The sequence below is a fragment of the Schistocerca americana genome, chromosome 9 (assembly GCF_021461395.2).
Source record: "Schistocerca americana isolate TAMUIC-IGC-003095 chromosome 9, iqSchAmer2.1, whole genome shotgun sequence".
Lineage (NCBI taxonomy): Eukaryota > Metazoa > Arthropoda > Insecta > Orthoptera > Acrididae > Schistocerca > Schistocerca americana.
The window spans coordinates 172,692,564-172,753,511 of NC_060127.1; the positions used below are offsets into that span (position 1 = coordinate 172,692,564).

Here is a 60,948-nt window from a genome sequence, read left to right on the forward strand (position 1 = left end):
TATTTAGTTCATCTGTGAGCTCCTTGAGTTTTCCGGTCTGAAGTAGTGAGTTTATGTTGTGTGTTGCTATATAATTTATTTGCTCATGTTTAATCTTCTTTTTGTGTTTTAGTGTGCATTTTGATGGTTGCAAATGCTCCGATTCGTTGTTGTCTTCTAGTTGACTACCCAACGAATCCGATGTAGCCTTTTCCTGCCTTTTTGAGCAGGACGGTGGAATTTTTTTCCTAAAAGACCTTTCCATTTTTGACTTTCGAAGGTTGTCAACCTTAGTTGGAGCAAGCTCCGATTTACAACTACGGTTGTTAACGGCAGAGGGTGTGTTTGGTCCGCGAGAGCTATTTTATTCCACTCAAGTCCGCCGGTAAATTGGTGAGGACTTCCCTATCTGCTACCTGGGATGCGCCATGTAGGAGTATCACCTCTCCTCCTATTATGACAGCATAGTAGGTTCGTGGGGACCACCTTGTATAATACAATGTGGCACTTTTGTTCTCATTTTGAGTTTTTACTATTTAAAAAATGCATCTTCATAGTAAGTATTTTGATTTTGCCATATATTGTATTTTTCTTTGCATAGAATAGTTTCAAGTGATATATGGTATAATTTTATCAAACTGCGGAAAAGAAGTAAAATGTTATTACTATCATCAATAGCTTCCTGTTCTGGCTCCTGATCAAACCTGAAGATACATCTAAAGTTGAAGCATCCTACACCTCCCCTGGAACAGTGCGAGTCAGGAGCTCATCAAGATCGGAATCAGCGAATGACTCTCATGCTGAAATTTGAGAAGTTGTTATTGCACATTATCATCATGAAGGTTTGCTTCCACTTCAGATAAATCTCCCAGTCCAAGAAATCAAAGTGAATCCCAGTCTTTTTCCTACCTACCATTGCCATTTAGTTCCCAATCAGATCCCAATTTAGTTTCTTTTTCTATACCCTCGCTCCCAACACATTTTCGTTTGTGACACATAAGAAAACCTGTCAATGCTATAAAGCTGATCAAATTAAATAAAATTGTTAATTTCTTGTACTATGGGCAAACAGCCTATATAAAACTCTTCAAATGACATCATATTCACTTTTAGCTGTTACTGGTTTTATTTTACTGTTGCAGTTTCTGCATTTGTGCCATTTTCAAGCATCTGAAAACCATAATACAATGTAATGAGAAAAAATTATATGAGACCAGTAAGTAGCTCTAATTTTTATAGTTTTTTTAATATTCAAATCCTTTCAAGATTTGATGTTATGTCATAAAAATAGCTTAAAAATAATGTTAAAATAGTTCTGCACTACTTTTGATATAGTCATTGGCTGTTACTAATGACATTAGTAGTATAGTGGATGGGTGCCAGGAGGTGCCGTATTAAAAATTCCGCCAAGCTTTTCAAATTATTTATTCATTCCCACTACAGTGCTTCGTTGACCTCGGTCTGCGTCACAGGCCCCACAATGCTGAGGCCACTGCCCCAGCAACCTGTGCAACGCAACGCTGTGTTGTGCCGGTCCTGTTCGCCAGCTGTAGAGTTCCGATTACGTAGGGATGGCTGCGACAGCAGCCAACTCAGCGGCCACCAACCCTGTTGACTCTGCGCTACTCCTCCAGGAGCCGTAGATGCTGCTTCTTCCTCGGCTGGCGTAGCTGGCAACACGGCAGCAATGACCGCCCGTGATCCAGCGTTGGAATCTGCGGCCCCTCGCCACGAAAGTCTCCGGCATGTGTTGGGAGCCAAGACGAATGTCCGCAGTAGCAAGCCGATGAGTGGCCCGCCCTGGCTGGCTGCAGACATCGACCTCAGAGGATCGAACCAACGACCCGCTGACGCCCCATCGGTTGCTGCGTGTAGCCCGGCGAAGTGACGCGCCCCGCCATCCAGGAGAGCTGCCACACTTAAATGAATCTCAGTATAAAACAACACCTATTTATACTCGGCTGCTCGCCTCTGTTACGCTAACGCATCGCTCAAAGTCACGTACGCCCCACACCCTGGTTGCGCCAGTGGGTCCCTTCTGCCTGTAGCTTGTGACATGTTAACTGCTGCGTTTAATCTTTTTAGTGGTTCGATGGCCCCTGTGGTCTCCATTCCACTTCGCAACTGCTGGTCAGCGTGCACCAAATCTAATTTCCCTACCTGAAAATGTGGTGCCGCTACATTATTCCCCTCTTCGGAAGATCTGGTCCCTGGATCGTCCTTTAACTAACTCTTAAATTTGTTTGGATTGGCACTTATGACATACTTACTTACTATTAGAAACGTTAAATATGGTCTACTGCCGTCTTAAAACCATGATATGAAACAAAAAGTAAAAGTTCCTTGCTGGACGACTATTGCTTAATCAACCCCTTACCTACTCATCTCACGCCCTCAGTATCCAATCCACTGGGACTTGGACTACCCTTAGTTCCCTTTTGGAATTAGCTCTCCACCTGATCAGAAGGAAAATAACACATAACAAAGGCTGCGATGACACTTGGCACAGAGGTGCTCAAAATGATCGTTATTTGCCGTTGCCTTTCCCTTTACTGCGCGACATGTTGAACAAGCTGTTTGGCTGATATGCGCCCCTCTTTGTCTGAAATGAACTGGTTTACAGATCTCAACAGACGTGCCTCCAGAGTTTGATTTAAAAAGGTCAGATTCTGCCTTGGCAAAAACTCTAAAGTGGCTTCTGGCCAGTACAGCTGTGGCTGTGTAACATTCAATTGTGTGACTTCTGAAATTGACTTTGGCAGATGGAAGATTGGTCCTATTATGTTACACTTAGTTCCATTGATTAAAATTCCACTTCCTTCGAGCTCTACACGTTTGGCTTCCGTAAACACTCCTTGCTCTAAACATCTTGCTACCACTATCAAATTCTCATAGGTGGAGAAGATCCAATGCATCCCGACTCGTTGCAAGTTCAGTTTTGGTTCCACGATGTCCTTTGGACAGTCTATTCCTTTCCCCCTGTCTAAAAATAACTGCACTGTACATGTGTCCCATATTTGTAGCGTCACGGATTTTCCTCCAACATTCATTATTTTTGATTCAAACTCAACACCGATTGTGTGACTACTTTCATCCTTAAATTTACATTATATGAACTGGTGCAATAAACACGACTTTCCTGACCCAGCACTGTTGATAACTAAAATTTTAAACAAGAAATCGTACGACTCTGACATCATTCAACACATATTTATTACGACTTTGCCGCAAAATTTACTCTGACGTATTTATCTTCAACAACACTCCACATATGTCATACGCTACACTTCCCTTTTAAGTACCCTAAGGACAGGGATCACCATCACTCTTCCTCCCTCTTCAAAAGGACTGCTGCCCCTAACAGGCTTACAATACTCGAAAACACATATAAAATACAATGTCTAATTAATCTATGCAAACCCAATGATACATGACACGAAAAGAAAAAAAACTACAAATACTCTACTACTTTCTAGAATGTAAAGCTTATGGTACTTCATACGGTACTCTATCTTCCTTGTTTTCTCTGCGCATAGCACCTCTCTTCACTCTCTCTTCTCCCTTTTTCCTTTCTGTGACACGCCTGGAATCACATCCTGGCAACCCTGAAATGGCCGCAATCGCCCAACGTGTACTATCGTCGTTCTAGTCGGCAGCTGAAGCTTAACATTAACAGGAGATGTGGTTTCAACAACTTGGTATGGCCCTTGAAACCTCGTGAGGAACTTCTTCGTTTTCCCTTTTTGCATATAGGGGCTGGACAGCATTACCCATTGCCCCACCCTATACTGCGGTAAACTTCCTTTCCGCTTTACCGCGTCTTCCTGCCTTTCCAAAGCCTTTGTATTCACCTTTTGTACTCCTTTCCAAACATCCCGAATTGTCCTTGCGAATTGACGTACAGATTCACCAGTCCTTCTTTTCTGCAGCTTCACTAAATCAAACGGTGACGGCATTTTTCGCCCATACACTACCTCATATGGAGACAAACCGGTATTTGTATGGACTTTTGCATTGTATGCGCATGCAATATGCTTCAAATACTCGTCTCACTGATGGTGATGAGAATCCACATAAAAACTCAGCATCTTCCCGATTGTTCTATGTACCCGATCTGTCCTTCCGTTGGCCTGTGGATGCAACGCTCTCGTCCTCAACTTCCTTACGTTCAACAATTTACATAATTCCTTCAGTAAATCCGACATGAAGTTGGTGCCTTGGTCAGTAATTATTGTCTCTGGTACACCAAACTCCAAAATCCAGTTATTTACTAACGCTTGCATGACCATTGCTGCCTGTTGATTTGGCATAGCCACCATCTCCACATACCTTGAAAAATGGTCTATTATTGTCAGAACGAATATGTTCCCAGATGGTGTTCGCCTAAAACGTCCTAAGACATCAGTCCCCAGGAAAGAGAATGGACATGTTGCTTCCGGTAATCCTTGTAGCTGTATCTATTTCCGACTCAAATCGGCTCTCTGCGCACATGGTATGCAATTCTTGACATACTGATCCACATCTCCTTTCCTACCTCCCCACCAATACCTCTCCGCCACTCTATTGTTCGTCGCTCTACACCCTCCATGACCAGATAACCCCAGATCATGTGCTTCCTTTAAAACCTCGTCCCTCAGTTTCGCTGGCACTGCTGCCCTTGGGCCTAACTTCGTTTCCCTGCACAGATGACCGTCGTACAAAAACTGTGGCTGTGTCCGATATAATCTGCAATCGTTGTCCGCGTCCTGTAATTTTTGCCGTACTGCTAGGTCATCACCTATGACTTCTACTTTTGCCACCTTCCTACTTAGTGCATCCGCATTACCGTGCTTCTTCCCAGGCTTGTGCACCACCTCGTAGTCGAATTCACTAAACCTCACAGCCCATCGAGCGACTCTTGTAGACGGATCCTTCAACCCCAACAACCACTTCAACGCAGCATGATCTGTCAGTTCCCGAAATCTTCTCCCATATAAATAACATTTAAAATATGTGAGTCCATAGATTACGCTAAGCTTCTCCCTCTCTGTTGTTGAGCAATTCTTCTCTGCTGCATTCAACTGCCTAGACGCATAGGCTACAGGATGTTCTTTCTCATCAATTTCCTGACTAAGAACACACCCCAATACTTGATTCGATGCATCGCATGCTAGTATAAACTCCTTTTCAAAATCTGGAAACACAAGAACCGGACTTGATGTTAACACTTCTTTCAGTTTGTCAAACGCTTTCTGACACTCTTCCGTCCACTCAAATTTCACATCCTTCCGTAAAAATCGCGTCAATGGCCGTGCTAAATCTGCAAAACCCTTCACGAACTTTCGATAGAAATTGCAAATTCCGATGAATGACTGCACTTCCTTAACTGTTTTCTGTTCCCGAAAGTTCCTTACAGCCTGTACCAACCTTGGATCTGTTCGCACTCCGTCCTTACTGATAATATGACCCAAATATTTTACTTCTTCTAACGCGAAATGATACTTCTCCAGGGTCAACATCAAATGAGCTGTTCTTAACCTCATAAAGACTTCCCTTAACCGCTGTTGCTCCATACTACTTGAAAACACCATAATGTCATCCAAACAGACAAGACACTGCCGTGGCTTCAAACCCCTCAAGACACTGTCTAGCAACCTATGGAACGTTGCCGGAGCGTTTTTCAAACCGAATGGCATTCTAATGTACTGTTAATGGCCTCCAGGTGTAGAGAAATCAATTTTTGGACGATCCTCTGGAGCCACCTCTATCTGATGATAACCACTTGTCAAATCCGTCGTAGAAAAGTACTGGCACTGTCCTAAGTGGTCCAAAGTCTCTGATATGTCAGAATGGGGTATGCGTCCGTTACTGTTTTATTATTGAGGTGTCGGTAGTCATAACAGAACCTGTATTTCTTAGTTCCATCCACAGATGTTTTAGGCACAACGACAATGCCTGTTCCCCAGCAACTATTACTATGCTCTATAATACCGTCCGCAAGCTGCTGATCAATGAAATCCTCCACAATTGGCTGCAAATACCTCGGTATTCTCCAGAATGAGATTTTCACTCTGCAGCGGAGTGTGCGCTGATATGAAACTTCCTGGCAGATTAAAACTGTGTGCCCGACCGAGACTCGAACTCGGGACCTTTGCAAAGGGACCTAGGCAAAGGTCCCGAGTTCGAGTCTCAGTCGGGCACACAGTTTTAATCTGCCAGGAAGTTTCATATCAGCGCACACTCCGCTGCAGAGTGAAAATCTCATTCTGGAAACATCCCCCAGGCTGTGGCTAAGCCATGTCTCCGCAATATCCTTTCTTTCAGGAGTGCTAGTTCTGCAAGGTTCGCAGGAGAGCTTCTGTAAAGTTTGGAAGGTAGGAGACGAGGTACTGGCAGAAGTAAAGCTGTGAGTACCGGGCGTGAGTCGTGCTTCGGTAGCTCAGTTGGTAGAACACTTGCCCGCGGAAGGCAAAGGTCCCGAGTTCGAGTCTCGGTCGGGCACACAGTTTTAATCTGCCAGGAAGTTTCATATCAGCGCACACTCCGCTGCAGAGTGAAAATCTCATTCTGGAAACATCCCCCAGGCTGTGGCTAAGCCATGTCTCCGCAATATCCTTTCTTTCAGGAGTGCTAGTTCTGCAAGGTTCGCAGGAGAGCTTCTGTAAAGTTTGGAAGGTAGGAGACGAGGTACTGGCAGAAGTAAAGCTGTGAGTACCGGGCGTGAGTCGTGCTTCGGTAGCTCAGTTGGTAGAGCACTTGCCCGCGGAAGACAAAGGTCCCGAGTTCGAGTCTCGGTCGGGCACACAGTTTTAATCTGCCAGGAAGTTTCACCTCGGTATTCTGTATGGCTTACGGTAAACAAGTGCTTCATTCCCTGTTGGTATCCTGTGTTGGACTAATGGAGTTACTGGTAACGACCCTTGTGGAAAAAACAAATCCTTAAACTCCCAAAATAATTCTTCCATCTGCTCCCTTTCTTCTCCTTCCAAATGCTTAATTTTGTCACACAAAGCAGTTTTATCAGCAGTTAGTGGTTGATCGCTTCGCCTACCCCTCGAACACTAGTCTTCGTCATCTGGCACATCCAAATTTGCTACTAAAACTGCTTTCCTCAAATTCGCGTCTACAGCGTTAAAATTATCCACGTTCACGGGAACTGCTCGCCCGTCCTTCCCCTGATGTACCAGTACAGCACTACGTTTCACAAAACAACCCAGTGAACCCAAATCTTCATTATCCTCCAATGGTTCAAAACACATACTGTACCCACAGGTAGGTTCGACTCCACACTTACCCAAAACAACTTCCCAGTGCCACTAGACACACACTCATGCGAATTAAGCCTTAATGCTAATGTACGCGGCTCAATTGGTTTGTTTATTACGTTGAACGCCCCTCGCGACAGCTCTGCATTGACTACAGTTTCCCCTAGCGGAAATAACATTCCACCAAGTTCCACAGTTCGTTGTCCAAGGTAAATTTTGGTGTGATGCTGATGCAAGAAATCTACTCCTAGGATCATGTCGTAGCCCTCGCTCATCCATGGTACTACCTCCATGCATGCATTAAATCGGACTTCCTCTATGCGAAAGTCAACTATCACTGACCCCAAAGGCGTGACCTCCTTATCCCCCACTGCACGCAACCTATAACGTGGTGGGTCTAACTTCATTCGTCCCATTATATTCTTAGCAGCCACAGACACTTGCACCCCTGTGTCTAACAAAATCTTATACCTTTTAGTTCCTATGGACCCTACCACTGAACATTCCACCTCTGCATACGTATTCATAGCATTGAAATTAAACGGGACCTCCTTTATGTGGGTCTTGGGCCAAATCTGTCGTTTAACGATTGTCCACCTCTCCTATCTCCACTTTCCATCCTCCAGACTGCTGATTTCCACCCCTTCCTCTATTCCTTGGTGACTGGGTACATTGCCTCTGCATGTGTCCCGTACGACCACACTTATAACATTTTATACCCGCTGCAAATACTGTTTGCCTCTCGCGTACTCCTGTTGCCACGTCTATTTCCTCACACTGAATTGCCAGCTGAATGGCCGAATACAAATCTTTCGGAGTCTGTGGCGTTCGCTGTGTTAGTCAGTGGTTTGGTATTTAACTAATTTGTAAATGGAAATGATAATCTTATTTTATTACATTGAGTAATTACTAAATAATTTTTCTCCCTGCTAAAGATTTGATCAAGTTGCTAAAGAACTCCAAGTTAACGTCGTGTTAAAGTGTTGTCTGTAAGTTGTGTAAGTGTCACTAAATCACAGTTCATACAACAGGTTCCTTACAACTATTGATTAAGATGGAAGCAGTTATTTTCAGCAAAATGATCATTAAAACCACCGAATATCAGCCGCGCATAACACTGACATATGTTACCTGAAACAATATTCTTCGCAACTCGTGCGTAATTAATTTCGCCTCCATACGTCAGCTAGAAAAGTTTGCTATAACGATAGTGCTATGAGCACTGTTTTTAATGAACCAATCTGATTCGAATCATTTTCATTACAATGAGTTCGGAACCACCAGTGTACATTTATTTTTACACATTTGTATTACGTTCAGCATTTATGTCTGCAGAGTTGCGTAATTTGAATTTGCCGTTGTGATAATTGTTAAGATGGCGGCAAACAGTTGATAGAGACTTTCTATTGTTAGAGCAAATAAGCATTTTAAGTGCTTATTGAACTTTACAGAAACTCTACTTTCGTATTGTGCACTATTTAGACTTCATCAAGCAGACATTTGATTTGTTTCTAAGGAAAACACAGACAAAAACGCGATACAAATCGCTATCATCAATGGCTGCGCTCCTTGCAGCGGAAAGAAATAATTAACACAGATAATGCTTACTGAGAGAGGAATTAAAGTTACAAATAATTATTCAGTCATATTTATAATAATAATGAACCCTATTTTCAAGTAATAATTAACAAATAATTACAATTTCTTAACAGACCTCAGTTTGATAAGCGTCTTGTGTGCTGAACCTACAAAAGCCATCCAACCAAAGGTAACAACAAAGGAAGACAAAACGCAGATCATAAAAGGAATTTACAATTATCATTGTAAATCGATATGTCTAATTACATCATAGAATATTATATAAATAATTAATATTTATAAGTTTTCACTGGTTTTTCATATGTTGAATACATAATGTTTATAACTGTTAGAGGCATAATTTCCTCTCGTCGCACTGTAACCAAAAATTTATCACGTGGATGTTACAAGTCCCTTCACGCACTTTCCGTGACATATGCGCCAGTAACCCTCTCAAAAATACATCAAGTGCCCTTTGCTCGGCCTCCTGCAACAGAACGCTATTTGCTTCATCGCTCTGACCCAACTCGTAAGTGTACTCATTAACTTCCCTCATCCTGTCCGCAAATTTCTCCACCGTCTCCCCCTGTCGCTTTGTCATTGTACTTAACTCTCCCTAAAGTACCGAGCGCTATTCTGTTTCTTGTACTTTTGTAAAAGCCCTTCCTTTAACTGCTTAAACTGTCCTGCCTTCCTTAAGACCCCAGAACGCTTTACATATGTTTTCGCTTCACCCGTTAGTCTAATCTTGGCTACATGTAACAACTGCTCATCATACCAACCACTCATCGCAGCTGAAATTTCCAAGTCCTCCACAAACGAATGCACATCCTCAGATGCCTTGCCAGAAAACGGAATAATCAAACTAACAGCAGCTGGATCAATCTCCTGCTCCCTAGGCAACAACGACTGATCAGATGCGGTTTTCCACTCACTTCTAGATTTTAATTCATTTCTCAACTGTGTATTGTCCACTGTCAATTGCGCTATCTTTTCCATTAAAATCTGTACCACTTCTGGTTCTGACACACCTTGCGTCCTTGACTCAACCATTGTGTTGCTTTCGTTCTCAGTTAGTCGTTTTGTTTTGGGACTAAGTACAAGAATAATCTGACTTCCTACATCTCCGCATCATCATATTCAGTAACATCATAAACCAATACAAAGTAATCAAAACAACGTCTTACTGTCCCAAATACACTAACACTTATTCTGACAAAAGAAATAATATGCATACGCAAAACATCTACAATGTGGCTTCTGGTAAGCCATACACAAAACACCAACCAGAAAGAAAACGTCCAACACTCAAAAGAACAATTTTGACAGCACTCACCACATCTTGTGACTGTACTGTACGCGGTGGGCTTGAACGTCGTACTGGACAGACGACGTCCGCTATTCTGACACCAAATGTACTGGATGGGTGCCAGGAGATGCCGTATTAAAACTCGGCCGAGCTTTTCAAATGATTTATTCGTTTCCACTACAGTGCTTCGTTCACATCGGTCCACGTCAAAGGCCCCACAATGCTGAGGCCACTGCCCCAGCGACCTGTGCAACGCAACGCTGTGTCGTGTCGGCCTTGTTCGCCAGCTGTAGAGTTCCGATTACGTCATGATGGCTGTGCCAGCAGCCGACTCAGTGGCCACCGTCCCCGTTGACTCTGCGCTGCGCCGCCGGGAGCTGGAGGCCGGCCCCGCTGCTGCTTCTTCCTCGGCTGGCATAGCTGGCAACATGGCAGCAACGACCGTCCGCGATCTGGCAGCGGAATCTGCGGCACCTCGCCACGAAAGTCTCCGGCGTGTGTCGGGACCCGAGACGACTACCCGCGGTAACGAGCCGAAGAGTGGCCTGCCCTGGCTGGCTGCAGACCCTGGGTCGGCCTCAGAGGGTCGAACCAACGACCTGCTGATGCCCCATCTATTGCTGCGTGTAGCCCGGCGAAGTGACATGCCCCGCCATCCAGGAGAGCTGCCACACTTGAATGAATCTCGTTAGAAAACATCACCTATTTACACTCGGCTGCATGCCTCTGATTCGCTAACGTGTCACTCCGAATCACGTACGCCCCACACCCTGGTTGCGCCAGTGGACCCCTTCTGCCTATAGCTTGCGACATGCGAACCGCTGTGTTTACTCATTTCAGTGGTTCGACGGCCCCTGTGGCCTCCATTCCACTTTGCAACCGCTGGTCAGTATAACTTACTGCAATCCGGCCCGCACCTGGCTGTAACTTGTGCACTCCGAAATATCGCACCAAATCTAACTTCCCTATCTTAAACTGTGATGCTGCTATAGCAGACTTATAATTGGTGGCCATCCATAGATAATAATATTTTGTATGCACTCACAGAACATTCTGTAGATAATAAAATTCAATTAAAATTGTACTTTCTAGAGTATTTCCAGTCTGATGAAACACACTGCAGAAAATGTTTCAAACTGGGTAAAGGCTGTTGTTGTTGTTGTTGTTGTTGTTGTGGTCTTCAGTCCTGAGACTGGTTGGATGCAGCTCTCCATGCTACTCTATCCTGTGCGAGCTTCTTCATCTGCCAGTACCTACTGCAACCTACATCCTTTTGAATCTGCTTAGTGTGTTCATCTCTTGGTCTCCCTCTACGATTTTTACCCTCCACGCTGCCCTCCAGTACTAAATTGGTAATCCCTTGATGCCTCAGAACATGTGCTACCAACCGATCCCTTCTTCTAGTCAAATTGTGCCACAAACTTCTCTTCTCCCCAATCCTATTCAATACCTCCTCATTAGTTACGTGATCTACACACCTTATCTTCAGCATTCTTCTGTAGCACCACATTTCGAAAGCTTCTATTCTCTTCTTGTCCAAACTATTTATCGTCCATGTTCCACTTCCATACATGGCTACACTCCATACAAATACTTTCAGAAACGACTTCCTGACACAAATCTATACTCGATGTTAACAAATTTCTCTTCTTCAGAAACTCTTTCCTTTTCCATTGCCAGTCTACATTTTATATCCTCTCTACTTCGACCATCATCAGTTATTTTGCTCCCCAAATAGCAAACCTCCTTTACTACTTTAAGTCTCTCATTTCCTAATCTAATTCCCTCAGCATCACCTGACTTAATTGGACTACATTCCATTGTCCTCGTTTTGCTTTTGTTGATGTTCATCTTACATCATCCTTTCAAGACACTGTCCATTTCGTTCAACTGCTCTTTCAAGTCCTTTGCTGTCTCTGACAGAATTACAATGTCATCGGCGAACCTCAAAGTTTTTATTTCTTCTCCATGGATTTTAATACCTACTCCGAATTTTTCTTTTGTTTTCTTTACTGCTTGCTCAATACAAAGATTGAATAACATCGGGAGACGCTGCAACGCTGTTGCACTCCCTTCCCAACCACTGCTTCCCTTTCATGCCCCTCGACTCTTATAACTGCCATCTGGTTTCTGTACATATTGTAAATAGCCTTTCTCTCCCTGCATTTTACGCCTGCTACCTTTAGAATTTGAAAGAGAATGTTCCAGTCAAAAAGGCTGTTATCAGCAAAAAAACTCTAAAATCGCTGTTGTAATAATGGACAATAATTCAAATATGAAGGCAACTGCCACACTTTTTAACCTTCCATATGTACCATGTTTTGCACATTCTTTACATCGTATTGTGCAACAAACAATACAAAAGTCAACAGAGAAAACTGTTGATGAGATCATAAGAGCAGTTATGTTTTTCAGTATGAGTCCATTTACCTTAAGAAAGCTTGCTGAAATACAAGGCAGTTAAAAGGAAGACCAATCACCAACCAATTACTGCTGCTGAATGGCAGTAGCATGGTGGGCCAGGGTAGTGCTGTAAATGCTGGAATACTCGTTATTAATCGTGTTTTAATGTTCCTTTCAATACGTATTGATAAAACGAGCATCACATTAGACAAATTTAGGACTGCTCTGTCCAATATGCATGTCAAATTCCGTTTTCAACATCATCTTGTTTGTAATGGTGAACAAACACAAACTTTCCATCGACACTTGATGTTGCATTAAAAACGTGATGTATAGAATTTGTTTGGGTGACTCCAGCTACACATTGCAAAAACGAAATTGTGAATATCTGCAAAACACCAGAGAAAATGTGCCAGTTGAGACATAACGTGTCTGAGGTGTGTTATTTGAATAGTTGTCAATGATTTCATGCTACAGCAAACTGAAGTTGGTAACATTTATTTCAGTCAGTTTTTGTGTTAAGGCAGTGTCAGTCTTAGCACCTGTATTTTTTCAGATAGTGAATAATGAGCAGTGTCCATTGTGTAATGTATGTGATATATTTTTCTCAAACCTGAAAAGACAATGCAATGATGCTAAGTATCTAAAGAACGTGCTACATCCACAAAAGTCATGTATTTGATGATTTACTTGTTTAAAACTGATATGCAACACATAAGAAAGAGGAAGGTCCCAACTGGAAGCATATATTCCAGTTAATGGTAATCGCTAATCATACAATTATGGTGCTAGTCGTGGTTCAGATGAGGCAGACAATAGTGGTACTGTAAAATGATAATAGCTACATCCATCCACATGACTACTCTGCAGTTCACAATTAAGTGCTTGGCAGAGGTTCTGCAGAACATTTTTCAGGCTATTTCTTGCGTGTTCTACACTTGAATAAAGTGTGGCAAAAATGAACACCTAGATCTTTCTGTACGAGCTCTGAGTTTGGTGATGGTGATTTATCCATATGTAGGCGGAAGTTAACAAAATATTTTTATACTTACAGGTGATAGTTGAAACTAATGTGCACCAGTCAATATAAAAGTCAATAGAGAAAACTGTTGCTAGTCATAAGTTGATTTGCAATCATTTCTACCTGAATTTAATTCCATTTGTTTGATAAAATAGTTAAAGACTGCAATGAATAATTCCAATGGATACAAGAAGAAATTGTGTGCATGTATATTAATTCCTTCTTTTTCTGCAGGAGGCTCTGCATGTAATTTTCTTTTAAGCTTAGTTGAATCCATGATGGGGCAATCTGGATGGGCCAGAAGGATCACTCCCCCCCCCCCCCTCCCTCCCTGGGGGCAGCAGGCTGTTCCTTTTGAACAATAGCACAAGCTCCAGCGACCACTAGGAGCAGATCCTGGGTGCTGTCCCGGCTACTGTCGGGGTTGTTGAGCACCAGACGCCTTCCTGCCTGGGCTCGGGAGTAGACAACATTCTATTAGAACTATTGACAGCCTTGTGAGAGACACTCCTGACAAAACTCTACCATCTGGTGAGCAAGATGTATGAGACAGGTGAAATACCCTCAGACTTCAAGAAGAATATAATAATTCAAATCCCAAAGAAAGCAGGTGTTGACAGATGTGAAAATTACCAAACTGTCAGTTTAAGAAGCCACAGCTGCAAAATACTAATACAAATTCTTTACAGACAAATGGAAAAACTAGTAGAAGCTGACCTCGGGGAAGATCAGTTTGGATTCCGTAGAAATATCGGAACACGTGAGGCAATACTGACCCTACGACTTATCTTAGAAGCTAGATAAAGGAAAGGCAAACCTACGTTTCTAGCATTTGTAGACTTAGAGAAAGCTTTTGACAATGTTGACTGCAATACTCTCTTTCAAATTCTGAAGGTGACAGGGGTAAAATACAGGGAGCGAAAGGCTATTTACAATTTGTACAGAAACCAGATGGCTGTTAAAAGGGTCAAGGGACATAAAAGGGAAGCAGTGGTTGGGAAGGGAGTGAGACAGGGTTGTAGCCTCTCCCCGATGATATTCAATCTGTATATTGAGCAAGCAGTAAAGGAAACAAAAGAAAAATTCGGAGTAAGTATTAAAATCCATGGAGCAGAAATAAAAACTTTGAGGTTCGCCGATGACATTGTAATTCTGTCAGAGACAGCAAAGGACTTGGAAGAACAGTTGAACGGAATGGACAGTGTCTTGAAACAAGGATGTAAGATGAACATCAACAAAAGCAAAACGAGGATAATGGAATGTAGTCCAATTAAATTGGGTGGTGCTGAGGGAATTGGATTAGGAAATGAGACACTTAAAATAGTAAAAGAGTTTTGCAATTTGGGGAGAAAAATAACTGACGATGGTCGAAGTAGAGAGGTTATAAAATGTAGACTGGCAATGGCAAGGAAAGCGTTTCTGAAGAAGAGAAATTTGTTAACATCGAGTATAGATTTGTGTCAGGAAGTCGTTTCTGAAAGTATTTGTATGGAGTGTAGCCATGTATAGAAGTGAAACATGGACGATAAATAGTTTTAACAAGAAAAGAATAGAAGCTTTCGAAATGTGGTGCTACAGAAGAATGCTGAAGATTAGATGGGTAGATCACATAACTAATGTGGAGGTACTGAATAGGATTGGGGAGAAGAGAAGTTTGTGGCACAACTTGACTTGAAGAAGGGATCGGTTGGTTAGTACATGTTCTGAGGCATCAAGGAATCACCAATTTAGTATTGGAAGGCAGCGTGGAGGGTAAAAATCGTAGAGGGAGACCAAGAGATGAATACACTAAGCAGATTCACAAGGATGTAAGTTGCAGTAGGTACTGGGAGGTGAAGAAGCCTGCACCGGATAGAGTAGCATGGAGAGTTGCGTCAAACCAGTCTCAGGACTGAAGACCACAACAACAACAACTACTATGTAACGTGAGTCTAGGGCTACATTCACATAAATAGTTAATATGGTGCGACTGACGCCTGCACTCAGGAAATAGTCACAGTTTTTACAAATGGAGGCATCCAGGCAAAACAAACTTCAAAAGGACTTTGTTTTGCGCTGAGAACTTGCCCTCTTGGAATAATATGCAAGGGATAGTCAGTGACAGAAAAATATCTTGGTGTGCTGTGAGAAGTAGCTGGCCTTATTCCTAAATAGGAATTCTTTTCTATTTGTAGGCCACAGGGCCGACTCTCTGTTACTGCTTTATGTGAGGTGAAATGTATCTGAGGTAAAAAATTGTAAGAGGTCTTATCATCGTTCAACCTAAACAAATATGGAAGAAGAATAAGTCAAGTTAACATTTTTTGAGAAGTGCTTATGTGTAGGCAGTCACATTGGCTAGAATATCAGACTAGCTGAAGACTGCGAGAGGAACCAAAAATTGTTTAAGAGCTTCGAGCCCTGGTGTGTAACTACTGGTTAATGTTGCACAGAGGGGAGATTGCTGACTCACTAACAAATATATCACTGGCCAGCATTTTGCAGAAGCCGATTTTATTGATGCATGAAAACTTCGTGGATTTGCAGAGCAAAGAATGAACTCAGCTTTGATAGAGAGAACACTTCTTTTCAAGGCAGAGTAGAGGATACTTCTGGGTGAGATACAGAAGAGACTTGAATTCAGGAGACAGAAGAGAACACTTGACTTGAGATTTTGCCAGATGTGTTATATAGACTGTGCAGATCGTGGCACCCACTTTGTTTAACATTGGTCGCCACTATGAGAGAATTCATGTGTATTTATTGGTATACTCTTAGGAGTAGACACATTTTGCAATCCAATACCTAATTTTGTGATCATCTGCAGGTTCATTAAGAATCAACTGAAAATGTTAAATGCATGTATAATTTTTTATTCTTCTGGCAGACAAAGACAATCACAGTGAATTTACTTCTCCATAAACAGTGTGTAGATTAGTCTTGTCCCATCCACCTGAATTAGCCAATCTTTGCCAAAATATTCATGTTGTAGATTTGTATTTACCCATGTAAACAGCTGGTAGTTTTCTTATTCACTGCACTGTTTGTGATCGAAGTGCTCCTGTAATAATCTGCTATTCATGTATTTCAGCAGGGAACTTTGCAATTAATTGGGATCAATGGGGACCACTGTTTCATTTTATAGTTAGATGAACAGTATGTTTGTTACCTCTTTGAAGTGCATCACCCATGTCTCATCTTTGCTAGGGTTACTGTTGTGAGACATTTTTTTCGCTACATGCATGCGATCCCATGGGGAGTGGTGTGATTATTGGCTAGTTGAACTGATGCTGATCATTCTTGCGTCCACAGGGATATGTGAAAGACTCAGCTATTCCCTCACACTGATTGAAATTTCATGAAAAGATTTCGCCACAATGAAAAACGCCTTCGTTTTAATAATTTCATTACAACATGCGTATCGAATCTGTGATACTATGTCCCCTGTTTCACAATAATACAAAATGAGTTGCCCTCCTTTGAACTTCCTCCAGAAGAAGATGGACAAGTATAGGTTAGGCAGTGCCTTTAATAGATTTGTTACATCTTCTAAATGTTTGCCAATAAAACCGTCTTTGGTAATCTGCCCACACTACACTTTCAATATGACAGTTCCAACTTAAGTTTTTCATGACAGTAAGCCATTGGAATTTAGATGTGTTGAAAACAATAAGTTTGCGTGATTTATTGTGTAACCGGAATTTAATGGATACTTTTCAGTAATCAGGTAAAGCGCTCACACTTTTTATTGGTTAGGTTCAATTTTCATTTTTCTCACCATGCACGTGTCTCATCTACATACATCAGCAATTCATTTTTATCTTCTGATAACTTCAGTAGACAGCAGTCACTTCAGTTTCAATTGATGTCTCATAGTTAGTTTCTGTGACCTGTGACCTTTCTGACAAGAAATCATTAATCCAGTCATACACCGAGACAATATTCCATTTTCACGCAATTTGATAAGACTCCACTTGCAAAGAATGGTTTCGAAAGACTTATGAAAACCAATAAATATGGAATCAACGTCAGATTCCCTGGCGACAGCACTCATTACTTGTGTGAACAAAGAGCCAGAACCGTATTTTCTGAATCCTTGCTGGCTATGGGTCAATAAATCGTTTTCTTCTATGTATTTCATAATGTTCGGACACTGTTTATTATCCAGAATCCTGCAGCAGATTGATGTCAGTGATATGGGTCAATATGGCAGTGGATTACTTTTTTCCCTTCTCGTGTACTGGTGTCACCTGTGTAATTTTCCAGTCCTTAAGCTGGTTTCACACACAGAACTAATGGGGCACTACAGCTTGTTGCTTTCTGCAGTGTCCTGTGAGATACCTTTCACACAGGACGCCACAACTTCTACGCAGTGCACAGCTTTCAATATGGCATCAGCTGAAATCACATGGGCAGGTATCGATGCTACAGTATAGTTTGTGTATCAGAGTTGTGGCAAGAGTTAAACACAAGAAAGACGGAACCCAAATGTTGGATCAGAAAACAGATTTCACGTAGGGATAAATCAGGGCCCACAAACACATTTATAAAAGAAATAATACTGTGAGACCAAATGTTGTCTGCTGTGGCAAACCAGCCAACATCTGCACTTGAATATCATCTACAGACAAGTCACTCATTCAAGTTTTTAGAATCTTGTTGTTTTTTTTTTTTTAGTAGTACAATGAAAATGCTCTGACATAGAATGGAGTGCAGCAGCAATTACTCCACCATTGCTGCAACGTGTTTGTAAATACATCCACCAGGGGGCAGTGGTGGAAGGAAAGTGACGCAACAAAGTAAAACGAAACTTCCTGGCAGATTAAAACTGTGTGCTGGACCGAGACTCGAACTTGGGACCACAGTTTTAATTTGTCAGGAAGTTTCTCATCAGCGCACACTCTACTGCAGAGTGAAAATCTCATTCTGGAAAGTACAACGAAGATGAACTTTTTTGTGACATAACAAAAGTTGCAGCTATTCAGTTGCGCCACTAAAAAATAAAAGTTTACACACGAAACTAAACTGCAACTACAATATGCCACTATGTGTGGTGACACTTATGTTGCATGTTTGAAACGGGTTTTAAGTGAGGATTGTTCATCAAGTGAGTGGTTGTATATGAATGATAGAAAATGGAGCTATCTCATATGCATGCTCTGAAAGGAACCTAAATGGTGTATAGTCTGCACTAGAAGTATTGTCTTTATTAATGACATAAGTTCCTTCTCTACACAAGTGTGTCGACTTCCAAATTACTGATGCCACTGCCTATTCTTGATTCGAATTCTGGAATTTTTACTCCAACCTCTTTGATGAAGGAATTTCAGGAAATCGCTTTAGTTGCATCGGCACTCACAACACTAATATTGCTATTGAGCAGGAACAATACTGATTTATTTGACCAATCGTATATTTTAAATATGACCAGGATCTCTTTGATTTTTCTGCTAGATTTCGTGACAGAGTTTCTTTGTGGAAACTATTAAAGGCATCTCACGCTATAGTCTGTGTTAAGCTTTTAGCTTCCATGAAACACCGCCAAACTTGGAGACTTTGTGTTCTTTCGAAATTGGCATGCTTTCCTTGTAGCGTCTGCAACATGTCCTGACCTGTTTTGTGCACCATAAGGGATCTGCTCCATCTCTTATTACTTTACTCGGTATGAAACTCTCATTTGGCATCAATACTATTTCTTTGTATTTAAGTCACATCTGGTCTATGCCTGCATAGTTATTTGGGAAGGCATGAAGCTTAGGAGGGCAAGAAATTTTTAAACTGCATTTTGAAATAGAAATATTTTACTTTTGTTTTCGGTGGATATGGAAGTTACAGTATTCATTTTGCTATGACCTAGTGGTCACTAATCCGATTTCATCCTGATACTCCCTATTTGTTCAAATTATTTGTCACTAAGAAGTCTATTATACTACTGCAACCGTTTACACTTTGTGTGATCCCTTGAACTATACCAATTCATATAAAAGTCAACAAGTGATACACCAGTCATACATAGTAAGATCACATAGTAATGCTTAAAATTAAACCCATTTCACACGGTATTACACATTGTGAAAAAATTACTCTAAATAATGAGCTATCAAAATGTTAGTTGTTTTTGAATTTTCTCATAGCTCCAGTGACTAATTTGACATGGACTGAAAGATTGTTGCATATTTTTATGTTTGAATAATATACTATTTTCCGTATTATGCTGGGATTTTTTACTAATTTGTGAAGATCATGTTTACTTCTTGTTCTTAGATCATTTCATACACTGTTTACTGTACAATTCTTGTTTACAAAACACGATAATGAGGAAATGCATTGGCGTGACATGTTGAGGATCCCTAGCTGCTGAATAAATTTCTGCAAGAGTATCTAGTATGCACTTTATTCATAATTCTGATGACCTTCTTCTGTGTAATAAAGACTTTATAAGTGAATGAACATATCCGAGATAAGCAGCTTTGATTATCTCCAAGTTACGAACAGAATGACTGAATGGCAAATGCTGCCAAATTCAGTCTTTTCGTAGGTCATCTCTCAATAGTTCTTTGTCATCACATTTTGTTTCAACATTTTCCTGCTTTTGTTTTCTGCATGAAACTGAAAGAAATGAGTATTGTTCATATTGAGAAACAGACCATTTCAAGTGAACCAATCTAGAGCTTGTTTGATTATAGTGGTCACAGTGTTCTCTAGAATGCAGTCAGATTCTTTGTCAATCACAGTGAATATGTCATCTGCAAATATGGTGAAGCGTGCTTTTTTGGCTCATACGCCATGTCAGCCTGCTGATAAATTTAAGAAAAGTAAGGGACCAAACACAAAGCCCTGAAGCACTCTATATTTCATTGTGCCCCAGCCAGAGAAGACAGGTGCCATTTCAAAATTATTCAATACTACCTTCTGCTCTCTATCTGACTCGAGTCACATCCCCACTTTACTATTTAAGCCATAGTGTCAGCCTTCCTATGTAGAAGATTGTGAACTACACAGGTGAATGCTTTAGTCAGATCATAGAAAATTCAAACTGGTGACATTTTATTGTCTATGGATTTGGAAAGTTGCTTGAACAAGTGAGAAAATGACCTGTTGAGTTGAAATACTGTTTTGGAACTGGAAGTGATTTCTGTGAAGAAAGTTATGTTTATTAAGACGATCTATAACTCTGTTGAATATAATTTTCTCTAGAATTTTATAATGACTTGTTAGCAGTGAAACTGGCCAGTAGCTGGAAACATCAGCTTCATTACGTTTTTGGAACAGTGGTACAATAATTGCATATTTGAGTCTATTAGGGTGATTGCCTTGATTTAAAGAATCATAAAATACGTGACATAGAACTTTAAGAACAAACTGACAGTAGTGCTTCAGTACTTTGAAAGATGCACTGTCCACACCAGTAGAATTTTTGTATTTCATTTCGCTTGTTACCTTCTCAGCCTTATCTGCTGTGATGTAGGGTACATGTGACAGGCCAATTTTGTTGTGCACTGTTTTATGTAAAAGGTTCATGGCTTCAACCATAGACCCTTTATAACCAATTTTATCAACTACCATCAAAAAATTGTAGTTGGAGATAGTGGTAAATATTTCATCTTCTTCTACCATGCCTCCATAATGACACAGTCTGGTACACTCTGTATCCTCTGAAATTCTTCCATCCTCCCTTTTCATCAGCTTCCAAATTGTTTTTATTTTATTATTTGAACTGCATATAAAAATGCAGTAAATGAAGCAGGCAAAAAGGAATACAAATGTCTCAAAAATGAGATCGACAGGAAGTGCAAAATGGCTAAGCAGGGATGGCTAGAGGACAAATGTATGGACATAGAGGCTTATCTCACTAGGGGTAAGATAGATACTGCCTACAGGAAAATTAAAGAGACCTTTGGAGAAAAGAGAACCACTTACATGAATATCAAGAGCTCAGATGAGAACCCAGTTCTAAGCAAAGAAGGGAAAGCAGAAAGGTAGAAGGAGTATATAGAGGGTCTATGCAAGGGCGATGTTCTTGAGGACAATGGAAGAGGATGTAGATGAAGATGAAATGGGAGATATGATACTACGTGAAGAGTTTGACAGAGCACTGGAAGACTTGAGTCGAAGCAAGGCCCTGGGAGTAGACAACAATCCATTAGAACTACTGACAGCCAGTCCTGACAAAACTCTACCATCTGGTGAGCAAGATGTATGAGACAGACGAAATACCCTCAGATTCAAGAAGAGTATAATAATTCAAATCCCAAAGAAAGCAGGTGTAGACAGATGTGAAAATTACCGAACTATCAGTTTAATAAGTCACAGCTGCAAAATACTAACGTAATTCTTTACAGATGAATGGAAAAACTGGTAGAAGCCGACCTCGGGGAAGATCAATTTGGATTCCATAGAAATATCGGAACACGTGAGGCAATACTGACCCTATGACTTATCTTAGAGGAAAGATTAAGGAAAGGCAAACCTACGTTTCTAGCATTTGTAGACTTAGAGAAAGCTTTTCACGACATTGACTGGAATACTCTCTTTCAAATTCTGAAGGTGACAGGGGTAAAATACAGGGAGCGAAATGTTATTTACAATTTGTACAGAAACCAGATGGCAGTTATAAGAGTCGAGGGACATGAAAGGGGTAGCTGTGGTTGGGAAGGGAGTGAGACAGGGTTGTAGCCTCTCCCAGATGTTATTCAATCTGTGTATTGAGCAAGCAGTGAAGGAAACAAAAGAAAAAATCGGAGTAGGTATTAATATCCATGGAGAAAAAATAAAAACTTTGAGGTTCGCCGATGACATTGTAATTCTGTCAGAGACAGCAAAGGACTTGGAAGAGCAGTTGAACGGAATGAACAGTGTCTTGAAAGGAGGATATAAGATGAACGTCAACAAAAGCAAAACGAGAACAATGGAATGTAGTCGAATTAAGTCGGGTGATACTGAGGGAATTAGACTAGGAAATGAGGCAATTAAAATAGTAAAGGAGTTTTGCTATTTGGGGAGAAAAATAACTGATGATGGTCGAAGTAGAGAGGATATAAAATGTAGACTGGCAATGGCAAGGAAATGGTTTCTGAACAAGAGAAATTTATTAACATCAAGTACAGATTTAAGTGTCAGGAAGTCATTTCTGAAAGTATTTGTATATAAGCGAAACATGGACAGTAAATAGTTTGAACGAGAAGAGAATAGAAGCTTTCGAAATGTGGTGCTACAGAAGAATGCTGAAGATTAGATGAGTAGATCACATAACTAATGAGGAGGTATTGAATAGAGTTGGGGAGAAGAGGAGTTTGTGGCACAAGTTGACTGGAAGAAGGGAATGGTTGGTAGGACATGTTCTAAGGCATCAAGGGATAACCAATTTAGTATTGGAGGGCAGCGTGGAGGGTAAAAATCATAGAGGGAGACCTAGAGATGAATACACTAAGCAGATTAAGAAGGATGTAGGTTGCAGTAGGTACTGGGAGATGAAAAAGCTTGCACAGGATAGAGTAGCATAGAGAGCTGCATCAAACCAGTCTCAGGACTGAAGACCACAACAACATTTTGAACTACGAATGTGATATTTATTAAATATGCTCTTTGTTTTCTTAATGACATTCTTTGGGATACATCAGTATAATTTGTAGTGTCCCGAGGTTTATTAGAATTTCTGAGTGAAGCATAAAGCATTCTCTTTGTTTTATGGAATATTTTGATTCCCTTAGAGTACTATTGCTTCCTGAAGCCACTGAAGTCGGTACTTTTTGAAATTCCCTTCATAAATACAGCTTCAAAAAAGGGTAAAAAATTCGTAGCATAAAGCATTCTTTTTTTTATGGAAAGTTTTGATTCCCTTAGAGTACTATTGCTTCCTGAAGCCACTGAAGTCGGTACTTTTTGAAATTCCCTTCATAAATACAGCTTCAAAAAAGGGTAAAAAATTCGTTCAGGAATAAGTTACACTTACACATGACATTTCTAACCTGATGTACTATTTTCTATTCTCTTCAGGCAGTACTATGCAAACACTACAAAAAAATAATAATCAGTAATAAGAGAGGTAGCCCAAAAAACCATGAGAAAAAAGTAAATTCTTGGCTCCACACAATTCATCTTTATGAAAAAACCGTGAATAAAATCATTCACATAGCGAAAATCTTCACTATCCTTGGGAACTGACGGTATTCCAGACTGCATCATAAAGGGATTTATCATGAATGTTGTAATGCCAATTTAAGATACAATCAACTCATTCTTTCTCACAGGAATCTTTCATACCAGTCTTAAAATTGAGAAAATGATCCTTATTCATAAAAAGGTGACAAAAGAATTTATGAAACTATAGATCAGTCTCTCTTTATTATCAATTTTTGCAGGCCCACTGAAAGAATCATGTATAAGAGATTAACAAAATTTCCAGACAGTAACAAAATCCTCACTGAAGACCAGCATACTATACAGAAAAATAAGTATACAACCAACATCATCTCTAATCCTTTACAAAACGCTCTAGACGCAATGCTGGTATTTTATTAGATACAAGCAAAGCTTTTGACATCTTGTACCACAAAATCCTGTTGTAAACTTTCCAGGTATGGCATTAGAGGCTCAGTATTACAGTGTTTCACCTCATACATAAAAAATAGGAAACTGAAGTGGTAATAATATGAAATAAATGATAGCTCCAGAACTTATTTTTCAAATGTATAAAAAAGTTGAGTCTCTCAAGGACCCATTCTTTGGCTTGTTCTTTTCCTTCTTTACATGAACGACTTAGATCTAAGCATTGAATCACAAATAAATACCTTGTTTCTTCTTTAGAGAAAACCCCAAGAGAACAACAGGCAAACATAAATAAAGCTACAGACCAGCTAAATGACTGCTTTGATGGAAAAAGTTATTAAATACATCGAAAACAAAGTTTCAAAACTTCTGTCTGAAGAAAGAAGCCGCCATCACGTCTTTAACAATAAATTCCAGCAGAGTTACTCTCTTACTGGAAACAACATTTTTAGGTTTGGTATCAACAAGATTTAAATGGCTGACAACAAATAACAAAAGCAAATGTGGCATTGAAGAAAGTATCCTACAGCCTACTTTTACTTGCACATCGGGCCAGCTTCCATACTGTTCAAATTGCGTGCTTTGCCCAGTTCAACATCATTCTACAGTACAGGATTATGGACTTGGGTATTGCAACTGCTAGCTCAGTCACCGTCTTGACACAAAAAAGAGCTATAAGAACAATGCAGTGTGCACAACAAATAGCTTCCTGCAGGCCTCCGTTTCAAAAGTCTTTTATCCTCTCATTAATCTGGATTTTTGTTCTAGAAATTTGTTGATCTATGAGAAAGAATTTAAAACAGATAAATAGAAATTTTAATATACATGAACACTGATACCAGACAAAAACACAAAGTCAATGTCCAGTCAATAAGGACAAGTAGTTGGCATGGGATTTTCCCTGTAAGAAGAACGAAAGCATTTATATGTGATTCAATACTTGTATCTAGATCTTTCATGTAAAGAAGGAAAAGGATAAGCCAAAGAATGGTTTCTTGAGGGACCCGATTTTCTTATGCATTTGAAAAATACGTTCTGGTACTATAATTTAGTTCATATGTTATTACTGCGTACTGTTACCGATTTTTTGAGTATGAGGAGAAACACTGTAATGCTGTACCTCTAACGCCATACTTGGAGAGTTTCCAACAGGATTTTGTGGTACAAAATGTCAAAAGCTTTGCTTGTGTCTAATAAAATACCATCATTGCATATAGAGCGTTTTGTAAAAAATTATAAGTGACATTAATCGCAAAGTTATTTTTCTGAATACCAGTTGTGCACCAGTGAGGATTTTGTTCTTATCCAGGGATTTCATTAATGTGTTATACATGATTCTTGCAGTGATTTTGGCCTATAGGATTTCTATTACAAATAGTGGTATACGCTTGTAGAATCGTTTACTCCAAAAAATTAAAGTTATTTTCTATTACCACTGTTTTATAAATCCTTAAGCGTAGTCTTATTAGATAGCTGCTTCTACTGAGTCACAGAATTTTGAGACCTTGTGAAGTATAGAAATCTTGGTGTAAGAATGTGCAGTAACTGCTTCTACTCCTGAAGCAACATCTAATGAAATTAACCTAATGGAATTAATTTACTGCACTATTACAATATATTTTGATGTTATATTTCATATGTGTGTGTGAGTGTGGAAGTGCATACGCGCGCCAACCTGTGTAGGTACTTACGAGTAAATAACGTCCCACAATCTGTAGTGATTTCCTGTAGCTCTCTCTAATAGAATTTATCTAATCCTATATGGTGCAACTTCCTATCCGGGCTCTCAGATGTTTCTTTCCACTGGGAGCTGGAAAGTACCTGCAGTCCTATGAAAATTACTCCCTTTGAAAACAGCACAGCAGGCCCACATCGCAATCCATTTAGAAGGATTATAGGGAGGGACCAGCCATGTTCCATGAGTTGTACAATCCTCCATGGCAATCTACATGAAACCCGAAAACATCGATCTTGTGAAACTCAACATACGCTTTTCTCATGCGACATTTTGAAAGCATTGTTCAAGGCAGTCAGGCAGATATTGTATTTCTTGACTTCCGAAATGCATCTGACTCAGTACCTACACTGTATGACAGTAGGTGGCATGAAGCAAAATTCGTCACTGGATTGAGGATTTCTTGGCAGGGAGGATTCAGCATGTTATCTTGGATGCAGGACCATCGATAGATGTAGAAGTACCTTCAGGCGGGCTCCAGGCAAGCGTTTAGGGCGTCCTGCTGTGCAGGTTGAATTTTAGTGACCCTGCAGACAATATTAATAGTAAACAGACTTTTCGCAGATTACACGATTATCTGTAATTATGTACTCTCTGGGAAAACGCTGCTAAAGTATTCACTCAGCAACTTGCCTTAAATGGTCAGAAATGCAAAACTGTGCACTTTACAAAACAAAACAAAACAAACAAAATATGAAACCCTATGACTACAATATTGACAAGTCACAGCTGTAATAGGTCGCCTGCCACATTGAGATCGTTGTAACACTTTCTATGGCTATGCCATGGAACAATCACATAGGCTGACGATTTAAAAGAGGTGCAAAGAAAGGCAACGTGCTTTAAATGTTCAGAAATGTAAATTTTAATTCGAACTGCAGCAAATGCCTGTTGAAGGTTTCCAGATTCTCGCTTTTGATTAATCTGAAGATCCGTTGATAAAACTAATCTTTCTGGCAGTGATAACATCATGCATCTCCACCCACTGCCCATCATGGTCGGGAAAACCATTTAAGATTTGTGTTAACACATATATTATCAGTTCTGTAATTCTTATTTTCGACAGTGTCTGGAGAAACTGATATCGGTGACGATCTTTCATATGTAATAAATTTATGAAATTTATTCGCAACTGCTTAATCTTTCTGAAACAGGTCGCGTTAACTATGAACATATCACATATTAGTGACACATAAATCAGGACCCGGATTTCTCGTTTTGTCGCGAGTGTTGACCTTAACGACTTCGGCTATATGAGCACGTCTCTGTGTCGGTCGGCCCACACACCAGTGTCAGCGTCAACTCTTTCTTTCTGAGGAACCTTTTTCTTGGCGTCCCGTTCTGCTCCGTCCCGTTGACGGCCTGCATGAATGCTGCCATTTGAAATTCATTGTGCATTATTTTAACGTTTCCTGTACTGTAACACGACGTTAAAGCCCAGTCCACACGCAACGATCTGTCTGCACAGACATCGGCGCAGATGTCTGTACATGCAAAAGATCGCTGCAGATGTGGTGTGTTCACACGACACAAACCCCAATCTACTACTCGCCCGCCATCTGTCGGTGTAGAAAAGAAATTTCAGTGGCAAGCGACTACGATCCCCGTAAACGTCAAAAATTTAATTCAGTTATTTTGAAATACAGAAATGGAGGAAGTTCTGTTGTGGTCTGTGATCGCAACTTGTGTTGCAAAAAACATTCAGACCAACCGCAGGAAACAGAGAAAGCGGTCAAAATGTTGTAGACAGTGGCTGCTAAAGCGAAAGCAGTTTTCTCACGTAAATTTACTGCGAGAGTTGCAGGGCGAACCGGTTTTGTTTTACATTACCTCGTGTTCCATTTCCTCGCACATTGACACTCCAATTTCATCTTCAATTGTACTCCTGCTTGGTCTTGGCGTTTCTTGATCACTAAGTAAGCCAAGCAGATCAAAATACCATAACGTTGGCTGGTACACTTGATCTACTCCTACACCAGATCTTCTAGATTTCTGAACCTTGGATAACTCTTTTCAGTAAACAGTTCGCTGACAGACTTGATTTACTTGACTTGCTTTCATGAACTCATCCTTCAGGACAGCGTAAATAGCTTCACATGTGTTGGGTATTATTTCACTCAACGCTTGTTTCGATATTGCAGTTGAAAATTCCAAATCCTTGTAGCTCCTACCTGTTGCTAGGAATCTTAATTTTACCGCCAGCCGTTCATGAGGAGAAATGGCCCTTCTCATACAAGTATTTTTTTCTCATAATGTGAGGGGTTACAAGCTTTAAGACATAATTATAAGTTTCGACATCCATCCACAAATAATTTCGCCAGTTCGCAACGATTTTTTATATTTTTTATTACTGTTTCTCTGTTTGCAGATGCGTCAACTGCCCGCAATTTTTCAACTAGAGCATTGTATGCTTCTGTCTTTTTGTCTCGGTCACTATTATATTCTTTACTTTTAATCTTCCACAAACATATTTCAATGAATTCACTTACAAACTCTCGAGAACACTGACGAGTATCAGCCATTTTAATGCCCTGTGCGTACAAATACAAACACTAGACTGAGCAAACAGCTGTTTCGCGCCAGATTTGCGGCGATCTCCTGTCCACACGCTCCAACTTGCCTGCGCAGATGTGGTTTGAACCCACAGATTTGAAATATTTCAAAATTACCATCATTTATAAGTTATTGGTTGCACTCACTTTAATTACATAAAATTATAATTGTTCGTCAAATTTTGCCATTTTCTTAGCAGTCTGCGAAATGAAAATTCGAAGGCACGTTCTCTTTCCCAGTACTTTTTTATTCACTATGTTGGCAGCCTGCAACCCAAGCCGGCAGTTGTTTAAGATCCCTGATATTGGTAATGCAGCCCTTGGCATGCTGCTAGGTGCAGTATAATTAGATGCTGGTGTGTGTCGGAGTTCGGTGCTGTATCACTGTTAAATGGATTGATTGTACAATTACTGAATAGGTTCTTGGAAGCTTGTTTTCGAAAGTTGTAAGCATGACAACCCTGAGGCCCTTCACTTGTAATGACATGTTCAAATTCAATAATGTGTAAGTAAATATAAAATTTGCAGTAGTGCAGCAGTGAGGCTTAAGAAACTGCTTCACAGACGTTTATTCGTTGGCTAAGTAGAAGACGCACTATGTAGGCTTGTTTCGTAGGTATAAGCAAGTGTATTTTGCGTAATGACATTGCTCAGTTTTGATAATTTCGTCTCTGCCGTAACAGCCATGTGCTTATTTCCACCTAGTCACTGTGTGAAAAATCCAATGTATTTGCATAAATTATATAATAGCAACATTGTTATGGTGAGAATTATCAGCTAGCCCTCCTCATCAAAATCTTTGGCACCAAAGTGTGAAGATGTAGTAGGATGGTACGTCGTTCACGTATCGTATTTACATTAAGTATTTTAAGTATGAAGGAGTCTTTTTATTGAACATCGCAACACTAACACACCGTTTTTTTCTTGTTTGCAGGAATCTAGACCCACTGACTGAAACTGTATCCTTATATTAAACTTCTAGTTGTAACTATAGTGTACGAAAGTTACCAGAAAGTTCCTTAATATTTGTACAGTATGGATTGTCTTTCTACATGCAGTACCTCGCTCACTGGCCTGAATATTTTCAAGTGGCAGAATCACCAAATGGGGAAATCATGGGTTACAGTAAGTACGGCCTGTATACGGCGCTCAAGTTTCACGGTGTGCGGAACGTAGTGTATTACTTATAACTGTATTTACTTTTTATGATTTTTTGGAATAAAATAATTATCTTAAATCATTTTCGTAGACTTTTAAATAGTATGTTAATAGCAGATTTTTTTCAGTTAATCAGTGATACATTCATGTTGTTTACAAGGTTGTTTGTAAACATTAAAAGTAAATAGTCACTTTCTAACTTACAGGTATTTGGACTTGGAGCTGCAGTAGATGTGTAGTACGCTCCATTTCCAAAGCACACTAATTAATACTTCGTAATTGATGTACTAACAGTTGTTAAATTTTCTTGCCGATTTTAATTCCATCTAATTTCCTGCCCCAGCTTCCTTTTAGAAAATTTAATTTTATTTAAAGATTTCTGAAGTATTAAACAAAAATATTTTGCTCATGTTCTGGGTATTTCCTTTTTTATAATATTCAAATGAGTTCCGTGTTGTATACTTCTGATGATTAAATTACATAAATATTCACTAGAGTAGTTTTTTGGTGTTTTGTTTGCAACATTTGTTTTAGACAACAAAGCCCTCTAACTATAATCCAAAAAATAAAATGAGAATTTTCTATAACACAGACTTTCCTGCATTGTATTCATGGATGTGAAACGGAAAATTTTTCTTTATCAGTCTTTGTTTTGAAGCCATATATGTATGTGCAGCCTTGACATTCAAACCTGTGTTGTATTATCATTCCTTTGTTCAAAAGAAGAGGGACTTCCAAATAAAAGGAATACCACTACTTGTGTAATAGCATAGTACCCCCATGTGCCCCCTCCCCCCCTCCACTCCCGCACACCCAGTTCTCCTAATATCTTGATTGTGTTGACAGATAGATGTATAGTGTAGCCTGAGATCCATATTTGTGCCATGTTTAACACACGTTCCACTATAAAAACCAAAATTGCAAGAGGGGCCATTCCATGCAAAGTGGTCTAATATCGAGAAATGTTCCCACATGACGATCATGGATTTTGATAAAATTTTGTGTGAACATTCACACATGTTCTCAATGAACACTGGTAAAGCTTCAGTTTCAGAAATTCAATACTTGCAGAGATATAGTCACTTGTTTGAAACCATAGCACAGCTTCCAATAGTGCATCCTTGAACTTTCAGCAACTTTGAGATATCTCCGTAAGTATTTGCATGAAAGAAACAAAACTTGGCCATCTTATACAACTTTTAGAGCTCTTTAAAGTAAAATATTAAGAAAAGGATTTCTGAGCAATTTTCGTATAGATAATTTGAAGCAAAGTTGGGCGAAAAAATAGCTGTTTAAAAAAATGCGAACTTTAGTTTTTTATATCTCCAAAAGTAATTGTGGGATGTACATGAAACTTTGCACACCATAACTCACCAACACAAGGTCTTGGAATATAAAATTTCATTCTCATATTGCTTTCCATTATTTCACAAATCTAGGGTGAAGTTGACGATTTTTCAAAAATTGCTAAAAATGGGTATTTTTAGTCAAATTTTTCAAAAAAGTGTTTTCTCCAAACTCTTCTAAACTATGGTCACTAGAAAGAGCATATTCTAAACTATCTAGAAAAGTGGATATGGTTTTGCAATGCAAGCATATAAGGCCCTAAAAAGTAGCATCATCAAAGAGGCGCACTGGAAGTTTGAACACATTTTTTTTTTTTCACTCAAATTATACCTGAAACCTTTTATTATGCCTAATAAATGTTCATTAGTGCCTTGAATAATTGAAATAAAAAATCTGGTAAATAGGCAATGAGACTTGTCAGAAAAACTTGAAAACTATCTATGAGAAGTAGCCCTTCTGCTTTTATTGTAAGTGTTCATCTGCATAAAACTCTCCCCATTTGTAAAAAAGAGAGAGAGAGAGAGAGAGAGAGAGAGAGAAAGGAAGAAGATAGCTCATAAAGAATTCAATGAATAATAGCTTCATATTTTTTGTACTTCTCAAAATTGTAAATATTTACAAGTGGAAAACGAAGACCTAATTTTTGGATTCAATTGTATAAAACATTTTTCCAAAAAAGAATCTGTTTGCTTGAATCATGCATCAAGTGATGTAAATTTTCCAATCAATATTGCAGAGATTTTAATACCTAGGTGTTGTAACCTGTGAATTTTTGTCTTAAAGTTATTAGGGAAACATGTTAAATTGGTTGGTTAAACATCTAAGAGTTTTAATTCTGTATTTAATCACACTTAAATGTAGCCTACTACCTTGGTAAATACGTAATCACGAGTTTCGCAGAGAAAATTCACAGGATTCACTGTTTATAGAAAATATAATGGCAACAATTACTTTAACAATCAGTTTCATTATTGTGAGCCTTGTTTGAACAATCAGTATTTCAGTGGTGTGTTTGCAGCAGTGAGTGGGTTCTCTTGACTGAGTGTGGCTTGTTAAGTGATTCGTTAGACCATCAAAGTTTGTAATCTAATTTACAAAAAATTGGTTTGATTGTGTCTTTTATAGCATATATCTCTTACTAGATTTTTTTATTGGTATTATACATTGTGTATAATTTCATTCAGTAGCAATTTGTCTGAAATTTAAGCAGATTATAATTTGCACTTAGAGGCCAAATACATTATTTAGTTACTGATTAGATATGGAGGCAGAAGGGAACAGCATACCTTCATGCTCAGTTGGGCAAGTATTGAATTTCTGAAACTGAAACTTTACCAGTGTTCGTTGAGAACATGTGTGAATGTTTATATAAATTTCATCAAAATCCATGAGGGTCATGTGGGAGCCTCTAGACCACTTGGCATGGAATGACCCACGGCACATCCAGAAAAGTTATAATTTCCGTAAGATTAATACACAGATCTCAGGATTTGAGTACATATTATGTATGTATGCTGTGCATCAAATATGGAAGAATGCAAGAGGGGGGGCCAGGGGGCATTACGCAACATCACACTAGACCATACCCTGATCCAAACTATCTGCTGAGGTCTGATAGATATGGATTTAGTTAAATACTAATCTAGCTATAACTATAATGGAATCAAATGTTTTATGAAATAGTGTGGATACTGACTGTGGAACCTGACCACAAGTGAATGGTATTAGTTGAAAAAAAAATTAAATAGTAGCCTATCCAAAACTATAGTGTGAATAATGTGGCCAGTTTATCCTACAAGAATCTGTTTCCCTATTACTAGGAAGGGAACATTCTTATTTGTGCAGTTGTTGAAGACACTTGTTTACCTTAATCTTCCATTCACCCAAGAATATATTTAAAAAAAAATAAAAACATGGCTTCAGTTGCTGCCTGAGACTACAGTTTTGTGTGTGTGTGTGTGTGTGTGTGTGTGTTTTCCATTGTTTGTTTGATTTTTAAAAATAAGTTGTAGACAAAACAAATATTTATTAAGCTGAGGTAAAAGATTCCATATTCTTCCCTAAACATTGTGTGGACATATTTAAACATTCAGATGTATATTTATTCACCAGACTGTGTAATAGCTTTCCATAGGTCACCATTACAAAAGTTCAGTGGAGAGTCCAGTATGGAATAGCAATATATGAAAAGGATGTATTGTTACCATAGGGCCTATAGAGGAGATGTTGAGTTGCAGATAGGCACAGTGAAAAGACTGGTATACATTAAAGCTTTCAATGAAAAGCCCTTCTTCCAAAAAATAGAAAACACATGAAAATTCACACAAGTTGCACACATGTGACCACTGTGTAGCCAAAGTGACCAGAGTGTTTCTTGAGCGCGTGCACACATGATTTTGGAAGAAGGCCTTTTGACTGAATTCTTAAATGCATACCATTCTTTTCATTGTGCCTATCTGCAACTCATCATATCCTGTATATGGCGAGTAGCAATATATCCTCCTCACAATTTTGTCCTTCCAGAAATGCTTAGCATGTAGAGGAAAACTTAACAGCCGCTTTTAGATGTTGGATGACTAGGACATATCACTGACATCTTTCAAATATCAATAAATTTTATGCAGACCCATAGTATTCAAGGGAATTACGGAAGTGTCTGGTTCCACCTGTCTGTTTTGACGCATAACATCATCAATATGGCAAAAATGGCGAAACACGCCAAGAACGAAAACTCATTGGAAAAACTTCCAAACCTTAAATTTGGAATTACAAACACTGCCGCCAACGACTTCACACATCCAACACCAAGGCTCAAATAAACCCAATACAACACATTATACTCAGCACATTCATACACACCATCAGAGGGCACCACGAAACACAAGATGACATCTACGAACACAACCAACTCATAAACCCCGTGCATAATTACATCACAGCCACAACACCCTTACGTCGTGGGTCAAAGCAGATGGGTGGAATTGGACACTTCCAACGTCCATATTCATGTTGCAGATTCTCTGATTCCATCTTTTATAGTTAATTTTGGAAAATTTGCGTGCCCCTCCTGCCCAATTCCAATTTCAGCAGAGGCTCTGATTGAATTTTGACCACATGATTTCATGTGCATGGGAGGATTTCATTGGTAGCGGACTATTGGCCTGTACTCTTAAGGTATATCCCTAAGGGCAACCAGCTGTCACATACTTTGTTTTTAAGCACTGTAGATGATGTAGTCAAAGCAGGGAACAATATATCCAATGAAACAAGGACAACATGTGATTTTTCAGTTTTACCTAAAAACTGCCACATTGCATGAGAACATTAACAAAACAAGTTTATTTAGAAAAGGAAAAACTGGAAAAATAGTTTACATTTGTTGAGGTGAGATTTTTCTGTGTGTGTGATGAAAGTAGTGGCAGTGAAGGGAAAGTGGTAGCAGTGTTGCATCGATACAGTGGGTGGCATATGATGTAACTTTGTGGTTATAAAAGGCAACCAGTGACACAAAAGAATTTCATTTCTTTGCCAGTGTCAGGCACCTAGTGCCCTTCTGAAGACGACTTTGTAGGAAAAAATATACCACCAATAAGTACAAGCTTGATAAAATTTTAAAATTTAAGGAAGAAAAGTTAAAGATAGAGATGCTGCATACTTAAAATTATCATGTTATTAGCAAGTGTCAAAAGTAAGCACGTTTATGCAACATATTACTGTAATCCTCAAAAAATTTAAAAAATCACAAGAACGATATGTAATACAACAGTAATGGTGCTTTACTTCATAGATCCAAGTAGTGTTTACAGTTAACAAGGACTTCATCATTCAGCATCAGGAAGTCCGACTTATTGTACTTAATTCATAAAATGTTGCCAATTATATTTACTTCACAAAGCGTATTTAGGACTTCAGCAATTATGTGATTACATACTTCCTAAACTTGCCTCCATTGCGCCACATGTTAAATGTACTGATGTATTTCAACAAATACACTTTCAGTTGCTGAAGACAGGTAAAGTACTAAATCTGAAGTAGCAGACATAAGTCTGAGACCTGAGTTCCGTCAAGAGCAAAACATGTTACTCATTTTAAGAGAGCTGCCAGTAACTGAGTTTGTAGTGTAAAAGTATTGTAATTGCATAATTATTGGTTCACCTCTCAGTAGCAGCAACAACTTTTTACTTTCATTTGAAATCTGTTTTCATCAAATGTAAAGATTAAATAACAAATATGGAATTACAGTTTCTAATCAGAATAAATTATGATACAATATGTGTAAGGGTTTAGAGGCATATTTTGCTATGGGAAAGATAGATACTGTCTACAGGAGAATTAAAGGGCATTTGGTGAAAAGAAAAGCAGCTGCATGAATATCAAGAGCTCAGATGGAAAACCAGTATGAGATAAAGAAGGGAAAGCTGGAAGATGAAAGGCATATGTAGGGATGCGTGAGGGAAATGAACTTAATTGCTATATTATGTAAAGGGAAGAGGAAGTAGGTGAAGGTAAATGTAAATGTCGTGTGACTACGGCCCCCCCCCCCCTCCCCCAACGGGTAGACAGTTTGCCGGGTGCATGTCTTTCAATTTGACGCCACTTCGGCGACTTACGCGTCGATGGGGGATGACATGATGATGATTAGGACAACACAACACCCAGTCCCTGAGCGGGGTAAATTTCTCCGGCCCAACCAGGAATTGAACCTGGGCCCTTCGGATTGACATTCTGTCGTGCTGACCACTCAGCTACTGGGGGCGGACAGTAGATGAAGGTGAGACGGAAGTTACAATACCTGGAAGAAGACTTACAGACTGAATGACCTAAGTCAAAACAAGGACCCTGGAGTATACTACATTCCATCATAACTACTGATAGCCTTGGAAGAGCCAGCCATGACAAAACTCTTCCATTTGGGGTGCAAGATGTATGAGACAGGGGGAAAACCCTCAGGCTTAGAGAGCAATGTAATAATTCCAATTCCAAAGAAAGAAATTGCTGACAGATGTGAAAACTAGCAAACTGTCAGTTTAATAAGTCATGATTGCAAAATACTAACATGAATTCTTTATGGGAGAGTAGAATAACTGGTAGAAGATAACCTCAGGGGAGATCAATTTGGATTTTATAGAAATGTAGAAGCAAGGAAGGCAATACTGACCCTACGACTTACGTTAAGGAAAGGCAAACCTCTTTCAAATTCTGAAGATAGCAGTGGTAAAATACTGAGAGTGAAAGGCTATTTACAATACATACAGCAACCAGATGGCAGTCTTAAGAGTTCAGGGGCCATGAAAGGGAAGCAGTGGTTGAGAAGGGAGTAAAACAGGGTTGTATCATATTCCTAATATTGTTCAATCTGTACATTGAGCAAGCAGTAAAGTAAACCAAAGAAAAATTTGGAACAGTAATTAAAGTCCAAGGAGAAAAAAAAAAAAAACTTTGAGATTTGCCAATGACATTGTAATTCTGTTCAGAGGCGGCAAATGACTTTGAAGTGCAGTTGAACAGAATGGCCAGTGTCTTGAAACGAGGATATAAGATGAAGAAAAGAGTCACTTAAAATAGCAGGTGAACTTTGCTATTTGGGCAGCAAAATAAATAATGATGACCAAAGTAGAGGATATAAATGGTAGATTGGCAGTGGTAAGAAAAGTATTTTTTAAGAAGAGAAATTTACCATCAAATATAGATTTAATTATTTTGTGAGGGTATGTCACACTTCAGACAAAACTTCACATATTGTATCTTCTTTCTGTTTCGTAATAGACTACTAATCAACACCAAAAGGTACATTCAAGATCAAAATGTATTGTATTTATCCACAGACATAACATTTCCTGACCCTTTGTTAGAACAAATCATACTGAAAGACACATTTTGGAGATATATTTAATGCTGTGTGTTATCTGTGCTGGATGTTTTAAGTTCGAAACCTGAGACATTTACTGTTCCATTTGTGTGCTCGATCCACTGCAGTTTGTGCGATGAAACTGAAGTTTCAATGACATCACAGGCCTTGTACTGTGATTGATTTGTGGATAAATAAATAAATAAATACTGAAAGTGTTCGAATTGGTCACTAATAATCTTAAATGGCTCATATTGTCAACCATGTTCACACAGTGGAACAAATTCACTCCTGACAAAGAGTACTATTATACATACGCAACATGTAATATTACAGAACGTACTCTTATATTAATAAAAATTTCTCAATCTTCTAGAAAACAGAAGGTTAATTTTAAAAAAAGAGAAGAAAAAGAAAAGAGCTTTGAGACAGCTGGAAGCAAACCCACAAGCTTTAATACTGGAACACTGCAGCATGTGGATATACTGGTGTCATCTTAAGAGACTTTTATATGATCTCTCTTGTCATTAACTGACTTCAATTATAATTAATTTCACCAAAATAAATCTTCATTGTCATTGCCTTAAAACAGCATACTTTCATAACACATACTTTATAATATCAAAACAAGTTCAACCAATGACATGTTCTCAAGATATTCTGAGTGTGTTAGTGCTTTGAATTGACATTTATTCATAGGGTGTAAGTTATAATGTAAAACCTACCTATGGGTTTATTTGGATGAGGAGAAAATTCAGTATAACATCTCCCAAGTTGTTAGTGTGACAGACATAACGTGACATGGGGTGGCTAGGCTGAAGAGAATGAGTCTCTGGGAGGACATCGAGAGTTCTACTCTGTAGAACCATGCCCCTAAATCTCTGCCACATGGAACTAAGTGGCATTTCTAGGTGCAACCTTAAGAGTAGTTACTACCTGTACAAAAAATATTGCTCGATATCAGCAGATCCAAAAATGCTAACTGTCACTACATAAATTTGTGTTGGAAATACTCAATATGTGCCTGATTATTTAAATTCCATAATCCATTATTGAGAAATGTATTGTAATAATACTTTTGTGGCAGCTCCGGCTCAGAGCCTTTATCTATGAGCCACATCTTCCCTGTATATTCAAGTTCATAACAGATTCGTATAAACTGTACAACTACACTACATAGAAACTTACATTTTCTAAGCTTTCCTCCAGTCTGCCAGCACTTGTTCTATTTGAAGTGGAAAATTTTGACTGTCGAAGTCAAAGATGTTTTTTGGAGCTTCTCAAAGCTGGAATTGTTGTGAGGTTTGCTAGAGCTTTTGATAACAATTGCCTGTTCATAATTAGGAGTAAAGCTAACAACTCAGAAAAAATAGAGGTTTTGAGTGGAAGATAGGTTAGAAATGTGTGCCTGTATGCTCAATTCTAATAACTTTGATTTGCAACTGTTGACAGCCCTGGAATTATATTTGTATTTCATGGATATCCAGGACCACATAAACCATAGTGAAAATGTTCATGTGTCCACTGTCCCCAGATTCACTACACATGATGTGGCACATGAGCCTTGTGTAGCAATAGTTCTTTGGAAGGAGCTTCCTGGTACTTGAAAGACCACAACTTGACCCTTTCAAATTGCCTGTTACTCATGGGAAGCAGGAGTGAATCTCCACAGTAGGTCCTACATATTTGCACCACGCTGAGCTTTTTAAAGGGTAGAGACAGATGCTTGATTAGCTATATTGCTAAATCTGCTGGTGGATGATATCGAAACCATTCAGAAAATCTCCTCTGCCCCAAAATGGCAAATGTTGTCACCAGATCAAAATAGACTGTCTTGCTAGAGCCTCCAGTTTCCTTTTTATTTCTGTGGGATTTCAGTCAGTACTTCGTGGACTACTGGCTTGTCATTTACCCTCTTTAGCGAATTTTTTTTCCTTTCCCAATTCGTGTAAATTTCCCTCTTTATTTTCTACCCTGCTGTTTTCCTTAGCTCAAGGTGTTCAGACAATTGTTGATAAGTTGGTTGGTCTTTCTTCCTTTAACCAGATGAAGGAATCTGGATTCCAAAAATAGTACTTTATCAGCCATTTATGAGTGTTTCCCTGCATTGCTACTTGACAACTATTCACCGCCTCCTCCCCCCTCCCCCTCCCCCCCAAAAAATTAACTAAATAACTGTTTCAGCAACAAGATTTCCTTTCATTTGCATGTGAATATAATTGTTCTTTGTGTAATTTCAAGGCGGTGACTTCTCTGGAAAATTGCAAATTGAGAGTGATATTGATTTTACTGGAAAAGTCAGGGAAATCTTGGAAAATTCTGAGAGACTCTGGAGGGAGGGAGGGGGGGGGGGATAGAACTGTTGGTTTACAGAAAGAAATCTTCCTAGTAATTGTGTTATAAATCGGTCAGTAAAACAAGAGGTTGTGGAGCCTTGTAATGGAGAGTCAAGAACAAAATTGAATTTTTGTGATATCCGTTGCTCAATTGTCTGCCTGGTGACCTCGGGAGTATTCATGGTTGTCCACAGGTTCTGGTAATGGTGATGGGCAATGTTAATGAAATTTTGAGGGGTGGCCAGGCCTGTTAACTTGCAGAATTATTGACTTAAACTTTGAATCTATATTACTAAATAGCTAACCCTGTTCCTGGCACCAACTCTGATAGGCAACCCAGTTGCAGGGCTGTGTATCGAAGAGCTTCCAGGTGCAACAAAATTTTTTCATAATTTTGTGTAATTATTGACTGAATGTAAAATGTCATAATAAATTCATTAAGAGGTATAATCTTGAACACTGGAAGTGTTACAATCAGAAACTGTGGGTTCACCTTCAGACAATGTAACTCTTCACATGTGGATGCTCAGACTACATTTCCCCAGTACTTGGGTGTGATAGTATTTTGACTTGCAATGAACACTGAATATATGTTTGACTCATTTATAAAGTAATCAGAAGTTTGAAGCTGTTTTGTACATGAGAGTTTACCAGTTTTACTGGTACTCTCTAGTAGTAAGTTATGTGGCAACTCAAATTTCTCACATACAACAAAAATTGATTTAGGACAATTCGGAATATTAATGTTGAAATATCAAGGGAACATCCCAAGTTGGAATTAAATTGAAACTTCTGTAGTAAATTTATTCGAATAGTCCATGTGTGCAAATGTCATGTGCTGCAGTTGTAAGTACTCCTTTTTTTTTAGACTTTGTTTGTTGTTAAACCCTTAAGCTAAGACCCTCTTGTCTTGTTCTTGTTATTTTGACAGAATCATCAAATCCTGAGTATACTTGGGATTTTAAGAACAAACCTTCAAAAAAATAGAACCCCACTTATATCTGAGCACTTATAGTTTAGGATTTAATAGCTAGAGAGCATCAGTTTCTAAATTTGTAGCCTGGCTTTCGTGTTTTGGTTGAGGTAGTTGCCACTTGATATCAAAACGTGCCTGGTCTCTCTCATGTATTGTTATTGTTGTTGTTTAAGTAATGCTTTAAAAAAAGGATGGCTGTATTGATCCTGAGTTTGACATTGAATTTAGTGGCTCAGAAAGTGGAGAAGAATGTGATGATATTTCATTAGAGATGATAGATAATCAATTGAGTGACAAGAGCTTGCTAGTTTTATGAAATAAAGACATCCACTGTGCCTAGACAGCTCCTCCATTGATGGATGGTCATGGTTTAACATCATAGCTACACAGGCTCCAAAAAATGGCTTGAGGGTATTTTAGTTAAAGTCCAGTACACAAGTATACTTGGGATTTTATTGTTGGTGATATTCAAACTTTTGTAACTCATTATTATAAGCTGTAAAAGCTACCTTAATATGTCCATACATCGTATAATTCACTACAGTATGTTTTTCATTAATAAAAAATATTATTTTTTGGCACATAATTAGGAAAAAAATGCTTCAGGGTTTAATCAAGGATCAAATAATACAGCAGTTTGTGATTTTCAGTTATGGGCAAGGCAGAGGGCCACGGAGAAAGCTGGCATGGTCACGTGACAGCACTGACGGTGTCGCCAGAGTACCGTCGACTGGGGTTGGCGGCAACACTAATGGCCTGGCTCGAGGACGTGTCTGAGAAGTATGCATACATGGTGGACTTGTGTATAATATTATCTTTAGCCTATTGTACAAGAACTGTTTTTGTTTGTGAATGAGCTCCTCGTTGGTCACATGCCAGCGTGTACATCAGCTGCCAATAATCTTTAGTGAAGGGGGGACAGCGAAGGGTACAGCAAATTGATTGTGTCAAGTACAAAGTTCTAAAATCCTGTATGTTGTTCACCGTGTATGCACAGAAACAGTTGTCTGTTAACTCAAAAGTTACGGCCTGTTCGCCACACTCCCTTGTTTTATAGTAATACATTAATTGCTTAGTTTTCATGACTCGTTGCAGAGGTTTCATGAGAAATTGTTACTTTTCCTCAGTATCTGAAAGCAAGTGTAAATAATTTAAGTGTAAAGGAGGCCACTCACTGAATATTAGAAGTGTTGATTTGTCAATGTGCACTTACATGGTGTATACATGGATGAGAAGAAGAAGAAGAAGAAGAAGAAGAAGAAATTCCCTCAGTTGGAAACACACTTTTTCCCCAAATGAAAGCAGTTTTTCGCGTGAAGTGACAATACAATTTCCCTTGGAGCTCTAAAACTTAACAAGCTTTTGAATGGTAAAGATTTTATACAGTGACGTAAAACTTTGCAGCACTTTAGGACACGAAACCTGGCCACAAAAAAAGTGTTTTGAAAAGATCTTTCATGTGCAGAGAAATGTACACTTTGTATTTTCATGTTACAAAGTACAAATTTGAATTCATCTGGCACTTAGAACTACAAAGATACAATTACTAAAGTGAGAGGAGCACATGTTACCTTTAGAATATTGGTTGATGTTTAAAACTATAAAAGTTCTTGAGTGAAAGTTGTGTTTGAAATGTTTGGACCACACTTTCCACATTCTTTCTGTTACTAGCAGTGTGAAGAATGTACTGTGTTGTGACCTTTGTCTACTATATCCATTACAAACATTGCATTAGTCATTAATATATTCTACCATTGCTGGTTCTTTAATGCTGTTACTATATTCAGATTTTTTGTTCGGATAAATGTTCCTAATGACTCCATTTTTGCCTTACTGCAATTTGGTGTTAATATGTGAAAATGTCACCTGTTGATGGAGATACCTCAAGACATTTATTTACATCCGATGTGAATTGTCTCTGGTGCCAAACTGTACAGCAGGCAGCAGTCACTCAAGGCACAAGCAATTTTAATACTGTTGTTTATACACAAATCTAGATGCACTGATGTAGATTCACCATGTGTAGCTGAGACTAGCCACTTAGGTAAAAACAGCTTTAGGGAGACACTGAACTAAATGGTTTGAGAAGTTGACATATGTTTTCTGTCCGTTTAAATTTTCATATTTTATACGTCAAAATTTGGATAAAATCACTTACTTTTATTAAGGTACTACACTAATTATTGGTGTTGGCCATGTGTGGTTTTCAAAATAGGTCCTGAATCACTAACCACATTGTATAGTGGCTATATTTTGATTTGTCTCATTGCTCAAAAAACCAAATAGCTTATTTTAGGTTATCAGATTTATTTTTCTCATTAATTCAATGTAGATCACTTAGATTTTTTAATTGTTTCATTCAAATGCAAAAATTTGTTACAGAAAGCGCGCCTACTTTGTTGATCTGTTCGTACGTGTCTCCAACAAAGTTGCAATAAACATGTACAAGACCCTAGGGTACATTGTATACAGAACTGTTTTGGAATACTATTCAGGTGATCCTGATGAAAATGCTTTTGGTAAGTATCAGTAATAGAAGGGATATTACATTTGCTTTATGTACTAAGAAAATGAGCTTTACTACCTTGTCTGTTTGATTGTCCCTTCTTAATGGTTTCGGTTTCCACCCCCACATGCGTTGTTAATGATAGTTGGCAGAAAAATCTATTCTAGAAACTAATACAAAAGTATTAAAGTGCCAGATGAGAAATTGATAAATTAAGATTCATTAAAATGCTTCTGTTGTTTGGTAGCAGGAGTTGTTTGTTGCTGGACAGTCTACAATTTTCTTAGAATTTCAATGCTAGTGTAAGTTGAAAAGTGGAAGGAAGCATTAGTACCACTTAATGGATGGGGATGTCTTGTAGTATAGGCAGGTGATAGGTGGAATACATATAATGAAAACAGTAAATATGTCTCAGTGTATAGTAGAGGTGTTGAGAGATGAACAGCCACATAAACTGATACATTTTGTAGACAACAAAACAACAAAATGTCTCTAATTGTGTCTCAAACAGAAATTCATTTCTAAAGTGATTTTTACTGTGTGCTACTTTGCAAGTTGTGTATTTTTAAACTTAAGTATACTGAGCTCAAATAACACACACACGTCTAAGGATATTGTCCAATAACTTAATATTTGTGAATATCTACTACTTAAGCTTCAGCTTTTTGGTGAGTAGTTGCCTTTGCTTCCTAAGTTTACTGTCTGTTAATTCACTGGGTTTCTCAAAATGGTATTGCTGCAAGAGAAGGAATTTATGATGCAGTTTGTATTATCAGGAGCTGTTTTGACATTGCACAACCTTTTCTGAGCAAAGCATAAATAGCACCCATTACATATAGGGTGTTGCAAAATTATTTTTACAACATATTTCAGAAATTGAATAGGTAGTAAGATGTGGTTTTCAGGTATAATGTACACACATACCTAACATTTCAGTGGCTATTAAAGAGATCAATGTGTGCACCGTCTGGCCTTGCATGCCTTTGTTAATGTGAAATTGCCGCTCTTGCGCAAGTTCGCAGTTCCTCTGCTGTGGTTTGGGAGACTGCACGCAAAGCACCAGCATATCAAACTACAGAAATTCAAACTGTTCCAACACTCCCAGATAAACAGCCAAGGTTGATACCTCTACAAAGAAAAAGGACCTGTGACAGTCATGATGTAGACCACATCACATCCTTACCTTTGGACCAAAATTTTCATGCTAGGGTTGGGTGTCCTTGGAGTCACAGAGCCTCACATTATGGCAGTTTACCTTCCTGGACACATGAAAGCAAGCTTCACCCATGAACACTGCCTTTCTTTCCTCTCAAGATAGTCTGCCATCATGTATGTATTTCAGAATCTAAATTGCTAATGCTTTGTGCTTTGGCCTGTTACCAGGTTGGAGTACATGCAGCAGCTGCACCTTCTAGGCTTCAATCTTCATTCTTCTGTGTAGCTTACTGTGCACTGTGGTTAGTGGTAGCTGAAACTGTTGACGCACTTGGATTGATTTACTTGGGCTGTAGATAAATTCATGCTGCACTCATTCCACATCTGCATACCTCATGATTGGATGCTCAGAACTTGTCCTCTTCATGATACTTCCAGATTTCTTGAACCTTGTGTGCCAGACATAATTGTGGTGTGCGTATCTGTAATGTCTGGAACATCCGCTGGACCTGGGTGTCAGATTTGCTCTCTATCAAGCATTCCACACACTGTGCCATCTGCTGGGAGTCTCTCTCTCTCTCTCTCTCTCTCTCTCTCTCTCTCTCTCTCTCTCTCTCTCTCTCTCTCTCTCTACACAATATCCTGGAATATATGCGATCAAGGTTGTAAAACCGAGCGAGGTGGAGCAGTGGTTCAACACTAAACTCGCATTTGGGAGGACGACAGTTCAATCCCGCGTCCGGCCATCTTGATTTAGGTTTTCCGTGATTTCCCTAAATCGCTCCAGGCAAATGCCGGGATGATTCCTTTCAAAGGGCACGGCAGACTTCCTTCCCTAATCTGATGAGACCAATGACCTCACTGTCTGGTCTCCTTCCCCTGAAACAACCCAACCCAAGGTTGTAAAGATCACTTTGGAACATCCTGTAGGAACTTCGTATCACATTTGATGCAGCTGGTTAAATCATTATTTTGTGTTTCATAAAACGTCTTGTTAATCCACTGATGCAAAATGTCCAGAGAAATCTCCAGTTCATAATTGTCGAAAGTCCACTAGCTGGCATATTAAACCAACTGTCCTGTATACTTAATGGCTTTAACTTGCCCAGAAGTTGAGACAGCACCCAAGGCAAAACGAGCAGCCTTCTGCACTAAAATACTTGTTGTAATGTGATAAAAAAATTAATGTTCAGTAATGGAAGCAACATTTTCTAAGAGTGGAGAAATGTCAGTACCTGGGGCACAGGAAATGCTCATGCCGTTGTAGACATGAAAAAACCGAATCAAAAATTTTCCAGAATGTGCACTTCATATTTTGCCAAGACAAGTCTGTCTCCTTTCTCACCTGAACCTGTAATTGGTAGTTCATGCTTCAACTAGCAGGTCATCTCCTTAATTTTGAGTCCAAGCAGAATGATGATGCTGATTACTTCCAACAAAATGTTGGTATTACCAAACATCTGTACAGGACTGTCGGATTGGCAAGGCTAATCACTAGTTATGATGTTGGTCTCCTGGGCGTCTGCAATAATGTGATTTAATTTATTTTCAAGGGGACGTCTTCAGATGTTCCCCTTTTAACAACAGATACTAGATTTGTAGAATGTTAGGATACGCTATGGATGAAGTTGGATCCTGTAGACACACCTGACATGTCACCCGCAGCAGTGAATTCGTATAACACCACCTTATTGATGTAGATATTTAGTGTGGCTGTCATGCGTGCTGACAATAAAGACAAAAAAAGACAATGAACCTCTGTAAAATAGCTGAGCATTGTGGACTGAACAATTTACAACCTATTTTTAATAACTGTACATTAATATGATATGGTGCAATAACCTGATAAAATTGTGATGGCTTAAGTGTGTGTTCTAAATGTGAATCATGATAACTATGTTTTGGCACATGTTGAAGGTAAGTTCTTCAAACTACTTCCAAACTTTAATAATTTTATTTACATTTAGCTATGATGATTAGCGTAGGGGTCCTGAAATCAGCCATTCTGTGGGCTGACGCTTCATTTGGTCGTGCAGAGATGTATCTGAGATAATCTTTGCAGCCATTTGGGGTGGACAAAACGCTAAGCTGAGCTAATAATATACATAGCAATTAATATAGCATACAGAAGTTATTTATAATAGCTGGTTCTCTAGATATATTTCTTGGTTCATTTCTCATACATTTGGGTTCTTTTTCAGATATGCGGAAAGCACTATCTAGGGACGTGAAGAAAAAGTCGATGATTCCGCTGACTCATCCTGTACGACCGGATGAAGTGGACTGACGACAAGTTGTCTACTGAATGTCCGTCGGCAGGGCGTTTGACATTCAGTAGATTGCTCTATGCGAAAAACTGGCAAAGCATTTCGTAGGCAACAAAATACCTCTGCTACTTCTGGTTCAAAACAATCTGACTGAAAATAAGAACTGAAAATTTTCATTTCTCGAGTGATTTCTACTGTGTACTACTTCGCAGGTTTTGTACTTTTAAACTGAAATGTGCAGAATGTTGAATATACATTTGAGCATTGGAGAAGAAACAATTGTCTGAACTATAAGTGGGTGCAAGCAATAAAGTTTTTCAGTGACAGGGAACAACCCTGTGCCTTGGCATATCGAATTATTTCATTAGATTTAGTCTAGCCCATGCTGCATATTATCACTTGGTATACAGTGAAACCTCTTTATAACGTTCCTCCATATGTTTTCCTCTATGTTACATCTGTTTTTTCAGTCTCAATGAAAAGCCCATATAAACAATGTTGAATTTTCCTCTTTACTGCATTTCCTCTATATTACAATTTCCTCCATGTAACACTCATATTTTTGGAACCCTGGTTGATTATTTACCTCTTTAACGTTTTAAGTGACTGGATGTATACGCATCGTTTTCTGTTCTGTGGATTCACAGTTTGCACTGGCTGGGAAAGCCCACGCTCAGCATGTTTCATATGTCAACGGCAGAACCCGGTCATGTGACACACATTCTGCTTGTGATCCTTTTGGCGCCATTTCAGTTGATGTTTTGTATTCGTAGCGTGTTGTGCGAGCTGAGCAGCAAACAGTTCGTGTGTCTAGTGAGTGTGTCTTTGATAATTTTTTTTAAGCTTTCATCAGTGGACATGAGTGAAAAGCGAAAGAACATTTCTCTGGAAGAGAAGGTTTCTGTTATTAAAAAAGTGGAGGCATCTCCTGGTGTGAGTTGCGTGGAGCTAGCAAAGCAATTTGAACTGGCCCACTCAACACTATTATGAAAAACAGGTCATCGATAGTGGAAGGGTTTGAGAATTGTGGAAATTCAAAATGTGTGCATTTGAAACCATTGACTTACGATGAAATGGAGGAAGTTTTATTAACTTGGTTTCAGCAAGCATGTCTCAGAAAATTTGATCCCAAAATGGGGAGTGCTGCTGTTTGTGGATAGATATGTGGCACATCAACCAGACATCCTTTCTGAGAAATGTGGAAGTAATTTTCCTGCCACCCAATTGCACCAGCCATCTGCAACCTTTGGACTTGGGAATAATATACGCCCGTAAGGTTAAATATAGGACAGCCCTTGTGAAAAAGGCCTTGAATTTGATGGACCAAAGAAAACTGGGAAGCCAGCAGCGCTCACAACTGAAGCTGAATATTTTACAGGTAATGAATTTAATTATGCACTCGTGGAGGGAAGTCAGTGCTGAAACTATTAAAAACTGTTTCACAAAAGCGGGATTGTGTGAGAGTGAGATGGCAGCTCCTGTAGATAATGTTGCAAGTGATTTGCAAGAGTTTCAGGAATTAATAGGCAGTGATTCTGTCACTTTTGAGGACTGTGTGTCTGTGGATGACAACGTGGCAACCACAGGAGTACAAAGTATTGAGGAGCTGATTGCAGAGAGAGGCTTGGAGAATAATAGTGGTAGTGAAAGTGACAAGGAAGATGACCCTGTGCCCTCATATACTTAGGCAGCTGAAGCCTTTGAAACATGCAGGAGATATATGATGGCCCATAGACTTGAGGACAGAACAGTAGTTCAACTTGCTCATTTGGAGCAAGAAATGATTGTCATAGAGTCTAGGAGAAATAGAAAACAAACGTGCTTGCTTGAATATTTTAAAAATCATAGGTATGTGATTTTCAGATTGCATAGGTTCCTAGAGTTTTGTGCAAATTTAAGTTCTGTTTCATAATTTAATTATTAAAGTAATTTTTTTTGTAACTAATTATTTTTAATCTGTACCATTTACTGTGTTTTTATGTAATATGGTCCATAAACAAAATTTGGCTCATATTCTATAATTGGGTCAACTGAAGAACGGGATACCATCTGTCAGCTTTGGACAATGTCATATCTTAAGAATCTGTTATAACTTTTTACAGTACAAACTGATCCATTTACTTTCACCCATTCACTTATCGGGCCCTATGTTTTAATTACAAAACACTAATCATTTGATACATTGATCATTTGCAATGAATATCACAGTGTTGTGAAAATTTAAAATGTCATCTATGGCACCATTTCTCAAAACTGATTAGTGGTGTCCCGATCATCAGCAATGCCCTAGAATTATTTGGAAGCCTTCCTCTTTATAGTGTTTTCCTCTATCCAGTGTTCAGAATTTGTGGTCCCTTGAAAAACCTTATATAGAGGTTTCACTGTATTTTACTTTCTTCTGTATTACAATATGCCAAGTTCTTTTTGTCTGAAATAGTTTAATATGTATGACTTAAATTTGATACTTCTCACATACTGTTAAATACCTTTACATCTACATTCAGACGCTGGAAACCATTATGAAGTGAAGTGCAGTGTATGGCAGTGGAACATTAGGGTTCCTATCAAGTATGAAAGTGGAAGTTTGCTAACAGCTCTCTGACAGGTCACATTTTTCGTCTTTTTTGTATACTTGTTTAACAAATTACTGACGTGCAATAGTGGTTTCAGGTAACTGCAGTATTTGGGTATACTACTAATAGACCCACAGAACATTCATGCTCAAAGCTTTGGAGGAAGGGTGACATGTAAGGAATATCAATATTTTGTTGAGTGCTCTGGAAAGTCTATGGCTCTGATGGCTTAATATGGAAACATGTATTTTTAATATTATTCAGTAGTGAGGAGATCCAACCTGTTCCGAACATTGCACATTGTATTCGAGGGGGGGGGGGGGGGGTCTTAAACTGTGATTTCCTTGACTATATGAGAGAAATGTTATTTAATTGACATTTAGCAAAATCATTAAACTTCTTAAGGGATGTCTTCCTGCAAGAATTGCAAAGATTACTGTTGTTTCCATAGAGACAACAAAAAGCATGTTGCTTTTCCATATCCAAAACTTAACCACATGAGGAGGAGGGGGGGGGGGGGAAGCAAGCCCTACTTTAGGTGTAACCATTAACTACATATTTCCAGTAATATCAAATTAATTCCATGCTTCTGCTTTTGCACACATTCTTTACATACTGCTGTGTATGTGTATGAGTAGAGACATTGTTACTTTGAGTTGCTAACAGAATTTTTTTGAGCCCCTAACAGTGTATAGCATTATCACCAAGATTTAAATTGTTGCTATGCAGTAAAAGCTTCTTTTGATTAGGTCTCTCTGAAGAATTTATTTACCTGTGATCCTGTTAGCAGAACAGAAAGCAAGTGTCACAGTTTACCATTTTGCTTCAGTTTTCCCAGCTGTGAATATGTTCTCAGGTAAGATATCATGAAAATTCAATTTAATGTGGACTCTGAAGCAACTCCAGAGGTGAAATTGATTGAGCTGGATATGAACTACAGACCAACTTCATAACCCAATACACATTGATTTACTACTTCTGTTCATCAAGGCTTGTGTAGTTGTCACAGCAATTTCAGTAGGTCTGACATCCAATTTTAACACAAAGAATCATACTTGTGGTCTACCTAGACAGCAAAATTGTAAATTTAAATTCACTTCCTATAAAAATGGCAAAATAATTCCTTCGTGATGTAAATCACAGGAATATTTTACATGCACTAACCTGCATTTTGACCTACTGTACTGGCATGTGCTTAGCATCTAACACCCTGAACTCCTTTGGTGCTCTTATCAATTTTACTGGTGGACCACCATCATCATTTGCATGACATCTTCCTCATAAATTTATGATGTGGCTAGACTACATGTAAGCAATGCAACACTTCAGCAACAGCAAAATCTGAAGAAGTGGTGGATCACTTATACTGTCCATGGGCTGGTTCTGCCTCTCATAGCATATTTTCCCACTACTCTATACAAGAGATCCACACCACTCATATGCAGAGTCAAATAATCAACCACATTTGGGGACAGTTTTATTGGTTCATATTCACAACCTGTTTCAGGCAATTACAATCCCGTACTCAGGTGTACAAGACTGCAAAACGGGAAAAGAAGAAACTATAATAAGAGATTGTGTACTCTTGTTTGTTATAACTGGGGATTCACTGTTCAACTATAAATATGAAGTTGATATGAATCGATTAGTAAGAATGAAAATTTGGGTGTCACACCAGCCACAAAGTAACGTAGGAGAAGTGAACAGTCAAAGAAAGCAAAAAGGGAGAGAACATCGCCGAACAGTGTGAGGCATATGGCATCCACGCACTGAACAGGTGACATACGGAATGAGGCAGTGATAGAAGGCAGCTGCACACAAAAACTAGTGATAATAATATTATAAGATAAAGTGATGCCATCTCGTGCCAAATAGCATCAGAGGTGACTGACTAGTCGGAATGTAAACAAATGGGTAATACATAACTGAATATAATTAAATGTACTTCATCGAAATATAAAAAATAAAGTGGAAAATTGTGTACTTGGGCATACAATGAGTGCCAAACCATCTATTAAAAATTATATAAAAGATAATTTAAAAAATATAAATAGCCACAAATGAATCAGTAGTGTTGAGCTGCATATAAATAAAATTAGCATTATGACATTAAATATCCATAAAGAAAATACAGTGTCAATTTGGTAACTAAAAGAGATGAAAAGAAAAAAAGAAAATTACTTTGTGAGGAATATTGATGAGGTTTGGATACTATTTCAAAAAGGAATAATTGTTTAGAAGATACATATTCTTCAACACTGCTTGTTAATGGTAGCTGAAGTTGTCAGAAATTAGGCACAGTGTAAACAAATTTCCTCTAATAAGAAATTAAGGATGCAACATTTATGATGACTAATGCCCATTACCTTTCAAATAAGTACATAAAATGGACTTAGAATTATTAAGGTCCATGTTCTTTGAATCTGATGTTAATAGTATGTCCCATCTGACTGATGTAGAGGCATTGGAAATCATTACACTTACCTCCACAAAAAAACATCAGTCAGTGCACACTTTAACATCAGATTCAAGAAAGATCAGGACCTTAATAATTCTGAGACCACGTTATCTACTCGCATGAAAGCCAAGGAGCACTCTATTGGTGACATAAATACCAGTTCAAGTATCCTTAGGCACCCTAAAGGTCACATTACAAACCACTCCGAAGCATGTGTATCTTCTAAAGAATTGTTCCTTTTTGAAACAGTACCCAAACGTCAGCAATATTCCCCTCACTTTCCTCAAAGGAGTTTTATTTTATTTTTATCCCTTTCATTTTAGTCATCTGATTGATACTAATCTTCCTGTGTGGATAGTTAAACATTATCTCCCACTTGCTACTATTGGCTCTTTTGTGACTTTAATATATTTTTTTAAATGTTATCTTCTATGTCAGTTTTAACAGATCGTTGGGAACTGAAAATTTATGCCCAAGTACATGATTTTAGTAAAGGTTTTATAAATTACTGCTACCAGTCACGAACTTTTTTAACTATTGCATTACTTATTTATTTAGCGATATGTTTAGAGGGACTACCTCATCTTCAGGCTAAATGGCACTACAAAAACAATTTTACTATTAGGTCATACCGATGGTACATTGTTGTCGCATCCGTAGTTTCCTACAAGCAGATCAGAATGGGAGCTAGATGCTAATCCCAGTAATGAGGCGGCTTGCCCAACTCGAAATCCTGGTGCTGGAAATTCTTTGCAGATAAGGGAACTTGGTGGCATAAGGGACATATACTTCTGACGAAATAACTGAGACAAAACACGAGGTAGGATAAGACCACTGTTGAACCCTAAGCGGCACCAACAAATTGAATGTAAGTTGTGCAATCCTGCATATGCCCTATGCAGCTAAGTGTCACGAGAAACGAAGTCCCGTCCTGAGGGCAGAGTAACTCAGGTCCAGCATCTGAGGCAGGTGTCAAAGCTGCTTATATAGGCTCGTCTGATGCAATCCCCCATGATCATGCACATCTCCCGTGTCCTGTCAACCTTCCAGAACAGTCTGTCATAGCTAGCCACGTAGCTCCAGTGTCCCTTGCCTCAAAAACGCAACCCCTCCTGCTTCCCAGTGCCCTGGATGACTAGGTTGCTTTCCTACATTTTCATCTTGTACATTATTATGCATTTCTACTCACATTCGCGACACCTCTCACCACGAGAGGAAAATTTTGTAGTCTCTCCTCAGAGACTGCAAATTTGTGCTATCAATGTGTTAGCTTATGCCTCTAGCATTCAACTTTTTATTAAATTGTAAATTTACATTTTCTTTATACATTTACTTGTTTTTCTTTAAAGTGTATTCATGTCTTTTAAAACCATTTGTTTATCAAAAGGCACCCGATACTTTTACGTTTCAATGGTATTTCAGAAAATCCTATTATGAATATACAAATTCATTAACTCAGTAATTCTTTTCAGTAGCATTTAAAATCATCTTAAAGTTTACATATAGTTATTCATCCTCCACATCACAATTATTTAAGGACATAACATATTATCTAGTCATAACACACTAGAAATTTCTACTTTCTGTACAATCATGGGCACATCATAATTTCTTTGTTTACAAGGGCCACACAAACAATATTTTCTCAAGGGATCTATACAAATCATGGGCACATCTTAGTTTCTTTGTCTTCAAGGGCACACGAATGATTACATCTTGAGGCACACACATATCATCATCTCCATTATTATATTAATACAATCTTATTCTTTTATCTCTTGTCTGATCTTGACATTAACATTACTTTTGATCTCTTCCAAATATCTTGTTGCTACTATCCTTCTTCCATAACTCCTATGGACACTCTCTCTTGCCTCATATCTGATAGGCATTCTTTCTAAAATGATTTCCTCATTCTCTCCTACTTCCCTATGAGCAGGTTGGTATCTAACCATTTCTGTACTTGGATACTGATTTTATAATTTTATTTCTTACACAGATTTTCCAACAATCGTCTCTCATACTCTTAAACATAAATTTATAGCATTCTCTACAACATTTACAGTATCTGCAAATACATAAAAGGATTATTACAATTACGATACTTGAGCCCATATAACTCCACATGGACATACTGCTTAGTGAAAATCTGCTAAAGGTGGTCTTTTACTGATATAAAATTTCATTCTCCAATTCATCTAACTTATGTCTAGCGGCATTTGAGTCATCTAACTGTCTTACAACATGTTTGACTGGCAAATTTAAGGTAAGCTCTGTTATATTTTGCTTTTCTTCGTTAACAATGCAACAATCTATCTCTGTATTCAGATTTGGAACAATATCATCATTTGTTCTAATTATGTGCTCAGATTGTATTCATATTTGAGCACCATAACCTTTACATTTTCCAAGAAATTTTAACTTGCCATGAACAACTACATCCCTGGGCTCATATCACTACATAACACTGTAAGACCTTCACCTTTAGGTGCTACAAATAACCATTCGTTACCTCTGATTTGTGTCCGTTGTTGTTGTTGTTGTTGTTGTTGTTGTTGTTGTTGTGGTTGTGGTCTTCAGTCCTGAGGCTGGTTTGATGCAGCTCTCCATGCTACTCTATCCTGTGCAAGCCTCATCATCTCCCAGTACCTACTGCAGCCTACATCCTTCTGAATCTGCTTAGTGTATTCATCTCTTGGTCTCCCTCTACGATTTTTACCCTCCATGCTGCCCTCCAGTACTAAATTGGTGATCCCTTGATGCCTCAGAACATGTCCTACCAACCGATCCCTTCTTCTAGTCAAGTTGTGCCACAAACTCCTCTTCTCCCCAATTCTATTCAATACCTCCTCATTAGTTATGTGATCTACCCATCTAATCTTCAGCATTCTTCTGTAGCACCGCATTTCGAAAGCTTCTATTCTCTTCTTGTCCAAACTATTTATCGTCCATGTTTCACTTCCATACATGGCTACACTCCATACAAATACTTTCAGAAATGACTTCCTGACACTTAAATCTATACTCGATGTTAACAAATTTCTCTCCTTCCGAAACGCTTTCCTTGCCATTGCCAGTCTACATTTTATATCCTCTCTACTTCAACCATCATCAGTTATTTTGCTCCCCAAATAGCAAAACTCTTGTACTACTTTAAGCGTCTCATTTCCTAATCTAATTTCCCACAGCATCACCCGACTTAATTCGACTACATTCCATTATCCTCGTTTTGCTTTTGTTGATGTTCATCTTATACCCTCCTTTCAAGACTTTGTCCATTCCGTTCAACTGCTCTTCCAAGTCCTTTGCTATCTCTGACAGAATTACAATGTCATCGGCGAACCTCAAAGTTTTTATTTCTTCTCCATGGATTTTAATACCTACTCCGAACTTTTCTTTCGTTTCCTTTACTGCTTGCTCAATATACAGATTGAATAGCATCAGGGAGAGGCTACAACCCTGTCTCACTCCCTCCCCAACCACTGCTTCCCTTTCATGTCCTTTGACTCTTATAACTGCCATGTGCTTTCTGTACAAATTGTAAATAGCCTTTCACTCCCTGTATTTTACTCCTGCCACCTTCAGAATTTGAAAGAGAGTATTCCAGTCAACACTGTCAAAAGCTTTCTCTAAGTCTACAAATGCTAGAAACATAGGTTTGCCTTTCCTTAATCTTTCTTCTAAGGTAAGTCGTAGGGTCAGTATTGCCTCACGTGTTCCGATATTTCGACAGAATCCAAATTGTTCTTCCCCGAGGTCGGCTTCTACCAGTTTTTCCATTCATCTGTAAAGAATTACGTTAGTATTTTGCAGCTGTGACTTATTAAACTGATAGTTCGGTAATTTTCACATCTGTCAACACCTGCTTTCTTTGGGATTTGAATTATTATATTCTTCTTGAATCTGAGGGTATTTTGCCTGTCTCATACATCTTGCTCACCAGATGGTAGAGTTTTGTCAGGACTGGCTCTCCCAAGGCTGTCAGTAGTTCTAATGGAATGTAGTCTACTCCCGGGGCCCCTTCTTTCGGCTTAGGTCTTTCAGTGCTCTGTCAAACTCTTCACACAGTATCATATCTCCCATTTCATCTTCATCTACCTCCTCTTCTATTTCAATAATATTGTCCTCTTGAACATCGCCCCTGTATAGACCCTCTATATACTCCTTCCACCTTTCTGCTTTCCCTTCTTTGCTTAGAACTGAGTTTCCATCTGAGCTCTTGATATTCATGCAAGGGGTTCTCTTTTCTCCAAAGGTCTCTTTAATTTTCCTGTAGGCAGTATATATCTTACCCCTCATGAGATAAGCCTCTACATCCTTACATTTGCCCTCTAGCCATCCCTGCTTAGCCATTTTGCACTTCCTGTCGATCTCATTTTTGAGACGTTTGTATTCCTTTTTGCCTTCTTCACTTGCTGCATTTTTGTATTTTCTCCTTTCATCAATTAAATTCAGTATCTCTTCTGTTACCCAAGGATTTCTACTGGTTCAAATGGCTCTGAGCACTATGGGACTTAACATCTGAGGTCATCAGTCCCCTAGACTTAGAACTACTTAAACCTAAGGACATCACACACATCCATGCCTGAGGCAGGACTTGAACCTGCGACCGTAGCAGCAGTGCGGTTCCAGACTGAAGCGCCTAGAACCGCTCGGCCGATTTCTACTAGCCCTCGTCTTTTTACCTACTTGATCCTCTGCTGCCTTCACTATTTCATTCCTCAAAGCTACTCATTCTTCTTCTACTGTATTTCTTTCCCCCATTCCTGTCAATTGTTCCCTTATGCTCTCCCTGAAATTCTGTACAACCTCTGGTTCTTTCAGTTTATCCAGGTCCCATCTCCTTAAATTCCCACCTTTTTGCAGTTTCTTCAGTTTTAATCTACAATTCATAACCAACAGATTGTGGTCAGAGTCCACATCTGCCCCTGTAAATGTCTTACAATTTAAAATCTGGTTCCTAAATCTCTGTCTTACCGTTATATAACCTATCTGAAACCTTTTAGTACCTCCAGGGTTCTTCCATGATTCTTGAACCAAGTGTCCGCTATGATTTGTGTCCATATGCTTTCATTTAATACTATACACCTTTGTATACAATCTTGGTAACTGGTTGTAGCATTCTAGCCTCACACATCTCATGATCATAAGTAGACGAAAGAACAAATGTTTGCTTACATGTGACTTTGGTCTACTTTTTTTACGTAACAATTGCTCATAGTTTAACTTTACATATTGTCTTTTCACATCATCTATTAACAGAACCTCTTTCTCTGGAGATATACGAGGGCTATCCACAAAGTACATTACGTTTTGGTATTAAAAATAAATAAAGTATTGGAAATTTTTATTATTATATACAGATGAAAGTCACACTTAAATACTACTTTTCTACATAGTTGCCATTTAAATTAAGGCATGTATCGTAGCGATGGATGAGCTTGGAAATTCCTTTGGCGTAAAATTCTGCATATAATAAAAAAAATTTCCAATACTTTATTTATTTTTAATTCAAAAACGTAATTTACTTTGTGGATAGCCCTCGTATATGTTAACAACTATTTCTTGGCGTCTACTTCAACTGGTAGGGGCCACATTTTATACATATCAAATATACTGCTATCTATCAGGGGAATGTTTAATACATAACTTAATATGTTACCAGCTATAAAAACATCAAGGTCAATTACCTTAAGTAACTGATAACCGTTGTTCCCTGTAAGTGCTATTGGGAATCTTTCGTCTTTTATATCATCTTTTATTAACTCTAAATATCTAACTACTTGCACAGGATTAATCAAATGCGGTTCTAAAATACCTTCCTGTGTGTTTACAATTGCTGCGATTAACAAATCATATTCCCATTCTAGCTCATTGAAAATAGACAATAGCTGAATCAGCTGTTTATTAATTGTTATCAAAATAACTGCTCTCTGTAGCTGCATATCAGTGCTATTTTCAAACTGTACAATGTTCTGACTGAGCCTTTTCATTCCTTGAGTAATTACCTTTCATTTCTGGCTATTGAGCTTACAGTTTGATTAAAACTTGTTAACATGGCCTTTACTAGTGTGACTTGTTCTCGACTTAATTTTAACAGCTGTTTCTGTTCTCCCTCTAACACATCAATTTTTGACTTGAAATATGATGTGTCATCTTCATCTAGAGTTCCAAATAAAACTTTACTTATTTCTCCAACAAACTTTAGTACTCCCCGTTTTCGTATTCTTCACTTCATGGTGAGCTAACTGTCCAATTAGACTGAGATTTTTCTATTTTTCCGATGCGCCATTCTAATGCATGTTTCGCACTGGTACATTCTGAGGCACTCATATTAAGTAAAACGAATCTTCTCTCACATAATGTCACAGCTCTGGTAGCTAATACTTCGGTGTTTTCAAATTTCTTTTGTAACTTTGGCAAGTTAAAATAACTTACAATTCTCCATGTCACACTATGGAGACTGACAATCCTGGTGATGGTTGGTATTTTGTAAGGTGAAGATCCAGATGAAGTGCCACTGTTTGGACCGAAGTAATACCGAAGGCTAATATGGCCATTCCAATTATCAGCTGTGTCATTGCCATCCTGTTATTAGAAAAATTCTTTCAGGCGATTGGCGTGTACCATAAGGTACTTATTCTTTCTTATCTGTATGACCACATTTGGTCCATTAGTTTCTTTTACTATGTATGGGCCTCGCCATTGACTATCTAATTTCCTTGACCTTTCCCTTCCTCTTCTGACACTTTCATCATATAGGAGGACTTTGTCTCTGAATTGGAACTCTATCGGATGCTGGTTTCTGTCATAATATTCCTTGCTCTTTAATCTAATTTGGGCATTATAGCTTCGCGCACACTGGTGCATAGCTTGCATTCCCTCTTTTAGTTCAAGTAAGTAATTGTCATAATTATTTGTTACTTTTGCTGGGTTCTTTTGTAGTACTCCCAGTACATTACACAACCTCACGAAGAACAACTCGTGCAGTGTGTACCCAGCTGCACTATGCGGTGTTGTGTTAGATACAAAGAACGCATATGGGATCCCTGTATCCCAATCGGTTTGTGCCCAAACTATGTAATGGTGGAGCATTTCAGTTAAGGTTCTGTGTGTTCTTCTTAGCGCTCCATTAGTCTTCGGACAGTAGCAAGTGGTTAGAATTTTATCTGTGCGCAACAATTTGCAAACTCTCCACATTGTTTCGCTAACAAAGTAGCTGGCCATATCACTTAGTAATATGGATTGTATGCCAAACTTCAAACTGATCTTTTCTTTTAGCACTCTTGCTACCGTTTTGAAATCTTGTTTCTCCATAGGTTCTGCGACCAGAAATTTTGTTAGTGCATCTTGAAAAGTAAGGATGTACTTATTGCCCTGGTCTGTGGGGGTCATTGGACCAACAATATCAATGTCACGCTTTTCAAATACAAGCTCAGGGGTAGTCGTAATTTCCATGGGCATTTTAGTTTTGTTCTGTGTAATTTTATTCCTTTGGCAGCTTTCGCATTTGCGAATATACTGCTCTATATTGGCTTCCATGCCTTCACATGTACAATATTCTTTTATTCTTTCATAAGTTCTTCCTATCCTCTGATGACCACCAATTGGTGAATCATGAAACTGTTTGAGAATTGTATTCTTCTCCTCTAAACTCAAATTAGTGGCCGATTCCTGCACAGCCGCCTTTTTTTGTGACGGCCTGTGTGTCTTTGCCTTCCACATGGCCTGAGTGTTTGGCCCTGCTTATCTCCCCTCCTGCAGCTGGCTCTTTTACGTCACCATGTGCGACCTCAGAGACCACTTCTAAATTACTGCTCATCCCAGCTGTTTCTGACCCCTTTCGGTTGCATACCTGTCATCATCTACCTCGGTCGTTGCCCTCAAATTTCGTATTCTGGATAGGGCATATGATACCTGGTTTCCTTTACCACTTTTATACAGAATTTGGGACCACAACAACAACAACAATTCTTCTAGTTTGTCTGAATTTCATTAACCTTGACGACGGATGGTAACACTGCTTACCCACGTTAATGGCTTATGGTCTGTGCAAATTGAGAATTTTCGACCAAACAAGTACGGTCGAAAATATTTCACTGCCCAACATACAGCTAACATTTCTCTCTCTCTAGTGCTATATGATCGCTCAGCTTTACTCAGTGTTCTTGAAATATATGCTACAGGTAAATCATTACCCATTGTGCCTTGACTCAAAATGGCTCCAATGGAAGTTTGGCTAGCATCTGTGGTTACTATAAAGTCCTGTCCAAAATCTGGATGCTGCAATATTGGGGGATTTATCAGGTTTTCCTTCAACTGATGAAATGCTTCCTCCTGTTCCATTCTCCAATTATATACGAATCCTTTCTTTAGCAGTTCATAAAGGGGTTTTGCAATTTTACTATAATCGCTTATAAAACACCTATAATACCTGCTGAGTCCGGAAAAACCTTTTAACTGTGTAGAAGTCTTTGGCTGCGGATATTGTCTCACTGCTTCGACCTTTTTTGGATCTAGCCTTAATCCTCCTGCTGTAAAAATGTGCCCCAAATTTGTGTGATCTCACACTTGTTGACCTGTAATTTTAAATTATATTTCCTGAGTCTTTCAGATGTTTCTTCAAGTCGACTATTGTGTTCTACCAGTGAGGATCCAAATATTACTACCTCATCTAGGTATATAAACACCTTTTCTCCCTGCAGTCCCATTAACACTGAATTCATTAGTTTTTGAAACTTATTTGGAGAGCTGTCTTTAGACCCACTGGCATCCTTTTATACTCATAATGACCATAGGACATACTAAACGCCGTTTTCTCTTGATCTTGCTCATCTAATCGCATTTGATAGATCCTTTAGCTAAATCAAGTGCCGAGGAGTATTTTGCCTTTCCTAGTCCGTCTAAGATCTCTATTATTGGAAGAGGATACACATTATTAATTGAGATCTCATTCAGGCGCCTATAATCGGCTACAATTTGCCATTTCTGTTTCCCACTAGCATCCATTTTCTTAGGAATCATCAATAATGAGAAATTCCATGCATTCTTGCTTGGAACTATATCATCGTCTTGTAACATTTTATCAATTTCCTCTTGCAAGACCTCTTTTTGCCCGTAAGGTATTCTGGAGGGCCTTGAACATACTATTCACCCTTCTGCTTCTGGTATTAATTTAATTTCATGTTTTGTAACATCTGTATACGTTAAATTATCTCCTGGCAAGTGGAAGATATCATTATATGCCATTTCTGAAATGGTATTCCTTTCTTCACTATTTAAATGTTCAACTCTCAGGTTTCTCTCTCTCCACTTGCCGTACCTTATACACCACCTCAGGTGGCACTTTCTTTGTCACTAATACCAGACACTTCATAGATAGTCTCTCATGCGTTTTGTTTAGTACACTTATACTAGTGCCCTCCTTAACTCGTACCAGCGCTTCTGGTACATAAACACCAGGATTTTCTTCCTATTTAGGATTAATCACCCCTGATTCATTTCTTGCATTGACTTTGATTCTAAGAATTCTCTCTTCTCAACGACCCATTACTATTCTTTGCCCCTTTTGTTTCACTCTTGTGGTTTCTCGTCCGCACTGACTTAACGTCTGTGTCACGGCACCAACGGTAACCGTATTTGCACACTGTTTCGCAGTTCCATCTGCCATCGAACCGGCACCACCCACGTTCGACCTATCTTTTTCTTCTCTTGTGGCTCCCAACGCATCTGAACTATTGACTCTCCATTTCGCAGATTCTACTGCCATTGGACCGGCCCCAACTGTGTTCGATGTGTCTTTTATTTCTATTGCGGCTCCAATTGCTCCAACTACATTCATTAGATGTTTACTTCCACAAATGAACATTTACACTTTTGCTTGGTGGCTCCAACCGCCTTCTCACTTAATAGCTATCTCTCACGGCTACCGTCGCCATCGAACTGGCTCTGACCGTGTTCAATCTGACGTCTCGGT

The 60,948-nt window shown here is 38.8% G+C and overlaps 1 protein-coding gene across 2 annotated transcripts; it reads left to right on the forward strand.

Annotated features, from left to right (window-relative positions):
• Nucleotides 1-28,653: 28,653 nt before the first annotated feature.
• LOC124551293 (N-alpha-acetyltransferase 20) lies at nucleotides 28,654-46,290 on the forward strand. Of its 2 annotated transcripts, none has more exons than XM_047126299.1 (6): nucleotides 28,654-28,853; nucleotides 29,283-29,307; nucleotides 29,383-29,473; nucleotides 40,664-40,793; nucleotides 42,396-42,532; nucleotides 45,876-46,290. In XM_047126299.1, exons 1-6 carry the CDS (start codon nucleotides 28,801-28,803, stop codon nucleotides 45,959-45,961), a joined length of 522 nt encoding a protein of 173 aa, XP_046982255.1. In that variant the 5' UTR covers nucleotides 28,654-28,800; the 3' UTR covers nucleotides 45,962-46,290. The 2 variants fall into 2 exon arrangements, with proteins under 2 accessions (XP_046982255.1, XP_046982256.1); XM_047126300.1 differs by lacking the exon at nucleotides 28,654-28,853 and adding an exon at nucleotides 28,877-29,179.
• The last annotated feature ends 14,658 nt before the right edge of the window (nucleotides 46,291-60,948 follow it).

Excerpts from the sequence above, each read along its gene's own strand:
- LOC124551293 (XM_047126299.1), top strand. The coding sequence starts at position 28,801 with ATGACAACCCTGAGGCCCTTCACTTGTAATGACATGTTCAAATTCAAT. Across the intron at positions 29,308-29,382 it reads TAGACCCACTGACTGAAACT|TATGGATTGTCTTTCTACAT; the intron begins GTATCCTTATAT and ends ATATTTGTACAG. Across the intron at positions 29,474-40,663 it reads TGGGGAAATCATGGGTTACA|TTATGGGCAAGGCAGAGGGC; the intron begins GTAAGTACGGCC and ends TGTGATTTTCAG.